Source organism: Pogona vitticeps, chromosome 2 (genome assembly GCF_051106095.1).
Source record: "Pogona vitticeps strain Pit_001003342236 chromosome 2, PviZW2.1, whole genome shotgun sequence".
NCBI classification, from domain to species: domain Eukaryota; kingdom Metazoa; phylum Chordata; class Lepidosauria; order Squamata; family Agamidae; genus Pogona; species Pogona vitticeps.
In genome coordinates, this window is record NC_135784.1 from 47206821 (window position 1) to 47278909 (window position 72089).

At 42.9% G+C, this 72089-nt stretch overlaps 1 long non-coding RNA gene across 1 annotated transcript; it reads left to right on the top strand.

The window, feature by feature from the left end:
• Positions 1-10661: 10661 nt before the first annotated feature.
• LOC110077698 (uncharacterized) lies at positions 10662-34056 on the top strand. The gene is made up of 3 exons (XR_012083231.2): positions 10662-10789; positions 22322-22403; positions 31975-34056. It is a non-coding gene; the product is annotated as an uncharacterized LOC110077698 (long non-coding RNA).
• The last annotated feature ends 38033 nt before the right edge of the window (positions 34057-72089 follow it).

The window sequence follows — 72089 nt, forward strand, 5'->3', positions numbered from 1 at the left end:
TCTCCCATTATGATGGTTAAAGAAGAAAAAAAGGAGAGACAACCCTATGGAGCAGAAAAAAGTGAGCATAACTAGAAGCAGTACTTCTTTGCTTACTCAGTGATGCCCACGTGCAAGAGAATACACCAGCATTTTGACTTGTTAGCAGCTTCTTTCCATGCCTATACGGGCAGGCAAGTAAGTCTTGTAGGCCATGAACCTCTCTCCCTGTCCAAATATTCACATTTCTTTGTTAGTAAGGAATGAAGGAGAAAGCTATATTGAGGAGGAAATGCAGAGGACAGAAAGAAACTGGGAGAACATGAGAGTAGACGGGAGAGCAGAGCTGGTAGGAATAAGTAGAAAGGGAAAAGAAACTGGGATGGTTCTATAAATGAATTAAAAGTGGGAGTAAATAGCTGCATGGAAGAAAGGGAACAGAGCTCCTTGGAAAGTTACGTGGAACTGGGAATTTCAGCCTGTGCAGCTTGTCGCAACTATTAAAGGTACAGGAGTCCTGTTGTCTTTTTCATGCAGTCTCCCTAAGTGGGAGAGACAAGGACTTTGCAGGAAATTAATTACCATGCTTAGGAAGTTTCAAAGCCTTGAAACTGTAGACTTTTTTTCCTCTTCCCCACACACTTTTTTTTAACAACCATTCTTTTCAGCAACTTCTAAAGGTGTAAATAAAACTGACTCACAAAAAAAAACCACATCTCTGTCCTCTGGAGAACATGGACCCTGATAACATCTGCTGGTTTGCTTTCTACCCAATGAGCAAAAACCAAACCCCTAAAGAGGAAACACTAATGAAAATCTGCATCCAGTAATTGATTTGACCAGAACCACTCTAACAATAAAATGACAAGTTCTTTGTTATTTGTTGGGGGTGGTAGTTAACTAAAAATGCAGTTTGCTGTTTCCTTTACACTAAATGACTGTCTGCAAATACAGAAAACCTCTGAAAAGCACTAGGATTGCTGGGCAGACATAATAATTTAGCCTTTTCAAAAGCAGAAAACACACTTTTCTCTTTCCTTCCCAAATGTGGGGTTTAAATTGTCTCATTTCCTTAGACTTCTTTATTTCTTACATCTTGAGTATAATGTCAACCACTGAAAGTTTTCCAATGGGGTGTGATTTCATGTGATGTAATAACACATGTGCCACAAGGCAATAATACCATTGACGAAATGTTCTCTTTATATATTACTTAGAAGGTTCAAGTCTGGGTGCTGCTGCTGCTGCCCATTATTAAGAAGGCGTGTAGTCACGCAATCCTCAATTCACCTGAGTTTTGGCTTTTGACTCCAATGTTCAGAGAACCTCTTAAAACTGGTACAAGGTAGAAATAGTTGTGTGGTTTCTTGTGGCTGTTATCAGAGGTCACACTTTTGCAACAGTGATTTTCAGTTATCACAGGATACTGTAAAGTGCTGCCATTCTTGTTGATTTATTCTGACCTTTTAAACCCTTCTCCCTATTTTCCCAAAGTTCATGCATGTGTATTCCTTACCCACTGAGGGTAATCTGAGTGACTATAAGGAGAAAGAACAAATGCTGGCATACAGAAGAATGGGCAAGATCTTGCTTTGGTACCTGAACCCACTTGATCATGCTTATGTAGCAAACAGAATAGTCACAGATGGACATACTAGCATCCTAGTACTGTATATACCATAAACTGTAATCTTAAGGGCATGGATAGTGACACATTAGCAAATTCTTAGCAATGTCACAAATGTTTTCTGATTGATAGACATCATATCCACCACATTGCCATAGCTGTCTCATCCCAAGCTATGGAAGAGCATTGTGCATCTGGACATGGTGACCATTGCTTACGCCAACACTGGTCATGCAACTGTCCTCCTGAGTCATCTCACATTGCCATTCAAGTGCCATTAGGACATTTACTATTTGGTTGAATCGAGGATTTGTCATCAGCAGAACAACAGGACAGAGCTAGGAAACTCCAAATCCGATACCTGTTTGGACTGCAGCTTTCAAAGCCCTGCATACATCGTGGCATCTGGATATGCTTTTTGTGGGGAATCTGAGGGTTATAGTCCAGAAAAGTCACTTTCCCTAAGCTCGGAAATGGGCTTCACTTGTCAGAAGATGCTTCTGCCCAGTTTTTAAGGATCTCTACACACAAAACAACTCACCTTATTTAGCGCTATCTCCTCTGCATAGTAGGCAGGAAGGGGAGACAAGAGAGTCGCCATCCTTCTGGTTGCACACACCTAAAACCGGATCCAACTCATGCGGTCTAGTCCTCATCAGCACTTGTTTAAGTTGACAAGCAAGTAAATCCACCTTGTCCATTCTTTCATAATGTCAAAAAATGCCTGTGGGTCTCTGTGTACTACACATTTTTTTTTCCAATTTCATAGGCAAGGATCCCAACCTATACTCAATGTGTTGCTCAGTTCAGGGCACTGATAATGACTTGCAGAGTTTCTGATGGCCGGGAGAAGCATATCAATAGATCACTAAGAAAAAGAGATCAACCTGAAAACACGCTGTTATATTTATCATTTTGTCTCAAGCCCGGAGAAGAAGCGCATTCAGAGTGTCATTCTCATTTGCTGCCTCTCAGCCTTTATTTTGGAAGCATAAAGTTTATTTATTTAATTGGCTTTTGGTGGCCAGGGATGTGATGGAAAGCTGGGATGTAACCAATGTAACTGGAGGTTTGATCGTTAACATATTGTTAATGACAACAAGTAACCTCTTGGGGTGAGGGAGGCTATCAATAACATTACATAAATGAATTCAGAAATGTAGCCACTAGTTAGGAGATTTCTACCATGTCTGGTGAAAAGAAAATACAAGGACGTTAGAGTGATGAACAGCATAATTGACATGCCTTAAATATGCTATGTTTTATTGGTCATATTTCTACCAGCACGAACATGTTTGCTAATCTTTTATTCTTCTGGATTTAAACATATAACAGGCTGCAATGAATTTAATCTTTCTTTAAATCAATGAATTCTTATGCATATGTATACACATATGTACACCCACATATATTCTCTTTTAATAATAATAACTGTATGCCATCAAATCAACTCTGACTTACGGCAACCCTTTCCAGAGTTTTCTAAGTACTGTAGAGAATACTCAGAAGTGGTTTACCATCCCCTTCTGAGGTGCCTTGGGACTGTGCAGCTTGCTGATATTCTCCCCATCAAATCCTACACATGGACCTGGGTTTTACCTCCCTTCACTGCATCTAACCACTGCAGCTTCTTTGCTTCAGCAAGGTAGATGGCCTACAGCTCAAATCACATGTTTCTGGCCGGGAAAAATAAAGTTGATGGGGCCTTCTCTTAGCCTTTAAAACATGCTTTCCTTAATGCAAACACCAAGCTAATTGCTTCTGTGTTGGGTTCTGGACTCTCACTAGCATAGAGCTGCAAAGATCCCAGGATTATTTACTGACACCTAGACTGCTGCATAGACTCTTTTAAACACCTGTGAAATATACGGAATCAATGCCAGCATTTGTGCACAGAGTTTGATGCCAGCTATAAATCTTAACCTGAACCTCTTTACCTCATTGGCCAATGTTCATTTTATTTATTTATTTATTTATTTATTTATTTATTTATTTATTTATTTATTTATTTATTTATTTATTTATTTATTTATTTATTTATTTATTTATTTATTTATTTATTTATTTATTTATATCCCACCCATCTGGTATATTCTACCACTCAATGTGGTTAATCTGCCCTCCCAATCCAAAATTTGTCTTCGACTGGTAAGCGTTCTTTGAAATGCTGGTTTTCTGACTACTAATGAGGGGGTTGGTAGATACTCCGAGTGTTTATCTAAGTGGAATCTCAGGACATGTCCAGGAACTTGGTTTCCTTTATTATGGGACAGCCAGTGTGGTAGAGGTTAATGGGCTGGGCAAGAGCCAGACAGACCCCAGTTCAAATCCTAATTCAGCTACGAAGTTTTCTGGTGGCCTTGTGGTAGTTACTGCATCTTTGTTTAACATCTATCACATCAGGTTGTTTATTAATTCCTTACACTTGCTTCTCACAAGGACAAAATTAGGAGGATTGTGTACACTGTGATGCAAATAATGAAACTGAGGCTGCCCCACTTTGGGCTCATCATGAGAAGGCAGGAGTCTCTGGAAAAGACAATAAAGCTGAGAAAGGTGGAAGGCAGCAGAAAAAGAGGAAGACCAAATATAAGATGGATTTATCCCCTAAAGGAAGACACAGGCCTGAGTCTATAAGAGCTGAGCAAGGCTGTCATCATAAGTAAGAGACGTGACTTATGGTGACAACAACAAACTACAAACTTGGTTTTCTGAATATTCATTTTTAGATCACGTCCATTAATTACTTCACTGATTAACCTTTGCAAGCATCTCAAATGTCAATTAGTGGTACTGTATTGTCTGTGTAGACGGGGGACAGACTGCATTTGTCTTCAGTGTGGAAGGGATTGTCACTCTCAAACTGGCTTCTCAGCCACACTAGACACTGTTCCAAGTCCTCCATACAGAGCACGTTACCATAGTCTCGAGAGACTGAAGGATGCCTAACTATTGTCTGTGTATCAGATGTTGTTGACAACCTCTTCATTGGCAATGGTACTGCCATTTCAGTCAATGAGTGCTTCCACAAAGATGTTATTGGAGTACAAATTGAGGAAGAATGGAGTCAGTGTACATCTTTATCATGCTCTTCTTCATATATCTGCGTCCCGTCATGTGATCTTCATTGCAGCTTTTTGTTGCCAATACAGGTTGCCAATTACATAAACATTTATTGGATAAAGATCTTTGTTTACCAACAACTTCAACAGCTTTTAATTTTGGACTATGCTGAAGACGTTTTCATTGTCAATAAAGCAAAGCAGAACAAAGCAGAGTGGGCTGCTTATATACCTCCTGATAGTGCTAAAAGCTCTCTCTGGGCAGTTTATAATTTAACTATGCAGGCTACACGTTGTCCTACTCCCCCAGTGAGCTGGGTACTCATTTAGCAAACTTAAAAGGATGAGTCAAATTTGAGCCTGATGGGACTGAACTCAGGTAATGAGTAGAGTCTTGATTGCAATACTGCAGTTTAACCACTGTGCCACGAACCGCTCCCAATAAAGAAGGCATACATATCCACATTCAAATCACTGCATCTCTTGAAGCAAGACCTGTGTTTTGAATCAGCGTGTAAGCGCCCTTAATAAATATAGATTAGCTTATCTTAAATATAGATTAACTTAACAAAATAAATTATCTTAAAATAAAGTTGTGCTTAGCCAGGTGACAAATGAATCACCTGGAGGGTGATAGAATTACTTCTGATATTTGTGAAATATTGTTTCAGACTTAGACAGAGAAGACTTGGCTTCAAATCTGCTGTCAGATGCAAATTTCCCTTAAAATTTTGGATCAGTAATCAGCTGTATTAGTCTGCTGCAGCCAAAAGAATCAATCAAACAGTACAGAAATATTGTAGCAGCCTTATCTGTCGCAGATTGCAATCCATTTCTTCAGGTACAGAATCAGTAACTGTCTCTCAGTCTGCTCTATCTCATGGGCTTCTTATGACGATCAAACGGAGTGCAGGGAGCCTAACCAGGCCTGCTACCTTCCTCCGTAGAGCAAAGATAGGATACATATACTGTACAATATATAAAGGAATAGCCCTGGTGCTGGTACTCATTGTGTGGTCAAAACTCTGCACATGCGATTGACCATAAGGTTTATAGCACTCATCATCATCATCATCATCATCATCATCATCATCATCATCATCATCATCATCATCATCATCACGTGCGGTACCTGTGAGGAATCTCTTGTCAGCAGACTGGCTAGAGATGGCCAGGAGTTCCCATCTTACTCCCATCTGATTATCACGTATTTTCTGCAGGTCCCACCAATGTATTCTGCCCCAGCCCAAACGGAGAGAAAGTGTTTACCTCCAAGTCTGCTTAAAGATTAGCCCTTTTCTCCTTTTTCAACACCAAGGCTTATAGATGGTTTGCCAATGATGGGAAATAAGCCCTTCTCCCTGTGCCCATGCTGAGAAAAGACGGCAGCAGCAAAGTCAGAACTGTCTGAGACTGCCAGAGGCTCTGTATTTTGCGGGTGGGGGTTCCTTTTTAACACTTGGTCATGGGAGTTAAGGGTTGCTTTAGGGCCCACGTCCAAGCACCACAAAGCAGTAAACTCACCACCTCTTCCTCAGGCGCCTGAGGAGAGGTGAGGGGGGGGCAACAAGTCAGGCAGGGCTGGTTATTAAGGCTGGCAGATTCTCCCGTTTGCAAAAAAGCAGCAGCAAAAAATAAGGCATGGAGCAAGGACTGCAACTGCAGCCTGTGCTTTTTATTCTTTCCTCTTCAGGGCAAGTCCCAGTTACCCTCCTGGTGTTTCTCCAAAGACCAGAACTGCTTTTGCTTTCAGAAACCATAGCTTGTTTCTGCGTATACATGGTTTCGCACAAAGGGTCCAAGGCTGCCCCTTAGGAACCCTTGTGAATGAAACGCATCTCGTCAGTTGCTTGTTTCCTGCCAGCCCTGCTGCACATGGCACCTTTTCCTAAAATTTTCTACCTTCCTTCAGCAAGTCTTGGTGGGGTACTGGGTGGTGGTGGAGGGGAAGTCTTCTCTAAAAATTTGAGTGGAAGAAGAAGAATGGGGGGGGGGACCAAATCACATTGTTTATCTACATGGGTTCATTTGGAGTGGGCTAAAATGGATCACTTAAGGTTGGGAAGAGGACTGGTATGTTATTTGGTCCAGCGCCTTTAAAATAAAAGTGAAAAAATTCCATTCTTGCTCCTGTTTCTTCCTGGTTCTGGGAGGAAGATTTCAATTTTTAAAAAAATGTTCTGAAAGCAATGGAGTGCATCAATGTTGCTCTAATTGGTAAGTTGTTTTTGCTTCCTACCCCGGTCCATGGAATAGCAGAGGAAATAAGTTTTTTATTTTCCTATTTAATTTCCCAAGTTCCCCATATCATTAAGTGGTACAGATGTCTGTTTAATCTACTAATGATATGGAGATATTGCAACTTTCTTTGCAAAAAGGGGAGGGGAAAAGCAGGGATCAAAGTACTTTGACCCATCTCCCCCTCCTTACTTCCATGTATAAAATGACCCTCAATTTTTCCTCTAATTATTTTAGGGGAAAGTGTCATTTTATACACAAAAAAGGCACCTTTCGTCTGTATGGAGCAGAGCTCAGGAATATTATATTTTTGGATTACAGTTCATATTGACTGAGGAATTCTGGAATTTGGATTCCAAAATGTAGCTTTTCCGTACTGTTCCCCACTGTACGGCCGGGAGGGGGGGAGTATGAAAGCTGTGTAAGTCAAAGGAGATAAAGGGCACATCTACATTGGTTCTTTTGGAGTGGGCTGGTGTGGGAGATGCGATATGTCATTTGGTGCGATCCTCACACCCTGAGAGCATGTTGGAGCAACCCTATTTGGTCTAGCTCTTTCCAATATTCTGAAGCGGCTTAATAAGCAAAGTACTTCAGAATATCGTCAAATTAAACACTTCCTCTGATCCTCAGGGGAGGAGCAGATGAAGTGAATTTTTAAAAGACTCTGGTAGACTATTGTGAAAGTGCTGCATAGCTTTAAAATAAAAGAAGAAGAAAAATGATATTTTCTTTGATTTGTCTGAAGAGCCAGTCAAGAAACTGCCTGCAGCTGAATCTGTGGATTGGCTGTAGGGGATTTCTTGATTTGTCTTTCGAGATAAACCAAAGAAGATGTTATTTTTTCTTTGTTTTAAAGTGATGCAATGCATCAGCAATAGTCTATTACAGCCTTTAAAAAACCAAAAACAAACTTCCCCTGCACCTGTATCAAGGAGAAGAGAGTGTTCAATTTGGAGCCTTGACAGCTAGGAAGGCTTGCTTTTGGTTGATTCCCAATGATTACACATGCTGGAAATGCACCAAAACAGAGCACACCTACCCACACCAAAAAAGCAGAAGACTCTGACAGGGGCTCTGAAAGATGTAGGTAGGGCCACTCTGTGGAAGGTTTGGTTCACTCCAGCAATTATATTGTGTGATCACTGGAAGAAAGAGCAAACCAACCTGTCCCTGCATCAGATCAAAGAGCAAACCCGAAGTATCAAGGCTTGCCAAATGCAGAGGCAAAACCCTTTGCTCACTTTGCTGTGTGAGCTATTCTGTCCTAGGAAGAGCAGCGGAATGGGGTGTTCTTATGCCCAAGGTGTTTAGATACCTCTTATTGTTCTATACAAAATGCTAGGAATGTACTCAGCTGCCTGTGGGTATGTTCCGGTGACAGGCCAGTGTTTTGTGCAAACTGCTCCATTCATGTGCAAAGAGCCACTTTCTTCCTGGTGAGTTCTAAGTGTGCATAACTGCTATATACCTCAGTGGTTTAGGTCTCTGGCTGTGCAGCCAATGCTTGGGAGTTGGATTCCCGATTGTGCCTCCCAAACAGGGTCTGGACACGATGGGGTCCCTTTCCCATAGGGTCCCTTTCAGCTCTGCAGTTTTAAGATTGTTTTAACATTAGGCCAGAGATACAGAACTCTCTCTTATCTGTTCTGTCATCTGAGTTATCTTCTCCTTGGGTAGGATACATGCAGGACAACTGGTGGTGGTGGTGGTGATACACAGTGATTAGGAGGTGAGCTTCACATTATTCTGCGTTCCATTCTGGGAGATTTGATTGTTAACATGTGGATGGCTGGTTTTACACATCTCTCAACCCATTGACGCCTTGCACCAGATCCAGGCCTGGTGTAGTTATTGACAAGATCATGGCTATAGTCTCAAATAATGTGGGACATTGTGCAAGCGTGTTCCTTTCCTGTGCCATCCATATCCCACCCATGGCTCTGCTTCATTTTTGCCATTGCATCAGCACGATTTTGAGAATTCTGCCAGCACATATTTCATGTTGACGTTGTATCTTGTGTTCTGCTGCCAGATTCTGTGGCCCTTCAGGCAATACCACTCAGGTATTACTTAGAGGTAAGCCATTCCCATTTCTTAAACAATGGCATGGCAGAGTGTTCCTTGATACAAATCATTATGACCCACACAAGAGGTGTATATGTTGAAAGTTTTCTAGGAGATACAGTAGATCTGTTTGAGCAAAAAACTGGTTGTGCATATTAAGCCTCCAAATGGAAAGAGAGCATGGGGTGACAAACGGAGTTTCACAAAATATAAAACAAAATATCAGCCCTTATTGCTGGAGTAGTGAAAAATGTTATTATTAAGTACCAACAGGGAATATCAATAGCTGATAGCTTCATCATATTTAGAACGTGACAGACAAGGAGAAACCATAGTACTATGCATATATCCAATTGCAGTCTAGTTATCTATCTAAATATATGACTAGGACTTTCGAGAACAGGGTTTGAATCTCCACTCAATTACGGAAACTCACTGCGGCTCTGAAACTGGTAAAACCAGTTCTTAAATATCTCACTTACATTAAAAGTCCTATTAGGGTTGCTATAAGACATATCTGACTTGGCAGCATAGAGCACACACACAAATACATATACACAAAACAAGTATGAATATTATGAATATTAGTGGCTTTTTGAAAAGTTGGAAAATGCTTTGGAAGTATGTTAGCTTGAGTGTTTTCCTAGTGGCCATTTTTCTAAACATGATTTGTCATCTTTAATATTGGCAACCATCTTGAAAGATAAATGATGAAACATTAAAAAATATATGTCAGTTATCTAGGAGACTGGTTTAAATTTCTAATGATAACCCTCAACCTTAATATTTGTAAAAAAAACTTTAACTAGGTTTTGCAACACTCTCAGAATATCCCACAAAGAACCCAAAATGGGCTAGACGAGAGCTTCTGCATGCTGCATATATACTCCGTTGATATACGTATATTCTACCTGCTCAAAGAATGGGCTAATTGAAGTTACACACTAGTGTAATAGTTTTAGAATTGTAATGTAACATTTGCTGCAGTTTACTTACATGAACAGTGAACAAAAGCCTGCATTAAGAGGTGGTTGCTAGAATCCTGCTGGTGTCCTACATGTGTGTAAGTTAAATTGCATAATGCACCGTGACAAATTGCTGATAGCTAATGTGGTGCCAGTCACATTATTAGGAGCATACATGTTATGCAATGGAGGCACACCTTGTAATGCGGCTGATATGCTTTTTACTGGCAATTACATATTATGCAAATGTAAATCATCAACAGGACTCTGGCAAACATAGCACTGGGCCGGTCATCATGCTATCTGCTTGTCAGCTTCCAGGGGCATTGTCTGTCAGTGACTAATATAAGATTAGGTTGTTGTTTGTCAGATTCAGGAAGACAATTCCTGCATTTTCACAAGTTGTTTCAGCTTAAATTATTCTCCCGTCATACCTTCCCAAGTCTTATGGCTACAAATCTTCCAGAGTCCAAAGCTACAAGTTAGATATCCTTTTTTTCCCCCTCTAATGCCATAGTCTGCAGTTGCTAAAGGCACCATAATGCAAATTTGTGATCTCTTTCTTATTGGTTTGCAATGGCGGCAGCTAGATGTCGCCCATGTATGAATAGGCACCTTGGGGCTGCTCCAGGGATCATAGGTCACAGTTTAGTGATGTATGTAGTTGTCTCACTAATGGGTCTTATCGATTATTACCCATAGAGACGGCAAAGAGCTCTGGACTCCTCCCTTTCCTGCCAGATGCTGGCAACCAAGCTACCTTGCCCTTTGAGCTCTGAACAATCTGCAGGAGAGAGTCAAGCTTTCTGGGTAGATCGACACCAAGACAGCACATAGATTGCTGCAGCACGGTAAGTGGTAAATGATAAATGGGCCTGAGAAACATCTCCATAGCAATGGTACCTGGGAGGGGAAATGCTAAAACAGAATAAATAAATAGCATATAAAGTACTGTGGACAAAATAGTCTTGAAGGACTCCACGGTACAGTTCAACTAGACGAACAAAAATTCGCACAACAGAAACTAACTGGTACTGAGAAGGCCACAATCACAATTTCAAGAAAACCTTGACTTTTATCTACAGTCTAAACTGCTCCTTGCTAATGTGTTCTTTTAAAATGAGTTTTGAAATGTTAGTCTGAAGGTCCAAAGTTGCAGGTATCATGAACAAATAATTTCACAAGAGTTTATCAGATCCCTATATAGTATGTGTCTGTAGAGGACGCCTGAAAATAGACCTCCATCTACAACATTCTATGACCTCCATCCGTTATGACCTTTGCAACAATCCTAAGCTTTCAGCTTCAGGTATTCAGTTTCTCCGTATTAGTACTGATCATAACTCAGGCAACCACTCTTACACCAGCAAGACTAAGAAAATATGATTTCCCCAGATACTATTGAACTCCAGCACCAATAGCCTTAGCTAGCCTTGACAATGAGGATGGATGATGGGAACTAGAATTCCAAAACATCTCAATGTAACACCATTTTCAAGCAAAGATGGGCAATGGGATTATGGGATTGAGAATCTCTTCCTTTAGAAGAGGCACTCCTTTAAGTGGTAAAAGACATTTCTTTGTCATAGCATAAGCTCCACATTTTGCACATTAAATTGTTTTTTGCTTTGTGATTGTTCATTTGGAGATAGATGTAGGATCCATTTGAGAGCCTGATTGCTTGTGCATGGGGCTCTGAGGAATCTCATTGCTGGAAAATGAACTATGCTATCATCTTCTACTTTTGAGCTCAGTGTCTCATGCAACTTGACCCACGTTCTTCTTGCTTTATGATTTTTTGCTCAAACACAATGTTCAATTTTCACATGACAGCCCATTGGTGGCCCATGTATATACTTTGTTCATGTCTGAATAAAGGTCTTTCACTCTAAACTGAATGCCTAGAAGGTACATAGTAGAGATGTCTGCATTCTTATCTCCTCACACTTTTCATCTAGGTCAGCTAGAGACACTAGAATTGATCAAGGCCATGGAAAAAAGTTCCTGAAAAGAAGGGGTACAGCAGGGATGGGGAACATATGGTGTTCCAGATGTTACTGGAATGCAACTCCCATCATTCATGCCATTGCCTATGCCAGCTAGGGCTGGTGAGAGTTTCAAATCAACAACATCTGCTGGACCACATGGTGCCCAGTCACTTCGGCATATAACAATAAATAGTGGGCAGTTGAATTCTCTCCATATTGCCTACCTTTTGATAGTTAAATTAGAACCCTACAGTCAAGTAGACATAGAAATCAACATGCCAACTGTATCACATATGCCATATGTGGATAGCACATAGAAGCCAGCAAGAATTGCTAGATAGAAAAGGTGATTTTTCTCCGAGTTAGCCTCCTGAGGGGGCTTAACACACCACAAAGACTTGTTGTATCTATATTTGATCCCTTCTCTGATACTCCAGTTAGCACTGATTCAGATATAACAAGAAAATGTTCTGTTTGTACATAAAGATACAAATACCATTGGAGTGCAAGATATCTACGTTCCTTGTGTGGATGAGGGCAAAGGCACTCTGGGCTGGCTTGCCAGGCTGAAGAGAAAGGATAATGGGTATTGGAGAGGACTGGGAGTACTGTATCTGGGACAGGAAAACTCTTGGGACCGGGGAGTGGGTCACATTAAGAGTTCCCAAGGTAGAGGATGAAAGGTTTGCACTGGTCAAGATCACCCTCCTTTTTAGATGAAAAAGAGAGGTGAGGTAGGAACTGTGAGAGTGGGGAGCGAGAAGAGGTGCGACTTGAAACCCTTAAGCCTGACCTAGTCATTGGGGGATAGCCTGTTAAAGTCCCCTGCCTTTACGAGAAGGAGAAGGAGGGAGGGATAGCTCCCCCTTTCAAACAGTCAAGCATAAGTATAAGCTATCCCTGTTGCGACAGCCCTTGCTTAGCGTGACTCAAGTGGGCCTTCCAGGAAATAAAGAAACAGGGGATAGTTTGATAAGTATAGAGAGTGGGAAAGTAAATAAGGAGAGCAGTAAAGAAAATGTGATTGGTTCCTGTTTAGAAGAAAGGTTTTATTTCCCCATTCATAAGTTTTATACCTAAAGTTCCAGTTTTATACTTAAAGTCAAGTTTAATAAATACCATTGTTGATAAGCATGCTCCATCGCCGGTGATGGATTCAGTGACATGGGAGGTCTAGGAGCGACTGGGGCCATGCACCTTCCCGTTTATCTTTTTCGGTGGCAGTTTATAGACCACATTGAAGAAAAGTGGGACAAAGATTAGAAATGGGTCTACAAGACACATACAGCCCCCCAGGTAAGTCAATATGCCCCCCCCAAAACCTCATCAGCCCTTCTGAAACCCAGACACAGATACAGTATTTAAAAAATTGCCCCCAGAATACAAGTCACAGCCTCAAAGGTCTCTGGGTTGCATGACAAGCAAAGCAAAAGAAAGTGCTCTGTTTATATACCACCCCACAGTGCTTAAGGCACTTTTGGAATAGTGTACAATTTGGAATAGTGTACAGTGGAAGACAGGAGGGCCTGGCGTGCTCTGGTCCATGGGGGTCACAAAGAGTCGGACACGACTTAACGACTGAACAACAACAACTTTTAAAACTAATACAGGCTGCACATTGCCCACCCCTCAGCGAGCTGGGTACTTAGCTTATCAGCTTAAGACGGATGGAAGGCTGAGCCAATCTTGAGCTGGCTACTGAGGCCATTGGGAGCAAACTCAGATCATGAGCAGAATCTCAACTGCAGTGCTGCAGTTTAACCCCTGTGCCAAAAGACTCTTAAAGGCATTATATATTCCATTTCAACTGCCCATGGGGTGGTTGAGGACTCAGCAGACCCTTTTTGAAAATTGAAGTGACCATTGGATTATTCCATTTCTTAAAAAGGTCCAGAACAGTGCTAGAGTGGGTGAAATGGTGAGTGTAGTGCTACAGGGAGGGACAAAAAAATTGGGGTACTTTTGAGGAAGTGGGGTGGTTGGAGGAGATGTGTAGCCCTCTAAGGTCCAACCCCTTGGATGTTGCCAAATACTGTTCTGAGGTGTTAAATGGTTAGCTGTTACTTGTGTGAATAATGAAGTTCTTAGTGATTTCATATCGAATTGGATTAAGCCTATGGTGACTGAAAGACCATCACTTCCCACATGAATTTGCCAAACTACTGGCAAATTCATGCTTTGTTACATATCCCACCAACAAACGAAGTATCATGATAGAAAAATGACAGAGCCTTTTCTGTGGCTGCCCCCAGTTTTCACATAAATGACTTGAGAGTCCTCATGTAAAAAAAGAGTATACCATATTTTTCCATTTATAACACACCTCCATTTATAAGACACACACATCCCAATTTTCTAACCCACAAATTAAGAAAACTTAGCTTTGAGGATTCAGCCTCTGGGCTCAGAACATCGGATATTTTGAGTCTGTTGAATATGAACCTACAGGCTCCACCTCCAAGGAGGTGTGTTCCAACTGGATTGTTCAGCATTAGCTGACATCAGTTCCATAAGGCTTGTGATTGGAGGAAGCTATGTCTCCTGATTGTAGGAAATTAAGCTTCGTGACTGAAGGAAGCCTGTTTACAGAGTCAAGGTATGTGCTGTTTTGTTTTCTCCTCAGCTATCTCAGCTTACTTCCATGTCAAAGATGCCCCTCAATTTTTAGTGTAATAATTTTATTAAAAAGCCATGTCTTATAGACGGAAAAATACGGTAAAAAGCAAAAAGAAATAAAATCACTCTCCCCCAATCTCTCTCTCTCACACACACACACACACCTTGTTATTCCTCATTAGTAACTTTTCTGAGTCTCTTGTTGACTATTGTTGATTGAGGAAGCTATACAGTAAAAGTTGATAATCTGTTTCTAGACTCTATTCCAATTTTTCTCACTGAATTTTAATCCCATCAAATGTGAAGTCAAGACTGTAGCCACCTAATGTTCAGTCAGATAGGAATATTTACTGCAGGTTAATAAAGACATTAATATGAAGGTGAAGATGAAAATATTGACAAATGCCCAAATATAATAATTCAAAGGTGTGTGCATGTATTTTTAATAGGGAAAGTGTTACCAGGCAAGCCAGGGCAGAGAGTATGCTTTTAAAGAGAAATTTATACTGCCCAGTGGTCCAGTATTTTTACTGGGCCTCTGTGAACTTTAACACTCATGACCTAAAGAGATGACTATAGACAATTTATCTAGTATCGCCTGAACTTTTAAAGCATATTTGATCACCTCTGCACCATGTCTTATTTCTTTAGGTCAATGTGTAGTATCCCTGCAGCTATGAATCCTTGCAGCAGATAAGCCCAGCCACCCTTCCTTTCTGAAAAAAATGGCAAAGTAATCAGGACAGAGGTGAGAGAAGTTTGCATGTACTGTAAGCAAAGTTACAAACCTAAAACTCACAAAGCGTGCTGTGTGAATGGCAAGGAGCAGCATGGAAGCATAAGCAAACAGAAAAGTTTGGCATGTTACAGAGAAAGAGCTGCTGTGAAACAGAGGATTCCCTAATAAAGATGCATATGGTGCAGATCCTTCATCCAGAACCAACATTCATAGCAGCATGTACCTTTCCCAAACTCTTATCAGATACATGTTACAAAATATAAAATGGCATGTTCTCGTGGATATTGGCAGTCGCTAAATTTTAGACCACATTCAAATGCCCTTCCTCAGATTTTGACACAATAAAACACTATAGAAACTGTCACTGAAAGTATAGGTTGAAGTAAAAAATTCCCCTGTCCCCCTGATATTACTTTTCCACACAACTTTCAAGGTTACCATAAGCCATTTCCTATTATTCCTCCACTGAACATTCACACAACTGAAGGCTACTGGCTCTTAATCTCCCATGGATGATGTTACTCGGTTTCTATTCAAGGGACTTGAATATCTGGAACAGAGGACTCGCAAGGGGACCCATGCTGGGCAGAAAGGGCAAGAGCAGCAAAATATGTATCTCTTTTCCATGGCATACGTGCAGGCCTGGTTCTCCCTCAGGGGAGGAATGTCAGCTGCCTGGAAAACAGGACACAAGGTCCCATTACCAAGCTTGTTTGGCGCTGGGACAATGGACATATTTGGAAAAATTGATATGTATATGTTTTGTATTCCGAGAAGGTTGTTACTCAATTAGTCTGGGATGTTAATGTATACAAAGGATAGAGCCCGTGGTTATATCCACCCTTGAAAACAATAGGGTACTGTCTCTACAAGTGTCCCCCCCCCCCCCCATCATATACCAGCCTTCTGGAAGGTAACTGGAGAAATGGCAAAAGGGAACAATGAGAAAGCAGTACTGTGAAAGAAGAGTCCGTCCTCTTCATTTTGACTGGTTCCTACCAGCCTCCCAGAGTGGTAGAATATACCAGATGGGCGGGATATAAATCAAATAAATAAATAAATAAATAAATAAATAAATAAATAAATAAATAAATAAATAAATAAATTCCTTATTTTCTTTTAAATCTCACTCATATCTCATCTTGTCTTAAAGGGGTATGGTTTTTTTTTTCCCTCTTCTTCTTTCCCTCTCCTTAATATCCTTTCCCCTAGCTTTAAGACAGCTTTCATTCACTTTCAGGGCTAAATGCTCTGAACTTCTCTTGCCCTACTCTTTTCATAATGGATCTCCTATTTTAAAAACTTTTTTTTTCAACTTTATCTAGAGTGGTTGTTCTTTTGGACCTTTCTAGGATCCTTTGTCTGGGACCTAGGGAGAGGTCTATTCTTATTTCCACCTTCAGTTTTCTGCCTTACGTTAGTTGGTTAAGAGACTGCGTTCTCCTCTCCCACTCTTTTTGTTCACATTTTCTTGAAGAGAAGGCTTTAAAGCTACATAGCTGGGAAATTATAGGGTTGCATTTAAATTAGTTTGGACTGATGAAAGTCCGGCTGAGCTTAAATAACAATTCACATAACTGCTTACTGCGCCTATTGTGATTTGACTGTCATGTTTCATTTAAAATTCTAACATAGACTGTCTGATACTACATTCCTTTCATTTAATTTAGGGGATGACTACTGTGACAAACCCAGACCTACTGGGATATGTCACACAGTTACACTAAGCTGCCACCAACCATTCCCTATAATAAGTCACACAGACCAGGGATGGATTTTTAAACAATAAAAGAATAAGGTTTATTTTAAATACAAACAGGGTAAATAAAACAATCAGGTGAATAAAATAAAGTAACGTGGCTTATTCTCACACACACAAGCATACAGTTTGGTTCACCTAGAACCTTTAACTTAAAGCACAGACCCTGAACCCATCAGTTCTGGCTAACCAACAGACTCCTGAACCTTTCAGGCTGGTACTCTGACACACAGTAGTACCCTGTCAGACACCCAGACTCCCACAACAGCTTCTTCTTCCCCAGCTGCTGCTTCGTCCCAACCCAGTGTCTCACAGTCTGTCTCAGCATCTCCTCTTCACCACACAGGCATCACATATTTATACAGTACAGCCCCTCCTCCTGATGTCCCGCCTTCCACTCCCCATAGGATGGAACTTTCCCTCCAAACCCATGACAGACAGGTAACATCAGTGCTGTTATGTAACACCTCCCCTCTTTAAAAGTTGTTTTGTAGGGGGAAAGCTAAAAGTGCTTTTCACCAAAAAAACAACCTGCATAAAATACACAACAACATTTATACATACCATATTATACTTACTTACATTCTAAGTTAAACATTTCAAATAGGCATTTAAACATTTACCATATACATTACATCAATTTACCTTTATTAATACAAACCAATTTAAAACCAGGTACATTTTAACTTTTTGTTTTCATTATATACACATAGTCCATGTTCTTTCGCCGTCTTCATTCTTCAGGTCTTCTTGATAAGGCGTCAGCAACACAGTTCACTGACCCTCTGACCACCTTCACTTCAAAGTCATAGTCCTGTAAGTTCAAAGCCCACCTCATAAGTTTGCTATTGTGGGTTTTCATTGTCTTTAACCATTGCAATGGTGAATGGTCAGTACACAGAATAAAATGTCTTCCCCAGATGTAAGGCTTGGCCTTCTGGATCGCGTAGACTATGGCCAAACACTCCTTCTCCACGGTTGCCAAATGTCTCTCACCTTTTTGAAGTTTCCTACTCAGGTAGGACACTGGATGCTGGTCACCATTCTCATCCTCTTGGCACAGAACTGCTCCTACCCCGCTGTTAGACGCATCGGTGTAGATGATGAACTCCCGGTCGAAGTCTGGAGCACGCAGGACAGGATAGTTGATTAACGCCTTCTTCAACCTCTGGAACGCCGCCTCACAGTCGCTGGTCCACGGGATGCTGTCATCAGTCTTCTTCCTCGTCAGATCGGTCAGCGGAGCCGCAATCTCGCCAAACCTCGGGATGAACTTTCTGTAGTAGCCCACCAACCCAAGAAATGATTTGACTTTTTTCTTGGTGTTGGGTCTGGGCCAATCACGAACAGCTTCTATTTTGGCCTCCAGGGGTTTTATCATTCCTCCCCCTACCTTGTGACCCAAGTATTTTCTTTCTGGGATACCCAGCTGCAGTTTGCTCTCTCTGCAGAGCCTAGGCCAAAGCACTTCCTCCCCTGGGTTAAAGCGCCTCTCCCTGCCTTCCTGGTCATCCCAAGCTTTCTTTCTGACCTTTTGAGCTGGCAGGGTCTCTGCTGCTAGCTCTAGGTTTCTCCTTAGGTCATTCATCAAGGTGTCTATGTAAGTCACAACGTCTTGTGGGTCACCCTGGGCGATCTGCCCCCAACCCTGCTCGATCAAATCAAGGGGCCCCTTCACCCCTTTCCCAAATAAAAGTTCAAATGGACTGAACCCGGTACTGGCTTGTGGCACTGATCGATAAGCAACCAAAAGGGATTGCAGCTTCTGGTCCCAATTGTTTGGATTCTCTGCCAAGTAAGCCCTAATCATGCGCATTAGAGTCCCATTGAACTTCTCAGTTACCCCATCACTTTCAGGATGATAGGCAGTGGCTTCCCTGAGCTTAATTCCACAGATTTGCCATAAGCGTTTCATGAGCTTTGACGTGAACGATGTGCCCAAATCTGTGATTATCTCTGAGGCAAATCCCATCCTGGACATGTACCCCACCAAAGCATCTGCCACTGTGTTAGTTTCAATATTAGTCAAGGGTATGGCTTCAGGATACCTTGTGGCATGGTCCACAATTGTTAGGATGAACCTGTTCCCCCTCTTTGTGGCCTTGGGCAAAGGTCCCACAATATCCACCCCTATGCATTTGAACGGAGTGTCAATCACAGGCAAAGGGCACAACTTTGCTTTGGTCCTATCGCGGTTATTCCCCTGCCTTTGACACACATCGCATTGTTTACAGAACTCCCTGATCTGCTTCCCTATGTCAGGCCAGTAGAAATTCTGTGTGATTCTCTGCTGTGTTTTGTTGACTCCTAAGTGTGCAGCAAACATGTCAGAGTGCCCCCTTTGTAAGATCATGGGGCGATACTTTTCAGGTACCACCAGCTGACTTCTGATCCCATCTCCCCCTTTTGAGATATTCCTCAGGGTTTCTCTATATAAAATCCCCTTTTTCTCCAGAAATCTCACTGGGGTCTCAGGTGTTAGCTGGGCGTCAGTCACCTGTTCAAAACACTTTTGGAGAGTGGCGTCTGCCTTTTGCTCCTGTCCAAATCTGCTGTCTGTGGTTAAGGTTTCCACCACAGCTTCTGAACTTCCCCCACCTGCTTCCGTCTCTGGCTCATCATTACCCCCCTGAACTGTCCCTGTGGTGGCTTGTGAGCGTGTAATCACTAGCACCCGTTTCACATGTTCAGCCAGGTCATTTCCCACGAGCACGGCTGCTGGCAGAGTCGATGAAATCGCTATCCGCCAATCTCCCCTCCAGCCTTGAAAGTTGACAGGTACCTCTGCTACTGGCAGAGAGATTATCTGCCCCTCAATCCCTGCCACCTTCATGCTCTCATTTGGGATTATAAACTCCCTAGGAATAATATCTGGATGGCACAGGGTTACCTGGGAACAAGTGTCCCGCAGCCCCCTATACTGACGGTCAAGTATTCCTACGTCCACCCCTGCTGTCTCAAACAACTGAGAATCTGTTTTTATCAGCAAGCAGCGCTTTACCTCCAGAAGAGGACCATTTTCCTCAGCCTGATCAGCATAGGTAGCTGTTCCAGACTGAGTAGTCATGGCAACAGGCTCCCTCTGTGACAATGAGCTTTGCTCTTTCTGGACACAGAACACAGCTTTTGGCTTGGTCCCACTAGAATTCTGAGGCACCATTCCTTTTAGCTGCTTCAATTTCTCACACTCTGAGATCAGATGACCCTTTCCCTGACAGAAATAGCATTTTCTGGTATATTTTGATTCTCTCTCATCTTGTTTTGGTTTTCCCTCCAAAATCTGAGGTCTTGGTTTCATGTCTGAGGGCTTCCCTTCACCATGGGCCCCTCCCCCTTGCTGGCTTTTCCCTGGTCCCTGAGAGTACTTGCTGTAGGTTTCTTTGGGTTTACCTACAGATTTCCCCTCACCCAAGGGCTTTCTTATTTGGGAGATAAAATCTGCGATCTCTGCGGCTGCTGCCACAGATTTCGGTTTCCTTTCCCTCACCTGGAATTTCAATTCCCCCTGCAGGACTGAATAGAACTGTTCCAGGGCTATCAAGTCTTTAAGCTGCTCATAGGTCTCTATTCCCTCCTGCGATAGCCATTTCTCAAGCAGCCTCACCAATTGGGCCCCCACTTGGGTAAAAGTCTGTTCTGGTTTTTTAGTGAGGGACCTGAACCTTTGTCTCAGCTGCTCTGCATTTATCCCATGTCTTGCAAACACCAGTTTTTTAAACTCTGCAAAATCTTTCATCAATTCCTCAGGCATCTCGGCATAAACCTCAGCCAGGCTACCACTGATTAAAGATCGCATGATGGTCATCTTCTCAGTTTCCCTCACTGAGAAGTCCACAAACGCTCTTTCCACTAAGGAAAAGAACACCTCAGGACAATCTCCCTTGTGGTACACAGGGAATTTCTTCAGGTCAGCCTTAGACAGTTGGCCTCCCTCAGAATCCCTATTATTATTATTGTTCTGGTTCATCAGTTCCAGTTTTCTTAATTCAAACGCCATTCTCTCTCTCTCCATTCTTTCTTCCCTCTCCATTCTCGCTCTCTCTAACCTTTCCTCCATTTCCCTCACCCTCAGTTCATGCTGTTGGGCTAGGAGTATTTTCCTGAGTTCTGGGTCCTGCTCTCCTGTGCTGTCACCCTGCACTGAGCCAAATTCATCCTCAGAACCTTGGTCAATCTGGGGGTCTTTCACTTCACTCATGTCTGCTACTTGGCTTCGAGTCAAGGGCATAACCCCCCTCAGAACAGGCTGCTTTAAAAAGTCAAGCCTCAAAATAAAACGACCACTTTTTTCCTTCTTGCCTCAGAACCAGCTCTCCTAGAGATTGCTGCTGTTCTTCAGCACTAAATTTGCAACAGTATCGAGTCAGAGCCTACCCCCCTCTGCTGGGCCTCTCAGCTGGCAAGCTAGCTCACTGTTGCTACGCAGTTTTGCCTCAGCGTTTTCCCGCCAAAACTAGGCTGCCTCAGAGCACCTTAATCTAAGTCTCCCCAGTTGGCACGTTCTTCCACTAGTGCACCTCCCCGTGAGGTACACCTAGAAGATTACCTACGCGCCTCAGACTGTCCCTGACTAGACCCCCCTTGCTCTGGGCACACTTGCCAAGGCTTTGCTGGACCGCTGGACAACTGGACCAGTCGTATCCCACACGCTGGACACCAATCAATGTGACAAACCCAGACCTACTGGGATATGTCACACAGTTACACTAAGCTGCCACCAACCATTCCCTATAATAAGTCACACAGACCAGGGATGGATTTTTAAACAATAAAAGAATAAGGTTTATTTTAAATACAAACAGGGTAAATAAAACAATCAGGTGAATAAAATAAAGTAACGTGGCTTATTCTCACACACACAAGCATACAGTTTGGTTCACCTAGAACCTTTAACTTAAAGCACAGACCCTGAACCCATCAGTTCTGGCTAACCAACAGACTCCTGAACCTTTCAGGCTGGTACTCTGACACACAGTAGTACCCTGTCAGACACCCAGACTCCCACAACAGCTTCTTCTTCCCCAGCTGCTGCTTCGTCCCAACCCAGTGTCTCACAGTCTGTCTCAGCATCTCCTCTTCACCACACAGGCATCACATATTTATACAGTACAGCCCCTCCTCCTGATGTCCCGCCTTCCACTCCCCATAGGATGGAACTTTCCCTCCAAACCCATGACAGACAGGTAACATCAGTGCTGTTATGTAACACATTTGACTGTCATGTTTCATTTAAAATTCTAACATAGACTGTCTGATACTACATTCCTTTCATTTAATTTAGGGGATGACTACACTGACAAATAATATGGGAAATGCTCCAAGATCAAGATGATCAGATTCGTATTGTTTTTCTGGTGTACAAGGTAATGAGAATAAACTTGGAGTCCCCCCCTTCCATAATCCACACTTTTTTCTTTTACTGCCAGAAAAAGCTTTCACGTTGGTTCAGGCAATGTGATCTCTTGTGCCAGTACAGGAAAGCATGTGTAGGAATGCTAGTGGTTGGTAGGGTGGGAAGAGAGGAAGAAAAGATGCATATGTTTGTCCCCAAACCATTTCTTTCTTTCCCTGGACAGCTGCCTTACAAGCTGCAACCAAGGACTGATTGCCAACCTCCTCTTCTCTGTCAGGGGAAACCCAACTTCCCAGGTGTAAATTCACAATGGGCCAATGTGCATTTTTCCTTCTGTGTAGTCACAACCACAGTGAAGAATAAAATCATGACTTTCTGGGCAAGATATCATTTTTGCATATAAAAACCAGTGCGATTTGAGTACAACTGTATCTTTTTGTGCATACTTTTCTTCATATTTGCTCTTTTACATTTGCTTCACATTAATCTTCAACTTAGTATATTTTGTCTTTGGAGAAAAGTATTCAATATTCACCTTGTTCCTGTCTCAGACTTAAATAAATCTGTTGATTTTTGTTTACTTATAACTAGGCTGTTTTCTGGCTCCTGTGCACTGAGGCAAATATCAAACCTTGTTCTAATATTTAGTTTGAGTTACACTTTTTGCATTTAGTTACTCTTTTTGCATTTTTGCAAACTTTGCACAAGTTTGCATTTAGAGCAAATCCAGCCTCTAACTTCAAGTGGAGGGATATGTCTGAATGATCCATATGATTTCTCTCCTAAACATAGCTATTGCTGCAGTAATTTACAAAGAACAACTGTTATATTGCATTAACTTTGAATTATTTTTTAAATTCATGTTATGAACTATCTTGTGACCTGAAGTAAGATGTAGATAAATGCGTTATTAAACATATTTAGAAGTAGCTGCTTTTAATTTCCTGAACGTTCCTAATGCACAGTTTTATTCATATTATATTGTAAAGATATTAAAAATCTCTCTGCTTGCTTAATACACAACAGAACAATGTCCATTAATTAGTTGCTTAAAGAATAGTGCTTTTTTATCAAAATTTACATCCCACCTTTTCAATAAGAATATTTCCCCAAAGCTAATATTAGAATACAGGGTGGAAACCCCACAAAATTATGATTAAATAAAATACAAAAACAAATCAATTGAAACCATCTCAGTTAGCATATACACAGAATCCACAGCTAAAACCATTTTTAGCCAAGAAAAAACATCCAAAGTCTGCTCTGAATCCAAATTTCTTTACCTTTATATCTATTTTAAAAAAATTAATAATAATTTTAAAATACCATATAAATCTGGGTTCATAGTTTCAGAGTTTGGAGGCAGACCGATGGGGAGACACACAGGAAAAGGAGAATACTAATTCTCAGGCTCATATGCAAAAGAACTTTCGAGGCTGTTCATGTCATATTTCAGGCAAGCATTATGAACCTTAGAGGCTTGTGTCTCTCTTTGAAAATTTGATCACATCACGAAGCAAGACACAATGCTGTGAAGGGCTTGTGTGAGTATTGTGTAAAGGCTTTAATGCATTAAGGGTACACTTTGCTTAATTGTAGCTGAAATCCCCAAGGATGGCTGTCTTGCATTCAGTGCTCATGTTCCTCAGATGCTAACCGACCTCTGGGTTTACAGCTAATCATCTAAAGGAAAAATGTCTCTCTCTTTTTTCCCCTCTTTCTTTTGGCCACTTGCTTTTTATTCAAACATGCTGTGGTGCACATGCATTTCCAGGTGTTTTCAGTTACAGATCCAAAACATAAGGAAGAGGAATGGGGTTATATTGCTGTCTGGTTTCTCTTCTGAAGGCCCAGAAGGGAAGGAACCATCTATGCTCAGATGAAGTGCTGAGCCTAATTACTAATAGCAATTCTGCCTAATTAGATAATTAGACTAACTACCCAATTAACAGAGATTGTTATTAGACAAAGGCAGGTGGAAGCTGGAAGCTGGTGTTCCTCCTCTGTTTTTCTTTTTATTTCATTTTATTTTATCACCTCAAAGTCAAACTAATCACCTGTTTTCTTTGTTAAGGATGGGGGGGGGGGGAGAGAGAGACAATCAAATAGTTAAAAAAAAGTGGGATGTCTTCATCACTAATATTTGATGGGAGGAAGAAGGGTATTTGTACAGAAAAATACAAATGTTGCCACCTTTTTTTGGACAAGGGACTCTTAGTAGCTGGCAAACCTTTTCCTGACAAGGAGACAAAATGATGAGAAGCTACACCTGCTGGATTTTTATATGAAACCCAGCTGTTACAAAAGCAGGAGAGTATTTGCATTATGTACAGATTTATTTATTTATTTATTTATTTATTTATTTATTTATTTATTTATTTATTTATTTATTTATTTATTTATTTATTTATTTATTTATAGGCTGCCTTTCTGCCCATAGGGGACCCAAAGCAATTAAATTAAAATTGTACAATAACAATAAAAAATTATACAGAACAGTCTTAAACATGAATAAAGAGTAAATCTGAGATTAAAACCAATTGAAATCTTTAAAAAAAAAAGTCTAAAAATTTCTAAGTTTCCTAAATGGAACACTCCCTAGGCCCCCACATCTTGCCCAAAAATGCAGGTCTTTGCCTGATGATGAAAGGACAAAAGGAACAGGAACAAACTGGCTTCTTGAGAAGACCCCACCAAATGAGCTTCAGAAGGTGGCGGAACGGAGAGAAGGGCCTCCACAGAAAATCCTAAAAGCTATGAAGGCTAATATGGGGTAATATGATCCACAGCCTGGACCCAAGCCATGTAGGACTTTATAGATAATAAATAACCCACACTTGGAATTGAACCCAGGAACAGACTGTCAGACAGTGAAATGGTCGTATGAAGGGAGTTACATGGTCCTTTCTAACCAGCTCCAGTCACCAGTCTGGCAGCAGCATTTTGAACCAGCTGAAATTTCCAAACATTCTTCAAAGGCAGCTCCACATAGAGCATGTTACACTAGTCCCGATGAGATGTACCTAAGGCATGTGTCACCATGACCAGATTTTACACCTCAAGGAATGGGGACAGCTCCACACCAGCTTTAATTGTCCATACACATTCCTGGCCACAACTGGGATCTGTGCATCCAAACTCAGAATTGGGAGCACACCCAAGATACAAACCTGTACAGTATTTTAAGGGGGGATTGTAACCCCATCTAGCACAGCAAGAATCACTGCTCCCTCATCTGCTTTTTGATTGACCAGGGATACCTCTGTCTTGTCTGAATTAAATTTCAGTTTGTTAGCCCTCCTTTGGCCTATTACTAACAAAAGGTACTAGTCTAGGGCAGAATGACTTCCTTGGAATCAGAGGAGAGGAGACATAGGGTTGGGTGCTCTCAGCATACTGATGGCACTGAACCACAACACATAGATGTTGAATAACATGGGGAACAGAACTGAACCCTGAGGGACACCACAGGCTAATGGCCAGGGTGTTGAACAGGTTTCCCTCAACACCAACTTCTGAGTTCAGCCATCAGAATCCACTGTAAGACAGAAAGATGCTCCAGAAGGATACCGTGGTCGATGGTATAGAAGGTTGCTGAGAGGCCCAGCAGAATCAACAGGGAAGGGAGCGACTAAATGATGCTGGGGCACCTCCCTTATGAGGAAAGGCTACAGTGTTGGGGGCTCTTTAGTCTAGAGCAGTGGTCCCCAAACTTGGGCCTCCAGATGTTCTTAGACTACAACTCCCAGAAGCCTTCACCTCCACCTCAGCTAGCCAGGATTTCTGGGAGCTGAAGTCCAAGAACATCTGGAGGCCCAAGGTTGGAGACCACTGGTCTAGAGGAAAGGTGTCTGAGGGGGGACATGACGGAAACATATAAAATGATGCAGGGGGTGGATAAAATGGGTAGAGGGAAGCTCTTTTCTCTCCCACACAATAGTTGAACCAGGGGACATTCACTCAAATTGAGTGTTGGGAGAGTGAGAAGAGACAAAATAAAACATTTCTTTACCCAGCATGTTGTTACTCTGTGGAACTCCTTAACACAGGGTGTGGTAATGGTATCTGGCTTAGATGCCTTTAATTGGACAGATTCCTGGAGGAAACGTCCATCACTGGTTACAAGCCATGCATGGGGATGTATACTCTCGAGGCTTGAAAGGAAGGTAACTCAAAATGCCAGATGCAGGGGAGGGGTATCAAGAGACAGGTACCTAGTTGTCTCGTGTGCTCCCAGAGGCATGTGGTGGGGCCACTGTGAGATACAGGAAGTTGAACTAGATGGGTCCTTGGCCTGATCCAGCAAGGCTTTTCTTATGATCCTATGTTCTTATGACATATTCTTCCTGTCCAGTTCCCCGCATGGATCATTCAGAAAGGCAACCCAAGCTGTCTCTGTTCTGTAATCAGGTCTGAAGCCAGATTGAAATGGATCTCAATAATCAGCTTCATCCAAGAACTTCTGGAGCTGGGATGCCATCACACTCTATAAAACCTTGCCCAAAAATGTGGGATTCAAGGAGGGCTTTTGAAGCAAAGATATTACTACTGCCTCCTTTAGACATGCTGGTACCCTAACTTGGGGGTACAAGGAGGTATTTAGCACTTCACTAAACCATTCTGCTGGACTGCTTTTATAAGCTTAGAATGGCAAGAGTCCAACACTTATGTGGTGGTTGTCCCCTCTCCAAAGATCATGCCCACATCCTCAGGCTGCACCCACAGAAACGTATCTATTATAACAGGACAAGCGGGGGCCAAAGTTACATCAACTACAGCATCAAACTCAGAGCAGATCCAAGCGACTGTGAAGTGCCAAGCAAACTCTTCACAGCAGGCTGTTGAATGGTCGATCGCCCCTCTCTCATGAACATCTGTGCAATAGGATCTTGACCACCCGAAAGAGCTCTGCTGGACAGCTCTGTGCAGAGGCAGTGGTGTTTCTTAACTGCTACCATTGCCACAGAGTAGGCTTTCCAGTGAGCTCTGTGTTTGATCAGATCTGCTCTGGCTTCTCCTCTAGTCTCCATCCCATTCACTTCACCACCCCCAACTCCCTAGTAACCAAGGACCTAGCTTGACTGTGTTCTGTGGGACAGAGTGCTTAGGAGCGATTGTACCAATAGCCCTGGCCACTTCTGCATTCCAGAGATCTGGAAAGGCTTTGACAGGATCGGCTGCTAAGACAGCCAGAAGCTCCCCAAGACCCATTAGGAAACCATTTGGATCCATCAGTCAACAAATGTATAGATAGTGACAACTGCCACAGCAATTTTGTGCCTTCTCCATAGGTTAAACCACTACAGATAAGGATGAGGCTGTGTTCTGGCCTCCATAAGGAATACTGTAGCTCGGCAAGCACTGAAAGAACTGCATGTTTCATTCATGTCAGTATGAGCAGAAGATTTCTACCCACCTGAAGGCCGTTTACCAAGGAAGTCATAAATCTTCAGAGCTGAGCATCATAACCTGGAACCTATCAAACAGCAGAACATGGATTAAACACTGCCAGATGTGGAAGAAGGTCCTCCCTCCAAAGAGTGGGCTCCAATTCCTCATCTCCTCTTCACTGCAAGCATTGCCTGCTTTGTGTGTGTTTAGTCGTTTAGTCGTGTCCGACTCTTCGTGACCCCATGGACCAGAGCACGCCAGGCCCTCCTGTCTTCTACTGCCTCCTGGAGTTGTGTCAGGTTCATGTTGGTTGCTTCGCAGACACTGTCCAGCCATCTCATCCTCGGTCGTCCCCTTCTCCTCTTGCCATCACACCTTCCTAACATCAAGGTTTTTTCCAAGGACTCTTTTCTTCTCATGAGATGGCCAAAGTACTGGAGCCTCAGCTTCAGGATCTGTCCTTCAAGTGAGCATTCAGGGTTGATTTCCTTTAGAACTGATAGGTTTGTTCTCCTTGCAGTCCAGGGGATTCTCCAGAGCCTCCTCCAGCACCACAATTCAAAGGCATCAATTCTTCGGCGGTCTGCTTTCTTTATGGTCCAGCTCTCACTTCCATACATCACGACAGGAAAAACCATGGCTTTGACTATTCGGACTTTTGTTGGCAAGGTGATGTCTCTGCTTTTCAAGATGCTGTCCAGATTTGTCATCGCTTTCCTCCCAAGAAGAAGGCGCCTTTTAATTTCAGGGCTGCTGTCTCCATCTGCAGTGATCATGGAGCCCAGGAAGATAAAATTTGACACTGCCTCCATATCTTCCCCTTCTATTTCCCAGGAGGTGATGGGACCAGTGGCCATGATCTTAGTTTTTTTGATGTTGAGTTTCAGACCGTTTTTTGCACTCTCCTCTTTCACTCTCATTACAAGGTTCTTTAATTCCTCCTCACTTTCTGCCATCAGAGTGGTATCATCTGCATATCGGAGGTTGTTGATATTTCTTCCGGCAATCTTAATTCCGGCTTGGGTTTCTTCCAGTCCGGCCTTCCGCATGATGTATTCTGCATATAAGTTAAATAAGCTGGGGGACAATATACAGCCTTGCCGTACTCCTTTCCCAATTTTGAACCACTCAGTTGTTCCATGACCAGTTCTAACTGTTGCTTCCTGTCCCACATATAGGTTTCTCAGGAGACAGATAAAGTGGTCAGGCACTCCCATTTCTTTAAGAACTTGCCATAGTTTGCTGTGGTCCACACAGTCAAAGGCTTTCACATAGTCAATGAAGCAGAAGTAGATATTTTTCTGGAACTCTCTGGCTTTCTCCATAATCCAGCGCAAGTTAGCAATTTGGTCTCGAGTTCCTCTGCCTCTTCGGAATCCAGCTTGTACTTCTGGGAGTTCTCGGTCCACATACTGCTGAAGCCTACCTTGCAGGATTTTGAGCATAACCTTGCTAGCGTGCGAAATGAGTGCAATTGTACGGTAGTTGGAGCATTCTTTGGCACTGCCTTTCTTTGGGATTGGGATGTAGACTGATCTTTTCCAATCCTCTGGCCACTGTTGAGTTTTCCAAACTTGCTGGCATATTGAATGTAGCACCTTAACAGCATCATCTTTCAAGATTTTAAATAGTTCAACTGGAATGCCATCACCTCCACTGGCCTTGTTGTTAGCCAGGCTTTCTAAGGCCCACTTGACTTCGCTCTCCAGGATGTCTGGCTCAAGGTCAGCAACTACATTGTCTGGGTTGTCCGGGATATCCAAATCTTTCTGATATAATTCCTCTGTGTATTCTTGCCACCTCTTCTTGACGTCTTCTGCTTCTGTTAGGTCCCTCCCATTTTTGTCTTTTATCATGTTCATCTTTGCGCAAAATGTTCCTCTAATATGTCCAATTTTCCTGAACAGATCTCTGGTCTTTCCTTTTCTGTTATCTTCCTCTATTTCTTTGCATTGTTCATTTAAGAAGGCCCTCTTGTCTCTCCTTGCTATTCTTTGGAAGTCTGAATTCAAGTTTCTGTAACTTTCCCTATCTCCCTTGCATTTTGCTTCCCTTCTCCTCTCTGCTATTTCTAAGGCTTCGTTGGACAGCCACTTTGCTTTCTTGCATTTCCTTTTCTTTGGGATGGTTTTCGTTGCTGCCTCCTGGACAATGTTACGAGCCTCTTTAGCCTGCTTTAGGTGCTCTTAACTGCTACTGCCAGCGAGAGGTTGGAAATAGTGCTTGTTTTGGAGCTGAAGTCCTAGAATCAGAGTAGAGGCAAGTTCTGGGAGCTGACGTTAAAAAAAGAAAAGGTCGCCTACTTTTTCACCAGACAGAGGAAGGGAGGAAGCTGGTGGCAACTGCTTGTTTGTTACATTCATGCCCCACTTTTCTCCAAGGAACTCGAGGAAGCGTTTGTGGATCTGCTCTCCATGTTTTTTTGCCACACAATAGTCCTGTGAGGCAAATTAGGCTAGGAGACCATGACTGCACGAAGCCTACCTGACAGACTTCATGACTTAAGTAGGCGTTTGAAACTGTACCTCCACTGTCTTAGTCCAACATTGACCACTACACCAACATTCTTGCTGCAATTCCTTCTCTTTACTGACCTTGTTCTTTGGCTTTTTTCAACTTTTGAGGGTCAAAAGGAAAGAGGAAGGTGAGGTAAAAAGTGGTGAAGAGAATGTGCAAATCCAGGGTTTGACACCAGGGAATCTGTTGAGGCACAGGTTTCAAACATACATCCCGCCATGTCAATCTTGCTGCCTGGCCTGCTGTTTGTATCACCCGTTCAATGTACCCTCAGCATCTTTCTGTGTTCTGGCCTTACATTGTCTTAGTGGGTCCTGCTAGGACTGTGAACTGGCTTCAGGTGAATGCACAGTCCCAACTCATATGGTGTCTGTGTCCGTGTACTAGGTGGTGCTGGTAGATCGGTACCCCACATAATGTGGCAAGAGGAGTTCTGGTGCCCATTACACATAGGCAATCCAGTTCCTGAAAAGACACTAATCAATTAAGTTTCTTCTTTAGTTGTTTTGGTAGTGGTGGTAGAGCCCTACTAGACAGCCTCTGATTATGTCACACCTCATACAACTGACAAGAAAGGATGGTCATTCCTTCATTGAGCTTAAAATATAGGAAATGGGGAGAAAAGGGACATGAAGAAACCTAGTTTGCTAGCTGCCAAAAATAAAGAACTGCATGTCTGCAGTCTGGAACTCTGAATGTCTACCATGTTGCTAAGTTTCATGGGTGTTGTGTAAAACCACCCCAAAGTTGTAGCCATTTTTGTGTCCCCATTCAAGCACATGGGATGTTCCAGATAATAGGGAACCCTAATATCACAGCAAATCCATGTTGGGGGAACTGAACTGCCTTCTGGACCAAATCAAGAGACCAAAGTGTAGCCTTATTACTTACCACAACAGCTTGATTCATGAACAGCAGGAGTGCAAAAAAAGGCAGCTTATATACTACCACCACCCCTCCCCCACAAGCTGAGTACTCAGTTTACTGACCTCAGAAGGCTGGAAGGCTGAGTGAACCTCAAGCCAGCTACCTGGGATTGAACCTGGGTTGTGAGCAGAGTTTTGGCTGCGGTACAGCAGTTTAATCACCATGCCACAAGGTTTCTTCTGCAGCCTTCAAAATGTTTCTGGGTGATAATTCCCATAATTCCATTGATTATCTTTGGCTGCCAGGAATAGTTGCCCAAAGATATCTGGAGGGGGGCAGCTTTGGCCCTAATTCTGTAAGCTTCAATGTGCATAAAGCCACAAGGAAGTTGTAGTGGATGAACCATGCACATTCATTGTACACACTGAATGCATTACCATTTGAACCTTACCATCAAAATTTTGGCATTCAATTACCATGTACGTTTATGTGTACATTTGTGCATGCATATAAATATATCAGACTGGTAATATGAGAGTTCAGCATGCTGAAGCCTTAGCATTCTTCACACACCCACTGAGCCAAACTACACTGCTGGTGAGCTTTTTCACTGAGAATGCTGAAAAGATCTGATTGTGGCAGCAGGAGTTTTTCATGCCTCCTGTAGTTTGCGAATTAGCTTGCTTTGTTTTCTGACTGGCCATCAAGAGATAAGCATCAGCTTTGTTTGCAACTCTGATTGGTCTGTCAGGCAGGTTTTTCACCATCAGCCCTAATCTGCTTTTCTGCTCCCTCCCCACCAGCAGAAACACTAACCAAATGCAACGGAAGCTGTTGGACACCGTCAGGCTTCATCCTGCCTAATTCTGTGCTGGCCAGGGCAAACGAATGACACACAGCCCAGCATCCAAGTCTGCATGTTGATAAAGGAGATAAAGCACAGCTGATAAGTGCAGTACAGAGAGAGGAGAGGAGAGAGAACTGTTCTAGCTGGTTGAGGACAGTGGCTCCATTCATACATTGTCTGTCTTCTACTCAAGGCTCCGGTTTCACCCTTGGACTTCTACAAAAGTCGTTCTGAATCTGCTCCAGCTGGAAGAAGAAGAAGAACCAGTGTCTATAAAACTGATCTGAGAGCACATTGCTCCCATTTGGGACAGGGTGAGGCACGTAGGAGTCAGGTTGTCTGCCTCTCTTTCTTCGCCTGGAGAATGAGCTGAAAGCATTCTCATGGGATGGGAAGCGATGCCCCCTTCACCAAACACTTCCTTACAAGAAAGGGCTCAGGGGTGGGGTGGGGGGGATGAATGTGTCACATGGAACATCCTTCACAGTTCATTTTAAAAGAATCTTTAAGGAAATGGCTTTTTATCATTTTCATTTCAATAGCTCTCTTACAAGAGCTAGGCGGAGATTGATTGGGACATGCCTGCCTGTTACAGAGCAATAAATTCCATACCCACAGATGGAGCAGACTTATTAGCATTTATTTTTACTAGAATGTAGAGCATAGACTCTCTCTCTCTCTCTCTCTCTCTCTCTGTGAACTGTGTGGTTGGATATGGTTGTGCTTCACACAGGTGTTGGATGCAAAGCATCAGATTTTTTTTCTTTTTCTTTTTAAAGGCAAACTTCTCACCTGAAGTCTCTTTTGCAATGAATGAGGGTTTGAGGGATCGGGTATCAGATGCCAATCTCTGCATAGAAGAGCCCTCTTCCAATCATGTTTTCTCTCTTATTCTCTTTGTATGTGTGTGTGTGCATGCATGCGCACACAGTGTTAAAACAACACTGGAGAACTTTTGGATCTCCAGATGGTTTGTATTTCATGTCTCAGGAGCCATGACTACTAAGAAAAAGGCTCATGGGCAAAATGTGGTCCAAAATTTCTGGGGAGACTAAAGAACTTCCCCCACTGTTTTAAATGGAGGTGCGGAAGGCTGAACTTGAGACCTTATGTACCGTTTGTAAACAGATACTTTGCCAGTGAGCTATAGGCTTGAGGCAGCTGGTTTCCATGATGGTTGATGGGGCAGAAGGCACAGAATGGAAAATAAACAATGTGCAGGTTTTCCTGTACCTTCATGAACCAAACTGCCATTTCCTACAGCACAAGGGCCCTGAAGCTTTTGGTACAGGTATCTTGCCGAAGTCAAGAAAGCAGCATTCAGTCACCTCATCTTGTAAATCTTCCACCGCCACCTCATCTTTGATAAGTTTCAAAGCAGTGTTAATATAGCAAGTACTGTACTTTATCATGAACAATCCCAACAAGATACCACCTTTTAAATCCAGAGTGGTTTGGGGCCCTTTAACACAGGGTTAGGCAATGGTGGCCTTTCAACTCCCCTTATCCCTGGCTGACATAACTAATGTTGGGGGATTCTGGGACTTGAAGTCCAACCACAGTGGAAAGGCACCATTACCAACTCTGGTTTGAAAAGATGGGCAGTCCGTAAAATGTTAGGGACCTGTTTTCCAGATTTTTATTTTTTTTTCAACAGGGGAGAAACCCATCCTGGCTGTGCCCATTTCAACCACTGATTCTGCTTAGCTGGCCCGGTGCATTAGTTACAGAGAGACCCTGCAGATGGTTGTTGTGGGTTTTTCAGGCTCTTTGGCCGTGTTCTGAAGGTTGTTCTTCCTGACTCTGCAGAGTTTACTTCAGTGCAGTGCTGCCATAGGAGTAAAACAGACACAGAGAAGTTTACTCCACAATAACCGAAGGATTAGCTGCTGCTTTTAAAAAACAACCACAACAAACCCCACCATGTATTAATATCATGGCCACATTTTAAAGGGTCAGATTCATTCTGCTGTTTTCTAAGCAAGTATGCCTGGAATGAATTTGCCCCATTACTCAGCCCTATATAAATCCTATTACCTGCCACTAATATCCCCCACCCTCCCACCAACCCCCCTGACAAAATACAGGGTGGAGAATTTCTCCAGCTCCCTGCTGGCCTTGAAACCTAATTTTCTAGCACACCAGAGGTTCTTTTTCTTTATTAATCATATTTGCTTAATAACCTTGTTGCATCTCTCCAGAGCCGGAAACTGAAAGGGTCGCATAAGGTAATTTGTGAGGTGGCTCAGCTGGTGGGAAGGCGCCCTGGATGTCCTGTCATTCGCATCAACTGCATATGGAACGGATCCTTACTAATTTGCTTTCCCAAGCTCGCCCAAGATGATACAGCAGGCAGGCAGGCAGGCAGGTGCCTATTCAAACAGGGCTTTGCTTTGCACCCGGATAATAGAGCTGGCAACTGTGAGCGCGGGTAACACTCTGAGTGTGGGCTGATTGACAGGTCATGGCTGAGCCACGGTGTCTCGCCACTAGGATAATCGTAGCTGACACCTAAGAAAAGATTGCACATCAAACCCACACATTCATTAGTCCATTGTGCTCGGAGTCGCTCTCATTAAATGAAATCACAGCTGCTCTCCATAAACTACATTTGATACCTCCCTACAGGGCAGATGATGAGCCAAATCCTGTCATCTCTGCCCTCAACGGGAGTTTTGCAAGCTCAGTCTCTCTCCATCCTTATGCAGGTGACAGAAATGAGGAGGAATTCCGCATTCTCTCCCCACCCCTCCTTGCATACTGTTTCTTTGCTCAGACCTCCTCCTCCATTCATTATTCCATCTCTCGTGCTTCATAGATTATCATTATTACAGCACCGGCAACATCATGCTTATAAATCTTTTGTAATTCATCCCGCCGCAGTGTTGATGTGCTGCAAAGGAGGGCTGCAAAGTATCTGGCACAGTAAAAGTGTCACAGGAAGAGCTGATAAATAAGACCACCTTGCGGTTTCTTTTCATTAACAAAAAGGGAATAATTAAGTGCAGCCACCTATGTGAAGGCGATGCCATAAATAAATAAAATGGCTGCCTGTTGTAACACTTACAGGCAGAAGGATGTTGAAAAGGTTCAACAATGTATTTGAAGCTCTCCCAGACGCTTCCCGGCCCCTATTCGGATGTGTGGTTCTTTCAAGAGTAGGTAGGCAGTGCAGTTGCCCTCTGGGTGCTTTTGAATACAAGTCCTTGTGACCCCTGACAATGCTGGAGACTCCTGGGGTGGGTAATTGCTGACCAGCTCCCACCTATCCGGGATGACCTTAGTGATGTGGATCCATTTCAATAAAGGTATAGAGGGTTGGTTCTGGGACAAAGACAGCCTTGGTTACTCTGTGTCTGTGTCACAAGGGGGAAAGGGGCGGGAAGGCGATCCTATTGACTCCCTTTGCTCATTCAGTGGGATTGGATAGAATCAGCCACCGTGTCTTTCTGAGGTGACTGAGTTGGGAAGGATGGGGTATTGCAATGAGTTGGTTCCACTCTTATTTGGATGCTTGGGTCCAGATGAGGATGCTTGGTAAATGTTGCTCCAGGCATGATCAGCTTGGACTGGCCTAGATCATACTAAACAGGGTCATTTTGAGGTGTGGTATGTTGTTTGGGGTGACCCCCCTCATTTCTACATGCAAAGATCAGGTGGTTAGAGGAATGAAGCCACAGTGCATCTCATGTGATTTTATTTGGCGCTTCTTCCTTTTAATGGACTTTTTTAAAAAAAAAGACACACCCCAGCTCCTTGTTCCTTCCTCTGTGGGGGACTAGAGTTTAATTTAATTTCAAGCTTCCTATTTCTCCCCCCCGACCCCTTCAGGTTCTGAAGCTACCTGGGGATTCCTTTTGCCCTTGGGAAGACTTTGGGAGCCTAGGGATGAGGGACTGGGACCTTTCATACTGGAAAATTGCCAGTGGAGTCCCATTGCCAGATTGAGGTCACCACCAGCAATCCGGCAATGATTTCCCGATATAATTGTCTCCAGTCCCCTATCCTGAGGCTCCCCAGGGCTTCCCCAGGGCAAAAGGGATCCCTAAGGAGCCTCAGAACCTGAGAGGTGGGGAAAGGAAGTTCAATTGCTGGATGATGAACATATCCAGGTTGTGCAATGTAAACTTACACCAACAGGATTTTAACCACTGAAAAAAAAATCTTTTATTTATTTATTTATTTATTTATTTATTTATTTATTTATTTATTTATTTATTTATTTATTTATTTATTTATTTTTAAAAAACCCTTAAATTGGTGTGTCAGAGGCAACCTGTACTACTGTTTTGAGCCACTATTTCACACCTGACTCCACTTAAAGCAGAGATCCCCAACCCCCAGTCCGCAGTCTGGTGCCGGTCCGTCACCTGAGCCAGACCGGGCTGCCAAGACAGACCTCTCACCCCACCCCATGCACACACTCACCCCTGGACAGTCCATTTGCACCTGTGTGCGCACTCCAGCATGCCCATGCAAGCACCGCACCACCATTTGCGCATGCGTACGAGCATGTGACTAGCCTAACAAGAGAGCGCTTGTTCATGCATGCATACGAGTGCAGGGGTTGCCTAGCCTTCCCCAGCCGGTCCACAGACTGAAAATGGTTGGGGACCACTGACTTAAAGGACCTTGAATTGCCAGGAGATAGAAACCTGCCTTTCCTGTCTTAAAAGATCAGCATCATGGTTTTTAATGGAAGAAATCAGTCTTGGTCCTTATCAATGGTGGTACTATAATTTTTCACAGACTATCAGACTATTTTGATCAGCAGGGCTGCATAACCCCCTTATGTGTCTCCCCTCCACACAGGAGATACAGTTCTGCCTGGGCTGTGCTTCCTGTTTTCAGTGCAATTCTTCCTGGGTGTGCCCTTCACAACTGAAGCAGAAAACAGGAAACAATGTATTTATTTATTTATTTGGTCTCATTTGTAGGATGTCTTGTTCACATTGAGGGGAACAAAGGTAAGATCACAACTTTAAAACAAGTACAATTAAAAATAAAAAAATTACCCATTGAAAAACAGTTAAACCGTAATAATAATTAAAATGCATTACATTAAGCAATTCAAAACATTTAAACCCTACTTAGGGTCTGATCAGATAGGCATTTAACTCAGTGTTTGGGGGATTTGGGAATGGGCTGACTAGCTCCTTTTTCCATCACTCAGAACATATAATCATATAATCAAAAGTGAGCCAAACTATCCCCAGAGCGTCCCTACCTGAACCCTTCTAGGTCCCTGTCAGAGGCTTCTACTTTTTTGGTGCGGGTAGGATCACTCCAGTTTGGTTTGTTTCCAGTGCATGAAATTACTAGAAACAAACCAAATCAAGTTTGCAGCTGTCAGAGCTTCTTCTACTCCTTCCACATGATGAAGTAGTTTAAGTAAAGACAGCCACTTCAGGATATTGGTAAATTCAATACTTTTTCTGCTCCTCTGTGGAGAGGTAGAGGAAGTGGGGAAAATTTTTTAGCCTCTATTAGTGCATTGCAAATACACTGCATCACTTATTGAAAAATTGAAAGCAAGAGGGAGTAAGAAGATGTTTTTTCCCCATGAACCCAATCTTTTTTTCTATGAACCCAATCTTCTCAACCCAATCTTTAAGACAAGTCATGAAAAAAAGGAAAAAATTCCCACTTCTTACCTCCTCCTGCCTCCTTCCACTTCTGAGATGAAGTTTTCAATCATAAAAAAATTATAATTGATGCAGGCCATCTGCCTTGCTCTAATACAATGTAATTTTTAATTTTTCCTCTGTTCCCTCCACAGAGCATAGGAAAAGTTTAATCTGACAATACCCTGAAGTGACTGTCTTCACTTAAACCACTCCACTATAGGGGTAATTGACAATGGAAGGAGCTGCATGAAAAACGGTTGCTTTAGATGTGTATGTCATTTGGTTAAGATGATCACAGGAAATGGCATACTGGGCCTTGACTGGGGGGGAGGGTTCCTATGCAGCTTCTTCCAATCAGATGGATCATCAGTTGATTAGTGCTGCACCTGGAAGCCATCAGAAGGTGTGAAGCCAAATGTGCATGTGGGTCTGGTCTCTGGGTGTCTGTGTGAATTTCGTTGTATATACTACGTATAGACTTATAATGACAATAAATAAATTATTATTTGAACAATTGCCTCAATTGGGGAATTCAGCTCCACTACTTCTATGGTTTCCTGGGCAGTGCCAGTAAGCTGATGGTTGGCCCTGCCTGTAAGAACATGAACAGCGATGCAAAACCATGTGATGGTCACATGGTTTTTCAATTGCTGTTATTTGCATCACTGCATACAGCAATGCAAATGAACAATGTACAGTGGTGCCTCACATTGTGACGTTAATTCATTCCAGCGAAATCGCTGCTAAACGAAAACATCGCAATGCGAAAATAAAAAGCCCATAGAAATGCATTAAAACGTGATTAATGCGTTCCTATGGGCTTCAAACTCACCGTTCAGCGAAGATCCTCTATAGCGCGGCCATTTTCGCTGCCTGTTAAGCGAGGAATCCGTCCCAGAAAACAGCAGGTGGCCATTTTGAAACTGCCGATCAGCTGTTAAAAAAGCATTGCTTTGCGATGATTGGTTCCCCAAGCAGGGAACTGATCATGGCAAAGCACAGCCAGCCAGCCAGCCAGCCAGCCCCGGATGACACCTGGTGTCATGAGTGCAGCTGAAGACCCAGAAAGAGAAGGGTTAACTGAGGCTCAAGAGAATGCTAAGAGATCAGAAACACCTGAACCATCTCCAGCAGACAAGCTTCGGGCCAGGCTTCGGGAAAGACTTAGGACAAAAAGGTCAGAGGATTGCTCAAAGGCTGTCCACAGAAATATCCGTTCAACTAGCCCTGAGTATTAACAGGATGGAAAGGTTTCCAGCAGCTCAAGGAGCTGTTTTACTATAAAACAGCTCCTAGTCAGCCAGAATTTCTGTGGAAGCAACGAGTCAAAACTCGTGGCTTGCATCTACGGTCCTTGAACCGTGTTCCTGACTCTGGATTCTGACCCTGGACTACGCTGAGTATCTGACTCTGGACTCTGACCTTGGACTGCATTTTGTGAGTTGGTTTATGGACATTGGTTTGCATTTTTGGTATTCCTGACCCTGGATTGGTTTATCGGACTTTGGCTGTTGTAAACCCCGGGAACGTGACACCTGGCCTCCTTGGCAGGGCTGTCCCAGGGCGCAGACAGGCAGGCCAGAGGGTCTTTCTCTGGCGAGTGAGGGCTCGGAGGCAGCCGCCCAGGGCGGCAAGGGGCGCGCCACCCACCCACCAACCGCCAGCCAGCCAGCCAGCCAGCCCGGGACGATGCTCAGCCTCCTTGGACGGCAGGAGGAGGGCTCGGAGGCAGGCAGCCACCCGGGGCGGCAAGGGGTGCACCACCCACCCACTGACCGCCAGCCATCCAGTCAGCCCGGGACGACGCCCAGCCTCCTTGGACGGCGGGAGGAGGGCTCGGAGGCAGGCAGCCGCCCGGGGTGGCAAGGGGCGCACCACCCACCCACCGACCGCCAGCCACCCAGCCAGCCCGGGACAATGCCCAGCCTCCTTGGACGGCGGGAGGAGGGCTCGGAGGCAGGCAGCCGCCTGGGGCAGCAAGGGGTGTGCCACCCGCCACCAGCCAGCCAACCCCAGACACACGGTCTCCTTGGTGGGGTGCAGACAGGGTGAGGAGGGGGGCTCTGGCACGCCGCCCCCCGGTCCAGCCGCTGCCGCCCTGATCCTGTTCCTGGGCGGGCGCCTCCTCCTTTGCAGTGCCTCCCGCCGTGACAGCTCTCTGACTCGGCAACCCAGGGGTGCACGTGGGGATCAGGGCCAGGCCCTTAGCCCCTCCTTCCCTCCCTCCTCCCGAGGCACCAGTCCGGAGTGCCCCCCCTCCCCCCTCCCACCATCCCCTATTTATGCAGGCGCTCTGGCGGGGTTAGTGTGCGGCGCCGATCAGCTGTTTAAAAAACATTGCTTTGCCATGATCAGTTCCCCAAGCAGGGAACCGATTATCGCAAAGCGAAATTCCCTCATAGGGAACATTGCAAAGCAATCGCAAAATCTTCATCGCAAAGTGATTTCATCGTTATACGAAGCAATCGCTATGCGAGGCACCACTGTAGATTCTTTCTAAGTTATGCTTATTAAAACCTGCCTGAATATCAGGAAAAAAATCTTAAGTGTTAGAGCAGTATGACAATGGAACTGATTACATCAGTAGGTGCTGACCTCCAACACTGAGGTCATACGAGAGAAAATTGGAAAACCATCTGTCAGAACTGCTTTGATTTGGATTCCCGCAAGAAAGTTGGACTTGATGGCCTTATAGGACGTTTCCAGCTGCATTATTCTATTCTGTGATTCTATGTACTTGTCATTGTGAGGATAAAAGGGAGGGGGCTGACCTAACCTCTCAAAGGAGAGCGTTCCACAACTTGGGAGGAGCCAGAAGTTGAGATCTATTCAATTCTGTAAATTTAAACCAGATTCAAACTGATTTGCTTTTCCCGTTTCCTTGCCATATACCTTGGAACTATGGTTTACTAAAGAATCCCTTTAGCTTACATATAAATTACTCTTCCCACATTAGTGTGTCTTCATCTACCTTTTTGTATTCGTCCTGTTTGAGCGCTCTCTCTCTCTCTCTCTCTTTTAACCAACTCAGTAGCAAGAAATTTTTGCCACGACTTTCAGAGGAGGAAAAGTCACTCATTCATTTCTCTGAAACAGCATATTATTATGGATCCAACTGCCAGGTTGCAGCTAATGGATAATGCAATATAAAACATAATTACTTGAGTGTAACAAATTTTTCTAAAAAGCTCTGTGTCCGTAGAAACCCCCCCCCCAAAGGCAGTCGATTTATTGCAAACATTCTCACAGAGAAAGAGCACTATGTCTTGTTGAAGAATAGACGTATAAAGATCTGTGCCATGTATTTCATGCTAAAAATCATTAATGGCTACATCCTACTCTCCTGGTAGGATGTAACCTCAGACCTGCTCAATATAAAAGTCAGTGGGAATTTCAGGCCAGTCCTCAGGACCAAATTGCACACTCAGTGCAAACACATATGCTTGCCACCACTCGTGAAAGACTGTACTTTGCTAAAGACACCATAAGGTAATATAATTTGATTTAAACAGGTCGCTTTTGCTCAGTATATCACCTAAAATTATTTCCTGACTTTTCTGTGAGGGAAGCTGCCCTGTTCCTGCATACTTCTGTTTGTAGTCCATGTAAGGCCCTGTGTGTTTCTACAGAAGTCAGAGAAGAACACCCTGAGGAGCTATTGGCCTTTTGTCTCTAGATAGATGGATGGAGAAAGGCTACTGGTTTCATATCCCTGAAGAGAAGACAAACCTCAAATCAAGGCGTTTCTTTAGGTTTTCTGTCTCCATTGTGGCAACTTTAATGTAACCACGGATCCAGCAGCTTCAACATCTAGCCAGAATAAATTTTGGACATTTTGTTGTGCTTTTCCCCAATCTTGCCATCTGCGATTCCCAGTGTGATGAAGAACCCTAAGAATCTGAAAAACCTCTCGTTTTATGGCTGTTTCAGGGGTCCAATAAAGGTGTTGACAAGCCCTGACAATGCATAACTGTGAAGCCTCACTGCCTTTCCCTCAGATACAACCAGGAGCAGAAAAACAGCCCAAGAAGGGAGGGTACACATCATTCTAGATGGGGGAAGGGGTTAGAGTTGATTGTTTTTGTCTTTTGGCATTTTTTTGCATTTGACCTTGTGCAGCACCAAATGAATCTAACAAAACCTAAGGTTGGAAACATTTTCGGGAGTTGCAGCTTCCAGAATCCCTGAGACAACATGATCAGGCTGTTTTTTTAATTCTGGAACTCATAGTATACAAAATGTCCACAGACCAAGACATCTTGGGTAGGTAACACTGAATCTGCAGGAAAGGTGGTTATTGCATTTCTTTATTATATGCCCCCAGCTCACAAATGATTGCAAAAGCTCCCAAAATGAGATTAACATTAGAGTAGGGAATTTTCGTACAGACATATGGCAGAGCAATCAGATAACTCTTTAACCATGGATTTGTTCCTGCATTCATTCATCACCACCCAACCATTAACCCACATCTTGCTGTGCCAAAAGCAACAGCTCTTGGTTAATGGACAGGCATTGAAACTGTTGCTATGCATGCATCACCTATACCCACTAGAGGTGTGGAAATTTGTGGTTTTGAACTACAACTACAAATTGTAATATAAAAATAGAATCTGCACATCTCTAATACATATCAGATACACACAAATACATAATTATGCTTGTTGCTGGTATGTCACTACTAGTCATGTAGGCATCCTTGAGTCTCGAGAGACTATGGTATCGTGCTCTGTATGGAGGTCTTGGAACAGTGTCTTGTGTGGCTTTGAAGGCCAATTCGAGAGTGGCCATCCCTTCCACACTGAAGACAAATCCAATCTGTCCCCTGTCCAGCTCCCTGGTTTTGCTTGTTTCGGGACTGCCTCTTTGCCTCGGTCTGCTGTACAAGTGTCTCTTCAAATTGGGAGAGGCCGTGATACACCGCCTGCCTCCAGGCTGAACGCTCAGACGTCAAGGTTTCCCATCTGTTGAGGTCCATTCCTAAGGCCTAGTAATCACCCCCTTTTTGTGTGATTGACCCAGCAAGTCTGGGTCAACCACACAGCCATGCTGACAGTGGCAAAGTTTAGAGCACATATTGTTGTGGATCTGCAACTTCCAGATTTCCCTTAGTCTGGAGACTCTGGGAGTTGCGGTTTCAAAAAGTCACTGGGTGGTCCCAATTGCTGGGCTAGGAATGATGTATTGAGTCCAACACATCATTTCTGGAGCGAAACAGGTTAAGAGAGGCTAGTGAATCAAATGTAGATCCTTGTCCTCCTGAAAGCCATAAAAGGCAGGGAATCTTATATCTCCTGTGGTTGCCATAACAAATCCTCGTTCTCCTGTGCCCTTTCCTGTCTGAACTCCTACCAATGTTTATCCATCCAATAGATTTGGGAGAATTAACAGTAGCCTTCAGGGAAAGGAAACCCTTTCACAGAGAAGTGGATAGCTGAGAACTAAACAAGTATGGTAAAGTTAGAAGATGCTGGACAAAGGAGACATTGGTTGAGGTCCTTATTTCAGCCATAAAGCCCACAGGGCAATCTTGGACCTGTCACTGTCTCTCAGCCAAGGCTAACTTGCAAGGTTCATCCCAGGAGAAAACTGAAATGGGGTAGAGGGGATGTGAACGCTGCCTTATCTCCTTAGAGGCAGGTTATGATACAAACAGAATTGATAGTAATGAAGCTTTTCTCGTCTCCCTTCCTTTCTCTCATTCCTTCACCATATTGCTTGTGCCAGGCTAGCAGGGAGTCACCCAGGACCCTTCAGACTAAACCATAAGCTTGACCAAGAATTTGTGCAGGAGGTTTAACCTGGAAAGAAATGAGAGATTGTGACCTCTGGTCTAGTTTCGGTCTCTTATTCCAGATATGCAAGAGACACATTGAGTGACTCAACAATGTTTTCAGTTAACAGCGGAAACAGAAGCATGCTGCTGCATATTTACGTAAAGCAGGGCTCTGTCAGATGGGGAAAACATCCCATCCCAGTAAGCCATGACTAGTCACTGCTCATCACAAATGAGGGCAGTGTTTACTTGGAGAAGAGTCGAGACTGAACTTTTAAAAGCCATATAGTACTTTTAAAAACACACAACAATTCTTCTCAAGAAAGCACTACAAATTTTGCCAAAACAAAGCAAACAGAAAAAAAAAACAACATCCAAACCCTGGAATTTCAATTCTGTCCTGTTGTGTCTGTTCTGGAATTGTTGTTTGGGTGTGGGTGTGTGCTGGTTTAACAGTTTCCAACCTACTAGGAACATGTCCAATTCCCTACCCCACCCCTAGCTGCCTCAGTATTGGTTGTTTACAAGCAGAAGCAGGACACTCTTGGCCCATGTATTTTGGATTACACAACACCTTTACAAACAGGCAAACCTGGTAGAGCTTCTCCAACCACAGGAGTGAAACTGAAATCACCATACGGCTAAACTCTGCCTTCCAGAACAAAGTGAGTCAAAATAAACCATGGTTTGTAAAAGGGACAAAACCCACAAACACTAAGAATCTCAGAAAATAATGGAATAGGTCACAGTACCCTGTTTCCCCAAAAATAAGACCTAACCTGAAAATAAGCCCTAGTATGATTTTTCAGGATGCTCGTAATATACCGTATTTTCTGTGTATAAGACGCCCCCATGTATAAGACGACCCCTCCACTTTTCTAACCCCAAATTAAGAAATCTAAGTGGGGCTTAGCAAGTGTAGAGGGGAAGGGATCAAAGCGCTGCAGGATCACTTTGATACCTGCTTTCCCCTCCACTTGTGTTTGTTCTCTCCTCAGCTTCCGTATATAAGACGACCCTCAATTTTTAAACAAAAGTATAGTCTTATACATGGAAAAATATGGTAATCCCTACTCCAAAAGTAAACCCGTTAAATGAAACCCCACCCTCCACCACTGTGCAGCAACCAGAAGAAGATGACATGTCCGTATTTGGATAAATATATATTGTTGAACGTGAAGTAAAGAAAACATCCCCTGAAAATAAGCCCTAATACATTTTTGGAGCAAAAGTCAATATAATACCCTGGGACCCAAGCAATGGCATGAGGATGGTGGGAAAAATATTAATAACATCACTTCAGAATCACACAGATATAGGGAAAGAAATGTTCCATCATGATGAGTCTACAGCTGAATAATTGAGCAATTTCAGTGTTTAAGGCTGACTAGAAGCCATAGTCTGATTTGGAATCATTTCTCTCCGTTCCATATAGGTATTGGTTGGAATTATTTCAGAATGCCAGGAAAGAACATTACATACACATGATCAGAGGCCATTTCATTTTTACTACTTTTCCACGTGCTGGGTCTGAGTCCTGACAGGCATCTGGGGCTAAGTAACCAAAAGCTGCTGATCTAGGCTTGAGCTTTTCTTAAGAGATGGGCCATGAGCTTATGCTTCTTGTAAGTTGACCAGCTGTTTTTATCTGTCACTCCAGTGATAGAAATGAACTTATTTATTATATATACTTGTGTGCCTCTTTTCTCCAGTGAAGCCAAGACAGTGTTCATGGCTCTCCTCCCCACTTTATCCTCTGTGAGGTTGTTCAGGTTGAAAATAGTGACTTGGCTCAAGGTCATCCAGCAGAGTTTATGGGTTAGCAAGGATACCTGGGTACCTGGATTTTCCACCCCCCAGTCTGGAACTCTAACCACTACACCACAGGGACGGACACTGATTGGGAGCCATTCCAAACAAACTAAGTTCCTTCTTCATCATGATTAAAAAAAATTGGACTGCTTGCCACGAGAGTTGATGATGACCATTAGCTTAGATGATTTTCAGGTGGGATCAGACAAATGAAAATGTGTCCATAAAGAGCCCTATTCAGGTTGCATACAATGCAACATTATGAACATGTGGACCTGCCCTCCTTTGGTGTCATACTTTCAGAATGAAGAGGTGATGTTCCTATTGAAATTTGGGCTCTCTGCAGAAGAAGGAGCCCATATTTTCCAGCATTTTTGCTTGTGTGAAGAATGAGCAAAAATGAGCAAGGACCCCTCATCTTCTGATTTGATGCAGAAAAGTGTGAAGAAAGTGATGACAGAAGGTACAGGATTAGGTGTCCCCTTCTGAGAATGTTCACGATACCAGACTGTATAATGCCTGAAAAGGTTTGAGAATTTCTAGGCTAGAGAATTTCTAGATCATAGGCAGGATGTCTGTGAGCCTATACAAAGATGGGAGGGAGATGCTGCCTCCAAACTCTGCTTGTGGACAACTGATTGGTCACTATGGGAAGAAAGAATACTTCACCGGATAAGACCTTTGGTGAGATCCAGCAGACCCTTCCCAGTTTATGATGACTGTTAAAGATACCACAAACACATCTTTGATGTTTGAAGCAAAGGACAAGATGGTGACTTCTGTTCATAAAAACCGAGAGTACTGGCATTTAAACTTCACTTCTACGCCAGTGATGGGTCAGGATCCTCCTCTATCTCTGAGAAAAGAAGGTTAGCTTAAGGGAAGGGGCAGGGCACGCTTTCAGGACTGTACATCTGTGCAGTCTGAAATATAGGAATTGACACGTGACAGCTGCAGTCTCCTCCATATCATGCAATATCTGTTATCTGAAGTGACCACCTCACAATGCCTCATGGTAGGGCCAGCTCTGCTTTTTCTAGTCCTTATACAGGTGTAATGATTTAAGTAGACCACACTGCAATCTCTATGCTTCCTGATTTGTGAAACAAATCCACACAACAGCCCAAATCCGACGGGTAGTCCCAAACACGGTAGATCTATTGAATTGTTGAGATTTAGTGAAGTATTGACCTACCGTTCAATGTATTCGCGAAGTCTTTCACGGACGGGATCTAATGGTTGTTGTGGGTTTTTTCGGGCTCTTTGGCCATGTTCTGAAGGTTGTTCTTCCTAACATTTCGCCAGTCTCTGTGGCCATGGGCATCTTCAGAGGACAGCACTCTGTGCTCTGGTCAGAGTGCTGTCCTCTGAAGATGCCGGCCAAAGTGCCCAAAAAACCCACAACAACTATTGACCTACCATTTGACAATTGATTTATCTACTGCAGTTGGCACTACCATTTGGATTTAGGCTGAAGTCTGACTGGACATTACAACAGTTTTCCACGGCTGACTGAAATGTATTGAAATACACACTCAAATAACTGTATAGAAGTCAATATAGGGACTGTTCAATATGTCCCTGTTTTGACAGCAGCCAAAAGGTAACCGAAATGACTCTTATAAGGTGACTCTAAGCATTCCCTTGCATTCAAAGTGAAAAGGCTTTAACGAATCACAGATATACTGTAGGTTGGCCAGTGCAGTGTGAACTCCAATGCACACTGTGAATGGCATTCTAATTTTAACGGGGCAAATATTTTAATGAGACAAATACTTCATGTAGAACCAAGGAGGCTTAATTGAATGCTTTGACGAAATGGGAATGTAATTGCTGCTAATGACGCCGTACTTCCATACCTGTTGCAAACAGAGCCCTTGTTCAGGGCACATTTAAATATCTTTGAGTCTGGTAAAAGAAGAGACAGATTTGCAAGCAGAAAATCCTGACAAAGAAAAAGCCTTAGTAAACTTAGGCTTTACCTGCTACTCTGCTGTTACTTCAGAATTATTTTGGATATGATCTAGGAATGCAGCAGCATGCATGTGACTTCTTCAAAGAGCTGCTTGGCCGTTATGTGTATGGCAAGACTTTCCAGGGTTTTTGCGGCACACAGTGCTCAGAAGTGATGTACCATTCTTTTCTTCTGGGATTGCCCTGAGACTGTGCAGTTTGGCCAAGGCTATGTAGGCTGCTTCTGTTCTCAGGAGACACCATAGGGAATTCAACTCTCTGGCTCCATAGCTAGGTGTCCAACTTACTGGGTAGTCCAGCTAGCTAGAAGTAGCCACAGTTGTAGGTATATATAACAGGCAAACCAGTAAGGCTGGAGAGGGAAATGCAAGGGAAGAATCACTGGGCTAGGGTAAAAAATGGACACATTTTTCATTGGAACTTTCCCTACCCCCAATCCATTGAACACTTTAATATATATATATTTTAAGTGTTGAACTCTTTGCTATTTTAATTCACTTGGAACAGCCAGCTCAGGGGAAAAAATAGACTGAAGGACAAGAAACAAATGCAACTTTGATTTCATTTCATTTCATTATGTATACCCCATCTTTCTCCTAAAGAAGACCCCAGGCTTAGAATATTAGAACAAACAATATTAAAAGCTAAAAATACAATAAATCATTGCCATATTAAAGTGCAATTAAACTGGTGTCATATTAAGAACAGCTTAAGCAGTTTTAAAAAGATAAAATGGCCTAGAATTCATTAAGAAAACAATTAATAGGCAGCCAGGTACAGGAGAAAGCCTTCTACAACCACATAACGGAACAGCAAACTGGCCCTAGGTATCTGGAATCTGTAGCCATCTATACATGTTGCAGGGACGCACCTTCTATCATCTCCAGCCAGCAGCAACCAGGGTGATAGAAGCTTGGAGCTGTTCAACCAGCGGAAAAGAGCCCTGCCTGCTATATAGGGGGATTCAGGTGGAAAATAAAGATGTATTTTAAACATGGAACTTGAAATGTTGTGGAGTAATGAGGATTACCAATTTTTCATAACTAGCCAGGTTATCTAGGCAGGAAATACAGTGGAAGGAGTCATAGCCTGGGTATTGCCAATGATCAGCAACAACATCTCAACGCACAGACTGAGCTTTAGGATGGCCCGTGCCTCGTCTTGTATAGCTCCATCTTCCACCCAAATAGTCAGGTTCTAAAACTTTCAGATAAGGGGGCTGAAATCTCAAGAGGATCTCTTACGTCACATGGGGCAGTGGGGACCCTGAGCTGCTGCCTCTTGTCAGCCGATTCTCAACTTTACTGAGAATTGTCTCTGCTTGCTGTCCATCTGTAATGAAGGATGGTTTGGGTTCCTGGCACACTCCCGTTCCTTTCTCACAGACCCCCTTCTGCAAAAATGCAGCTGTTGCTTCCACCTGTCCTTCTGGTTTTGGGTCTTCTAGCTTGCATCTTAAAGAGACAGAAACACAACCAAACGTTGGCATGCTTGGCAGCAAATGAATACAACACTGCAACAGCATTCCCCTCTTTCTGCTTTAATAGCCCATATAATATCTACTGCAACATATTTTAAAGTTGCTGCAGGGATAGTGGGATACGACTTCACATTCTCTGCCTATTATATCAAGAAGGATTTGTTTTGTGGGGCACCATCTTTGTGTTGTGAGTTTAAATGCAGCTGCCAAATGCACCACATATAACATTGGCATTCAATATCTGACAGTAGTTTCTGTTTGATGTCACTATTTGTTATTTTACTTCAGTATTTGGTATCTGCCATCACTGGACAAACCGATAAAACACTCACAAAGGAAATGCAGTACAGTCCCTGATGTCAACTTAACAAGCAACAGTGCTTGACGTTTGGCACTATTCAACGGGCGCTCACCTCCTCATGTCAAGAAATTCTAAATCCCATTGATTTTGGAGGGGGAAAAGTCAAGCATCTATAGTAATTGTCCTGTGTCAGTGAAATGGAGTACCTGGCTGCAGAACCAGGACTCAGGAGTTGGATGAGCTCCCGGGAGAACAGCCATCCTGTGTAGCCTTGGGCTGCACAGTCCCATAGTACCGCCAGAAGAAGGGATTAGTAAGCCATTTCTAAGTATGCGGCACCCAAAATGCCTTGGAAAAGGTTGCCATAAATCAGAATCAACCTGGTAGCATATAATTAAAAAAACCAAACAAACAGAAATGAAGGACTTAAATGATCTTATTAGTGCCCAAATCATGCCCAGTACTTTAAAATTCAAAGTATCAATTCAAAATTCTAAGTATATAATTTGGAATTACCATAATAACAATAATGTTTATTTATGTTGCACTCAATACGAGGGTGCATTACAGTAAAATCAATGAATAGATAGAAACATGCAAACAAAAGATTTAACAACATGAATAGAGACACCCACACCCATAGCCAGCCCAAGATAAAACTCCTTGGAATGGACAGTGATCCATGAAGAATTAAACTAACCACCAACAAACCAGTGAAAAAGTTCAAGTAAAAATACAACGGTCACTTACGGCTCTAAGTTGAACTGGTAAGTTTTCAAACCTCGTCTAAATTTGTCCAACTGTGGTTCCAAACAAAGATGCTGGAGGAGAAAATTCCAGAGCTTTGGATCCAAATGGGAAAACACCCAAAACCTGGAATTTGCACCTTAGTCCACAGGACTCACAAAAGTCCAGAATCTGCAGACCGAGTCCTCTTATGCGGAATATGCCATGATACCAGTTCTGCTTAATAATTATAACAGAAAAAAAAACACAGGACTTTAAATGGCAAGACAAGGATTTTAAAATTTGCCCTTTACTTGATACTAGTACCATTATTATTACTATTAGAACTTTGTTATGTTGTGCTCTTAGAGTAAGATTATCAATCAAAAGAAAAAAAAACAGAAAGGATAAAATATGAGTAAAAGAACAGGGCAATAAACAGTATGACAACAGGATCAGAACACACATCAATTTGTCTGAGTCTAGTGGGCAGCCTGGTCAGCCACTGTTTTCAAGCATGGGAATCACAGGCTTGCATTTTTCTCCCGTGCCTAGAAACTCAACTAGCTTGGATCACTCCGAGTTCAATTCCCCAGTGTGCACCCCAAGAGAATGGCCAACTTGTGTAGCCTAAGATGAGCTGCACACTTGCAGAATGCCACCAGAAAAAGTGAATAGCAAACTGCTTCTGAGAACACTCTATCTAGGAAAGCTTGGAAAGGCTTACCACATAATAATGTATTATTATTACTAGACGCTGAAGCAGCATGTCAGTTCCTCTGTTGACATTAATTACATTTGTGTCCACCCACAAATGAGTAACTCAGAGCAGCACTCAAGCACACAAGGCAGGGCTGAGCTAGGCTCTACAGATAGCCTGTCATTAGAGAAGATAATTTTTTAAAGTGCCCTAAATCTGTTCCTCACTACGGGAGCTTTCCACACCTCCATTAGCTCGCAAATAAAGCTTGCTTTATTTTGGGGCTGGTCATGAGGAAGTAAGCAGAGGTTTCATTAGAAAACAGGAGTAATCACAGATTTCTACCCTAAAATCATGTATCTGAAACATTAATGGATTTCAGCTTCAAATCATAGGTTACCTGTAACATATAGTTTGCCCTGTAGTCAGACAGATCAGACGGATATATGTCAGGTGAGCTTCGCAGTCAGGGACGGATCTCTGGATTTCTAGCATCTACACTGAACACATGGCTATCCCCAGCCTGGCCTTAGCTGTCTCTGGCCTGACATACTATATTACTTCACTGAGACAGGTCCACGGGGAAAAAAAACAGAGCGACAAAGACAGCTAGGAGGCTTAGGGAGCCTGGACCCCATCTCAGAGTTTGCCTTGAATGCTAGGGCTTGGTACCAGTTCATGAAAAGTGGAGCACTAAAGTAATCTTGAGGGTTATTCCTGTTAAGAGATAACTTCTCTGCCTCCAGGCACTTTCCCAGAGCTTCCTTATAGCCTTCCATGGCTCTCCTCCCCCTCCCCTTCTTTGATATTCACCGAACCAGGTAAGAAGCCATTCCTCAGACCAGACACAGTTGGGAGAGGGGTATGGAAATAGCCCTCCGCCACTGCTGGGCCCCCCCCCCCCACTGGAAGGAAAAACACTTTTCAAATGCAAATTAGAATCAAATCATAAGAGGGATAAGCTGCAACCCAGGGGATGTTTATTGGAAAGTTACCTTGATCCAAAGCAAGGGGATTTACTCCAGAGAAAACCTGTTTGAGGAAAGAGAATGTCGAAATTGTATGCACCATGATTTCCCTTCCTGAGAAGTGATACTTCCTTAGAAACACATTTCCCCACTTTTGTGCTGCCTGTTCCACCATAGAACATATATATGTGGGTGTGTTTTTCTCTCTCTCCTGGTGCTATTCCTTAATTACAATGTCCTTCCTCATGCTTTTGGTTTTTGTACAAAACATTGGCCAATAAAGGATTCTTTTGCCCAGAACAGTTTCGTTTATATGTCACCCACCTAAATCGCAAAGATTGCAGGGTCTCTCTCTCTCTCTCTCTCTCTCTCTCTCTCTCACTCTCTCTCTCTCTCTCTCTCTCTCTCTCTCTGTGTGTGTGTGTGTGTGTGTGTGTGTGTGTGTGTGTGTGTGTGTGTGTGTGTGAGAGAGAGAGAGAGAGAGAGAGAGAGACTGTTACTTGAGCCAACCCGTGCAGTATTCTTTCCTTGGCATTCCCTTTATTGCACTGCTTGTCTGGTTATTTGTCTTGAGAGGGGGCGGGGTGGGGAATGTGCTTGCAGAAGTTGCTAAGCAGCTGCGTTTGGGTTGTTGTTGTTTTAAATATTTTTATGGCTCAAAGTCCATTGTCTCCTCTGTTTCCAGCAGTGCCAGGGTGACCCAGGTGGCAATGCACCTGCCACTCACACTGGTGCCAAAGTGGCCTGAAATAATTCCAGATGCAACAAGATTCAAAGTGACAAGTGTGTGTGTGTGTGTGTGTGTGTGTGTGTGTGTGTGTGTGTGTGTGTGTGTGTGTGTGTGTGTGTGTGAAATGCCTTCCTTTTGCAAACATAAGCAAAACCACAAGACACTGGAATTTGTTTGTTTGTTTGTTTATATCCTGCCTTTCTCCTTAAAAGGATTTAATTATGTAAGGTGGCTTACATAATTAAAAAACAGTATTTAAAAGCTCAAAACCCCTCTCAGACCACCAGTCATTAAGGACAAGCCTGCCTGAAGAGAAAGGTCTTTGCCTGCTTGCGGAAGGACAGCAAAGATGAGGCCTGCCGGGTCTCCTGTGGGAGGGAGTTCCAGAGTCTGGGAGGAGCAACAGAGAAGGCCCCTTTCCTCTACTGTGTCCCCACCAAGCACACCAGTGAGGGTGGTGGAACCAAGACAGAGGCCTCCCCTGGTGATCTTAATGCCTAGGCAGGCTCACAGAGGGAGATGTGATCTTTTAAATAGTTTGGACCCAAGTTGTTTAGGGCTTTATAGTTTAAAACTAGCACTATGAATTTTGCCTGGAAAGGGATCACGGAGCTGCTGTAACAAGGGAGTTATATGTTCCCTGTAACTAGCCCAGTTAGCAATCTGGCTGTGGCATTTTGGACCCTTTGAAATTTCTGAACACTTTTCAAAGGCAGCCCCACATAGAGTGTGTTACAGTAACTCAGAGGTAACTAGGGCATGTGTCACTGTGGCGAGACCAGACCTCTCAAGAAAGAGGCACATCTAGCTAGCTAGCTAGCTGTAGTTATATAGACACATCCATATATTTGAATTCATGTTATATCTCTATCTTATTTATTACGGTAATTAAAGAGCATGCATTAGTGTTGAACATATGAGGAAGGTCATTTAGTGACAAAGCAGGAAATTATGCAGCTGGTAGCAAAATTTCCAGCTAAATCAAAAATGAAGAAAAAAGTTAATGGAATGTTGTCGATAATCAGAATGAAAATGCTCAGTGCCTCTCTAGGGTAGCCACACTCAAATCTGAAATATCCTTTTGTGCAGCACTATTTAAAGTATGGCTGTCAAGTCATCTTCTTCATACTGTATGGCTGCACTATGGCTCTCCCATATTTGTATAGCGGTTTTGTTTACATTGCACTTAGTCTCAGTAGCCACAGATAAAATGGAAATTATACCAATATCATAAAACTTGGGCAAAATCAACTATTATGAAAACATTTTCTAGAAATGTAAAGAAACAACATGCAGAAATTGTTGTGTTTGTGCAAGACACCTGAGAGAGAGTGAGATTGAGAGTGAGAGTGAGAGCGAGTGAGTGAGTGTGTGTGTGTGTGTGAGAGAGAGAGAGACTAAAAATGCAGTTCCATATATGCTTACCTGGGAACTAAACAAGGCTTACCTTCGAGTAGCCATTATTGGCTTATCTTTTACTGTATTTTCTCTCTTTGCAGAACATCTTCATAGTATTTTTCACAATATTTGGACTCTACCATATACATATTATCTATTGTCTTTTTTTCACAAGCACTTTATATTTTTGCACCATGCACATGCTTGCAAGTAATGTAAGCCAAAAAAGAAATAGCAAGTCCTTGCTCTATGATATATGCAAAAACAATGTGAAAATGGCAGGAAGGAGAAAAGGAAGGAGAGAGTGAGGAAAATAAGAGTCAAATGTTAGTCAAAAGTTAGAAGTGGAGATGGGAAGGCCTGTGGAAAAAACTAAAAAATTGTGGGCGAAAACAGTTTTTTTTCCTTTTTTCCCCCCAGAACCATTTATTGTTTTTCCCTGGAAAAATTGGGAAAAAATGGAGTGTAGAATATGTTTTTTACAATGATAAATAATATGTATATGACTTGGTATTCAGACTATATAACATGAAGACCTTTAACGAAAGGCTTCTGAGATTCTATGTATTTAAGTTATCTGATTTGACCCAACTCCGGGAGGCAATGGAAGACAGGAGGGCCTGGTCTGGTCCATGGGGTCAAGAAGAGTCAGACACAACTTAATGACTAAACAACAACAAGTTATCTGAGAGGGGATTGAAGCTCTAACCTGAAAAATTGCTTCTTTAATAGCTATGTCCACTTTATTTTCTGCTACTATCTTTTTTGCAATCATGTTTTTAATGGTTTAATGACTGCCTCAATTAGCAAAATTGTTGAAATCATGTCATAGCCCACATTTTATTTTATAAGCCAGGTTAGCAATGCATTAGAAGCACCACAGAATATACAGAAGCCAGAAAACCGCAATGGAAAATGTTACTTAAAATGGAGCAATTTCAGACTATCATGTTTTATGCTGCAATCCTATACACATTTAGCTGATAATAAGTCGCACTGAATTCAATATGTTATTGACACATTTCAGTAGACATACATAGGACTGCACTGTCAATATTTAAATGTTAATTGGTGCATTTGATTTATTTACATCTTTTTGAGGCTTTAATTATTATGACTATCAATACAGTTCTCCAGTTGTCTAACCTAAGGCATGTCCATGCAAAAGTAAAAAAACGATCTTTGGTGGGACTTACGGGCAGATAAAAAAAAATGAATAAGGTTGGTGGTGTTGTGAATATGTTTTATAATAACATGAAGCTCATAATACAGTGGTGCCTCGCTTAGCGATTGCTCCGTTTTATGGCGAAATCATTTAGTGATGGACATTTTGCCGTTGCCAGAGCGATCGCTTAGCAATGGCCCCTATGGGTAAAAATCGCTTTGCGATGATCGCGGGGACGCGATCATGGCAAAGCGCCCATTTTTAACAGCTGATTGGCGGTTCCAAAATGGCCACCGGAAAAACAAAATGGCGACCGCTGTTTTGCCTCGCTTTAGAGGCACCCAAAATGGCCACTGCTATGGAGGATTTTTGCTTACAGGTAAGTTTTTAGCCCATAGGAACGCATTAAACGCGTTTTAATGTGTTCCTATGGGCTTTTAAAAATCACTTAACGATTAAATCGTTTAGCGATGTTTTTTCCTGCACGGATTAATGTCACTAAACGAGGCACCACTGTACATCATGGCAGGATTCACTGTGCCATCTCAATGTGCCATATAGCCTCTATTTTGGAAATTTTCTACGTTTATAAGTTATATGGTTTTATAATAATTACAGTCAACTATAATAAAATACTTGAGTTTCTATTTTTTTTTTTTTAAATGGCTTTAGACTTCATTTCTTGGAGACCAATAGGGAAAAAATCTACTAGGGCTGAGAAAATATCCACAGCCTATTGACTTTTTGATGTCCACATCACACAGAGTAATATGTTTCAAGAGAAATATGAAATTATGCACTGTGCTTTATAGCACAGATTCGCAGGTGCAGTCACAGGAGATTTTTGACTTTCCTGGACCTCCTTTATTAAAAAAGCAATATTCCAGTGCAACTGTTCTTATATATGGCATGCCTATACAAGTGACTTTTTCAAGCATAGGAATGTGACCAGGATATAGCAGAGACCAATATTGGGTGGGAAATACTGATCAGCTCTTTATAATATATATGCATTCTATAAATTGAACTGGGCACCAACCAGGCATTTTTCCAACCCCTGGAGTCCGCTTCCTACAATTATTGGTGTGAAGAAAAGAGTGAAGATTATCATACCTTTGAAACATGATGGGTATGATTCTGCAGTGGAAACCAGTGTCGGGAAATTAAGGTCCCATCTGGCCCCCAGGGACCATCCCAGAGTTCTCCTTGAGTTACCACCCATTTTACCTCCTTTTTAAACTTCACCGATGGAGCTTCGCTCTTGCCTGTGTGACCCACACACAAACACTGCTGAGATTGCAAAATGTGCTACCCAATTTCCACACATAGTTTCTGCCTCCATATCCCTCGCCTTACAATGCCTGTGACTTCCCAGTCCTTTCCTTCCTCTGTCTTATCCCTGCCTTGTACTTCTTCATCTGATGCCATTCAAAAGATCCACCTGAACACACTCATATTTTCCTAACCTTTTATTTAAGGAAAATTGTCCTGTTAAGTGGCCATATAGTAGTAAACTAGTTTATGTCACCTGAGATCAGTAATTCCTACATGCATTACTTGAATGTAAGGGACAGGCATAGTGGGTGGGTGGTGAGAAAGGTGCTCCCAAACACAATCAGCCGGAGTTGTGAATCATGATGCATTTTGCAAAAAATACTATTCAGACCTTTGCTGTTCCGTGTTCTGAGACTGTGAAGTACCTTTTTGTGTTATTTTTCTATAGAAATGGTTTTCAGAAATGTAGTAGTCTGAAAAGCTTTAAATGATAAAGCAGCTTCACAGCAGACCATACTCATGGTGCGTTGCTTTTGCATGTTCCCCCAACCCCAGTCCCGAACATTATGCCCAAACTGCCTATGTCACCACAACACCACCTACAGACATGCCCTCTGTCTTTACAAGAACTTGTCACAACTAACTGTACGGGGGAAAGCCTATTCAAACCCTTCCAGTCTGAAAAATAAATGTTTTGAAGGCAAACATCTTCTGCTCAGTTTAAAAACAAAAACAAAAAAAATTCAAATTCACCTGTTTTCTAAGTGGAGCAAATCCTGCGGTTTTTGACCATGTAGTCACCCTCTCTTTTTTCTTTTCAAACCACTACCCCCACCACATTTCCCTTTGTGTCCCTAGAAGTCAGGGAGCGGGAGAAATCCAGCCAAAGCTAAAAAAGACAACATTTGCCAATTTATAATTTTAAAAACCAACCAATGCATAGACATATATTTATATTCAACAGTAAGAGAGAGAGAAAGGCAGGCAGACATACAGACAGGCAGAGTGATGTAGGCACTGTCCTTGTTATGTATAGATTTATTTCCCTCAGCTTCACTTACTGAGAAAGTTGGAGTGAGTTTGGGGATGGGGAAGAAAGGGGCAATGTTTTCTAAATGTTCTTGCAGAAGTGATTGTTTTGTGACTGCAGCACACAGAGGGGTCTTATAAGATTCTTGTTCACCATTTGGTGTTCACTCAACAAGCAAATTTTACCATGGTAACGAGTGGAGCGTAAAATCCGTTCACAGCAACGCTCTGCTCTACTTGCAGGCATCGTCTTTGACTTTGCTGGACCACCTCTTTGGCTGGAGGAGTAACGGAAACCTTCCTTCCTTAGGCTTGCCCTTTCCTTTGCTTCCTTTACCTTTTGTAAGGCTGAAATCTCCAACCCTTTTTAGGAGAAGGTGCCCCCTCAAATTCAATGGGACCTCCTTCTATGCAGCACTGCACAATAAGTTTTCGAGAAGAGAAACCTGCCTACAGCTTTAATTGAGGGCTCACCCATTTCATTCACTAAAAACGGTAATTCTACTTGCTGGGCTGCAGAGTCATGGAAAAGAGTAAAGCCCCTTGGTTTTCAGGAGCAGCACTGATGTGAAGCACATGTGGACTCAAACAATGTCCAAAAGTGGAACAGCCATGTCTCCCCACCCCAAGATGATCCCCTCTGAACTTTATAAATAAAGAGCAGTGCATAAGTATAATTATACCTATCATCTAAATCTTAGGCAATTAATTGATTCAATCTGCATAATTTCACAAGTGAGAAAAGATGTTCTTTGCTCCGTTGGGGGTGCCTGAGTGCAAGAGAACAGAGACTCCTGCGTTGCAGATCTCCCTGGCCTGAGACCCAGATCAACATTGGTGGCTGGAAAACCTAACTCCAGTCCTTGGGATACCAAGTCCTCCCCAAAGAGGTCCATAGGTGGCTAATGGCAAAATCATGCCCAGCCAGAGTCTCTTGGAAAGCCAAAGGTGTGCCAGGCTTCAATCTAATGCCTGTCCTTTAAGGTGTCTCAGTCTGTGGGAACTTTGGGAAAGGATAATGTTGGCCCACAGGTATAAAAGACATCACTTGTGCACCAGACTTTGTTGGAGTAAGGTGCTCATTTGAAGCTTTCCCAGGTGTTGCAACATCTGGCCTGGCTGGTTACTTGGTGTCTCCATCACTGGCCTGAACATGACACCTTGGTTTTAATGGAAGAGAAAAGAATTAATCCTACTTTAGACTAGACTTGGATGAGACAAGTGGACCCGGGAGAATGAAGAAGCTTTGGCTCTCGCACACTGAAGATTGTGGTCAGGATGCCCTGAACATAGCATGTTGTGGGTCATTCTGCCAGTGAAGACACCATGACCAGCAGATCTACACCCATGGATTGAATCCTGTGTGCTGGAGCAGTAGCACAGGACCTCCTGCTTGCACAGGCATTGCCTGCATGCCAGTAAAGGTTCTCATTACAGATATCCAAATTTGATTTGCACATACATGGAGGTGCTGGATATCTTTTTGTAAAAGCTGTGTGAAAGTCAAACTGTCATTGACTGAGCAGGATTCTTTCTGGCCATAGGGCTTTCCATAGGGTTGCAGCGGAGACATGGCCCCCTCGATGGCAAAACTCCTGTTTCATGACAGAAGAACATGTCTGCCCCATCCTGAGCACAAGTTAGGTCTTCCTCTTTTTTCTATTCCTTCCACAAATGCATTGCTATCATTTCCAGCGAGTTTTGTGTTCTTGGCGTATGCCCAAAATACAACAGCCTCAGTTTAGTCATTTCAGCTTCCAGAGAGAGTTCAGTTATTTGTCTTTCTGGTGGTATAGCTCTCCTCAGTAAAACTTTCAGTAAAACTCTCTTCCAGCAATGCCTTTTGCCTCCCCCACACACCCCGGCTGGGTTTCTCCATTGTCCAGCTTTCCTATTTGTACACAATAACTAGGAATGTCATAGCATGGATAATTCTGACCTCGGCCTCCACTGAGACACCCTTGAGCTTTAAAAATCTTTTCTAAGTTTTTGCTTTTTAGTTCTCTGTCTTCTTTTAATTTCTTGGCTGCTGTCTCCAGTTTAATCAATAACTGAACCAAGGTATAAAAGATTTTGAAGGATTTCAATATTTCCATTGCTATTACTGTTTTGTAGTTACTATGTTTGTCTTCTTAATGTTCAACTGTCATCTGGCTTTTGCACTTTCCTCTTCATCAGAATTTATTTCAAGTCCTTGCTGATTTTTTTACCAGCAATACATTGCCTTCTGTGTATCTTAATTTACTGATGTTTCTTCCAGTGTTCACTCCTTCTCCTTCACCGGAAGTCAATCCCATTTTCTACATGATTTGTTCCGTGAACAGATTGAGCAGATAGGAGATAAGAATATGCACCTTTGTATGATATATTGCCTGCCTCTGCAGTTCCCAGATGGAGAGACTGCAGGATCAGTGACAAATGGAGGAGCTAATGGTCTACAATCTTTCAGTGGGCTTAATAAAAGTATTACAGTATTACTCAACTCTGGTATTTCTTTTTTACTTTTGGACCACACAGCTGTTTCCCCCCTGCCCAAGGAGATTAGATTTGCCTTCGCGAATACACAGATTAGATTTGCTCTTTGGCTCTAACCTTTAGATATCTGGGGAAGAAGACCTATGCTGTTCCACTAAGTTTTTACTACTTAATGCTGGTTTTTGTTTTTTGTTTCTTAAATAGAAATTCCCATTTGATTGCAATGTATGTCACATAATATTATTATTAATTTATTTTACTTCAAGCTTTTGTTTGTTATTACTTTTGTAGTTTATTACTTTTAATTATTATCAGAATTTTTTAAAAAACAATATTTACAAAGAAAAAAATACATTTTGATTGCTTTGATTGTAAATTACCTTGGGCACTCATGACATGGGAAGCGACTAAGAAATGTAACAAATAAAGAAATACAAATAAGTCTTGGGATCTTTTAAATGTTGAAATGAAGTGACAAAGAGAGACCTGTTCCAAATCCAATTTCAGACAGGATCTCATTTTTAGCAGGTAATCTGATAAAGCACAGCTCCTTTTTCATGTTCAGCAAAATCTATGTAAGTGAAAAACAGGGTTTTACTAATCTACAATCCCATGGAAGCAGAGGTGGGATTCAGCAGGTTCTCACCTATTCTATAGAACCGATTCCTAAATGTACTATTGGTTCTTAGAACCGTTTGCTGGCTTGAGATGAATGAAGGAGGAGGGGCCAGGTGACCAGCGATGAGTGGGGGGAGGGGGCACAATTAGCTGCCTCCCCTCCCGCACCACACTGAGCCGTCTGAGGTGGGGTGTGGGTGAGAGAGATAAAGCCCTGGAAAGAGCAGAGGCGTCACTGGGGGAAAGGGGAGGGAGGATGAGTCCTTGATGCCACTGGAGGAAAGCCCATGGCCTCTAGGCGGGGGGTGGGTGGGTTGATTAACAAAGCATGAGGGCAGGACACAGAGGGAAAAAGTTTTGAGGTGAGACCGCTTCAGTCAAACACCCAACTGTCCTCGTTTTACTATGATTTTTTCAAGTTAAAGGTACCACATAAGACTGTTGCTCTGCCTAGAAACAGTTTTTTTAAATCTCAGAGAATATCCAATACATGAACCAGTGACGGTCTCACTGATCCACTCAAGCAAGGTATGCAATAGAAAAGTCAGTCTCACCACAAAGAGATCAAACCTCCAAGCCTCGTTTAGAATAACAAAGAACTCTTCCTCCTGCCCCAAAACTGACAATTTCGGGAGACAAATGGCATCCAGATGGCCCACTCTGTTGGAAGGAGGAAGACAGCGATCAGTATTTTAACACTTGTAAGACATTTACTATTCTTGAAGGCCATATATCCAGGGCCAAGAAAGGAAAACACATAAACATAGCAATAGATAAGGGGAATTGAAACTCTTCTCTCCAGACATTCAGGCGCATCTTGACCACAGGTCAACGGGGGGGGGGGGGCGGAGGGGGAGGGACCATCATGAGAAGGCAGCATTCTCCAGAAAAGACAAACATGAGAGCATACTAATCAAGCATTTGTTGATATTGGTTGTTGTGGGTTTTTCGGGCTCTTTGGCTGTGTTCTGAAGGTTGTTCTTCCTGACGTTTCGCCAGTCTCTGTGGCCAGCATGTTCAGAGGACTGGAGTGTTAAGATCGGCTTTCAAGCTTTCATTTCTGAGATTACTTTCAAGTAGGTATGCTTCTTTTTGTTCATAAGATTTTTTTAAAAAAATATAAGAGACATGTAATTTTGCATATGATGAAATACAGATATGTAGAATGGTACACAACCTTTCCAAGGTGCTATATTGACCAAAATGAGTACAGGCCATACCATTTCTGGTAGGGGGAAAAATCCCGGGTGTAAAAGGAGAAAGGAAGGCCATCCCCAGAACATCATCAGGATTGATTCCATTCTTTGCAGGAGGGGAAAAGGGACAATCCATGCATGGCGGTTTGTGTGTATGCGTGTGTGAATTGAAACAGGTGTATTCTCCACGCTTAAACCATCTTGATCTCAAGGGGACTTCTCCTGCGTAAATACGGAGATATCTGGGTTGTGCATAGATTAAATATCATTTACAGACCGGAAGATTATTGGGGGGGGGGGAAGAGTTTTTGGAGTGAGCCAAAGCGAGTTTAACTTCCATATGATGAATCTGGAGTTCTTTCTGTGGGAACACCCCAAGTTCTATTGAAGTTCTGTAAACTGCCTGGCCCGCTAGGGCAGGAGAAACAGTGATCTTCTTGACTTCCCCAAGAAAGCAGCTCCGATGGATCTTCTCCAACCCAAAGCAACTGAATTTAGCTGCAGTCCTCACAGTAGCTGGCAGTGGGGAAATCCATATTTCTAACAACAACATACAGTATTGCACAGTATTGCTGCGAGTGATCCCTCCTGTAATGTGAAGCATTTGGAGATGGGCTGGTCTGGAATTGACAGTTAAGACCCATAAACTTTACAAAATACCTGTCCCTGGTGGAAACGAAAATTGCTAGCACCTGTTTGTTGGCATGGTTCAATACAGCTGTGGGCATTGTGGGACTCTCTTTGGGACCAAGCTTAGGAAGATTGTCATGTTGAGTATCTGCACGTTCAGATTTACCCCTGCATCCTGAGTGTATGCCGGAGGCTGAAATAAACCAGAGCTGCCCTCGCCAATGAATAGGAAACAGTTATTTGGATCCGTACTATCTGTGCGTTTGGTGGTGGGAAGGGAGACGAGCTTTTGTGCTCTTTATTACCTTTGTTGCTCTCAGAGGATAGTTTAATCGTGTGTGCCAGTTTCCATGAACTCGCCCCACCACCAGCGTCCCATCCCTTGGCCATCTTTTCTTTCTGAGACACTGTCACCAGACTGGTATCTCCATGTCCGTCTGTCTCACTTATGGGAAAAGTATTTTCCCACTCCCTCTTTCTCTCCCTCTGGGCACGGTGCCACCTAATTCGACCAGTTCCTCTGGCTGGGCACCTAAGGCTGCTCTCCTCCCCTCTTTGGCCATCCCTGAGGTGTTTTGGGAGGGGGGGAGCTTCATCCTTGAATTACCCCTTTTATGGCATGCCGGGCGGGGGGAGAGAGAAAGAGATCGGCATGGAAGCAGGGAATAGTGGGGTGCGGGGGACAGGCATCCGAAACAGGGAGGGCAGCAGGGGGAGGAGCAGGGCGGGTGTGTGAGAGAAGGATTGGCAGCCCCTTCCATGTCCCGGTGCAAAGCCTGCATTCTGGGCATTATGTGTGTTTATGTGGGGGGGGAGGGAGAGGGAGTTCTGACCTGCCCTCTCTGGACAGGTCAGAACAGTGACACCGAAGTTCGCTGTAGGTCCCACAGTCAAAGGCACCTACACGCCACTGTGGGTACTGTATGGGAACGAGGTTGGATGGGATGTACTATGAGTCTGGTGTGCTGTGAGGACAACTCACCAGCCATGCCACCTGTGCCAAGGTGGCATGAAGGGAAAGAGGGAACTGAGAGGAGGAAGCGGCCGCTGAGGGTGAGTGGGGGAGGTGGAGCCTGACAGGGTTCTGAGGGAAGCCATCATCACCACCAGAGCTGCCACCAACACCCCTCAAAGCGACTGGCGAGGAGAAGCGGTGGGTGCGGGGTGGAGGGGAAAGATGGAGGAGGAGACCTCAGAGGAGTCAGTAACTGAAGGACCGATTGAGGTGGTGGGGTTGAGGTGGATTGGCGACAGACTGAAAAGAGACCATACCTTCCAAGCCAAAAGGAAGCGGAGGGGGAGAAGAACTCCACAGCAGGTGTGCAAAGGTGGCCAGGTAACAACAAACAGGGCTATCAGTCATTTCAGGAGCAGGAAAGCGGAGGGAAGCAATTTTTGCTGGTGAGCTATAGGGCGAAATAGGAGGCAAAGGGAAGGAGAGATGTGTCAGTTCTCTGTCAAACTTGGTCATAAGCACCCACTGTGAGGTGTTTGTGTGTGTGTGTGTGTTTGGCACATGCCCACGGTGAGGGTAACAGCAGCGGTATGCCCAGACAGATACACTTATCCAGATGTCTTAATCATGTGAGAAGTAGTTGTGATGACAGGCAGTAGGGAGACCACTGTGGAAGAAACCCTCATCAGATCCCACTGTCCTGGGCATTTATTTTATTTATTTATTTATTTATTTATTTATTTATTTATTTATTTATTTATTCATTCATTCATTCATTCATTCATTCATTCATTCATTCATTTACTTACTTGTCATTAGGACATAGAACCTGTTAATTTATTTGAATCCCACCACTGCATGAAAGTGTCAAAGATCCTGTGAGAGATACCAAAGAGTTGTGGTTTCTTCGGAGTATAGTTCTCAAACTCCCACCACAAACCACAAACATGACCACTGGGATTAGAATGAGAGGGAGCCACCTGAGCCTCCAAATTTTGGCTTTAGTGAAAGAACGGCAACTTGCTAATTATTTCATGTATTGTTCAAATTGCTCATTATTTAATTTGCTACTTTTGCATAATTCATGCTAGGGATGGGGTGGGATATTTGAGGGATCTTTTGCTCTCTCTGCCAAACTAACTTGGGTATGACCGTATTTTTCCGTGTATAAGACACCCCCATGTATAAGACCCCCCCCCCCACTTTTATAATCCAAAATTAAGAAATCTAAGTGGGACCTAGCAAGTGCAGGGGAAAGGGGATCAAAGTGCTGCAGGATCATTTTGATCCCTGCTTTCTCCTCCACTTCTTTTTGTTCTCTCCTCAGCTTACTTCCATGTATAAGATGACCCTCAATTTTTAGTCTAAAGATTTTAGACAAAAGTATAGTCTTATACATGGAAAAATATGGTATGCATCCTAAGGAAAGGTTGCCATTTGTTCCCTTGGGCAGCAAAAAGTCTTGTGCCAGCCCTGCAGAAGCATTTAGTTAGCTCAAGGGATTTAACCCTAAAATTCTAGCCCTCCTCCTGACAAGCCTAATTCCAAAACAAGTACTGGCGATAGCACTATTTAATTTGCTGAAAAGCATTCTTTACTTTGGAATTATTGTGCATACAGCTGAGTACAAGCTATATCAATATAAAGTTTTATGCAGATGCAATATGGGCTATTATTTCTTCACATATCCTACATGTTATTGACAGTACTTGGCATTTACCCATGTATGATAGTTATGATGCCATTGAGTGTGTGTGTGTGTGTGTGTGTTTGCCTTGTTTGTTTCAAACTCAATCCCTTTCAGCCTTTGCTCACCTATGTCAGTCCCACAGCTGTACCTCTGCAATTCATTGTGAAAGACCAGTATACAAGATTTATTTTAATGCATTGATTCCCAACCTTGGGCACTGAGATGTTCTTGGATTAAAACTCCCAGAAGCCTTCACCATTAGCCAGGATTTTTGAGAGTTGTTTACAAAGAACATCTGGGGACCCAAGGTTGGGAGCCACTGCTCTAGTGTTTCAACCCAAACCTGGAAACATTAGAATAAGAAGAAACCAAATTCAAGCAGGGAAGCCAATGTTTCCATTGGCATTGCTTGATCAAATCTGAAGAACCTTTGACCCCCTCAGATATTTGGGACTACAACTTCCACATCAACAACCACTGGGGCTTCTGGAAGCTGAAGTCCAATTCAAGGCTCCATACTCCTGACCTGTACTTATGTGCAGCACATTTCTGAGCTGGTCACCTCTTTGCCCAACAGTATTACAAGGCTTTAAACATCTGCATAACCCTGTTGACAAATGTTTTCATTCACATGAGCGTGTAAACATGTATGCATGACAAACAGAATGTGATGGCAGTGTGATATGTAAAGCGTGTTGCACACATGATGCTGTACGTCAACAGAAAGTGAGGAAATTACTGACAGAACAACTGACAAAAGATGAAGAGGAAACTACACAGATTTATTTTAACACAAACACATTATTTTTAAAAAAAGAGTACTAAACCAACAGAAACTTGGAAAAGTAACTTCTTTTTTGATTGGCTGAGGGGTTCCAAGCATTGTGTTTTTAAAAAAGGAGCTTTTCCAACTTCTGTTCCCAGCCATCTGGTACTGATTTAGCTGACTATTCCTTAGAAACAAACCGGAAAGGACAGAAGTGGGCCTTATGGTTTTCAAATGAGGAACAGCGAGGAAAAAGCGGGAGGAGTGGTAAGATAGTTTGACTTTGAATGGCAGTGGGTGACCCAGGTAAGGGCAAGAGTGGACAGGTGCAGTCAAGACACTGCTCATGCCCTGCGTTCAGTCCCAACAGGCTCAGGTAGTTGGCTCAGGTAGTTGATTCAGCCTTCCATCCTTCCAAGGTCAGTAAACCGAAATCCAGCTCTCTAGAGAGGGCAAAGTGTATCTTGCATAATAAATTTGTAAACAGCTCAGAGAGCACTTTAAGCGTTATGTGGAGGTATATAAGCAGGAGACTTTCCTTTTGCTTTATTTAGGGAAGAAGTATAAACAGGGCCCTCTATATAGAATTTCTAAGACAGCCACAACTTTCCCCATTATCAGGGCCGTAACTAAGGGAAGTCTTTCCCCCAGCTTGCAAAAGTAGTTGATGTGAAAAGTTTTACTTGTTGCATTTATTCTCCTCATACAGGTGTTGAGACTGAAAACGGACAAATCTAAGTAAATGCATTTGCAAATCTGCCTCTGGTGAAGAATCTCTCTTCTCTTATGTGGAGACCATATTGCATTTCTAATGCTGAATTAGTTTGCCAAACTCATTGCAATGAATAGGAATTTTGCAAAAGCAGAACTCCCATCTTTCAATAGGAGGAGACTAAGGGGACGTTCTGGATGTTGTGAGCATTCAGAATGTGAGAGAGGAGAAAAAAGATGAACATTTCTGTCACAGAAGAGGTGCTGTAGTAGATAAGTGGGTGGCCAGTCCTCCAATGGACCGATAAGAAAGCAAGAGAAGCAGTTAAAATCAAATAACGAAACTTTTATTGAGAAAATTACATCTAAGGAAGAAAAGCCAAAATCCTAAACAATTCCAGCTTAATAGGCATGTCTTCCAAGGAACACTGAGGACAGGAAGGAAAATGCACCTGTTCCTTAGAAAAGGTGAGAACAAGAGAAAGTTCAGGATGAGACTGAAACAGACCCTGAGGATATCAGTTTAACAATAGGTGCAAAAAGGAAGTAGGAGTCAGAGAGTTAAAAAAGACAGACCAGCTTTCCGTAATATCTACTCCCAAATCCTCCGTTTGGTTATTTGGACTGGATAGGTGCCATGTGGTGGTGCTCAAAGGGCATCAGGCCAAAATTCAAGGGGTTGTGTTCCTTATGCTCCAGCCTATTTATGGCTGAGCTTAGCTGCAAACTGACCTTTACCTTCTCTCAAGAGAAGAGACTCAATAAACCATTTCTGACTATGTTGCCGGTGAATCTTCATCTCCTTACTTTCTAGAAGATAAAGGTCAAGCACAAGTGCAATCATCATATACTCTGTGCACATAACAGTTGTTCACACGCCTTTGTTAGCAAAAGAGCAACACTCTGACATGCTGATGTTGCAAGAAGCAACAAACTTCCTTTGGCTGTACAAGGACTTCTTGAAGCAGTATCAGTCTTCTCTGTGTTTGGAGCAAACTGATATTCCTTGTGGAAAACAATGAAAGGAAACCATTAAAAGAATGCTGTAGAAGAAAGAAGAAATGTAGGCTTCTTTTAGGACCAGTTTTACTAGATACATGGGCAAAGTACATTTCCCTCACTAAAGCACACTGTGGTTATAGGAGTTTGTCTGTTATCCTTAATACGAAGGGAAATGTGGTGCTTGCTTAAATTCTTCTTGTTATGGGCACATAACAGGAATGGCTGATGATCAGATTCCGAAAGATCTCCTGTATGGAGAATTAGTGCAGCGAAATCGCCCCAGAGGGAGACCATAGCTGCGATATAAGGATATCTGCAAGCGGGATCTGAAGGCCTTAGGAATGGACCTCAACAGGTGGGAAACCTTGACATCTGAGCGTTCAGCCTGGAGGCAGGCGGTGCATCATGGTCTCTTCCATTTTGAAGAGACCCTTGTCCACCAGGCCGAGGCAAAGAGGCAGTCCCAAAACAAGCAAAACCAGGGAGCTGGACAGGGGACAGATTGCATTTGTCTTCAGTGTGGAAGGGATTGTCACTCTCAAATTGGCCTCCTCAGCCACAGTAGATGCTGTTGCAAGTCCTCTATTCAGAGCACGTTATCATAGTCTCTCGAGACTGAAGGATGCCTAATCTAAATCTATAGGCACAATGGTTCTGTATCCCATACCAAACCCTCTGAAATACTTCAATGTGTTGCTGCCATGTCTCACAGTCCCTGTAAGCTTGTGAGCAGATGATGTGAAGAGAGAGAAGGGGTGTTCTGCATAGGATTTCTGCAGCAGCAGTGTGTGTGTGAGAGAGAGAGAGACCAGGGAGCTGTGCCACTGTGTTCAGAGGACTAAGAGACTTGGAAAATTATGGGCCAGCTGTTACATCTGTGCCAGTTTGTCTTTCTGCCTAAGGATATAACCTTCCCCTTCAGCAAGTGAATGCTGTTTGCTCTGCTGGAAGAGAAGGTACACCCAATGGAGGCCTGCTGTCCGGACAGCCCTGAAAGAGCAATCAAGGGGAGAGACCGAGCGAGGGCTCATCTTTTGACCCTTATTATTGGGTCCAGCAGTTTTGTTTCTCTTTTTTGTTTCTTTTCGCAATCCTTCAAGATGTATGTATGAAAATCTTAACTCTGCATGCTAGCTGAAGGATACCGCTGACCTTGGTGCCACTACAAGCAGTAATTGCAAGAAGCAAATCACAAGCAAGACTTAATTCTGGCTACTACCATTTCACTTTTGTAATGTTTTCAATATCTACCAGTTCAGTATTTGATAATACACCACTCTGATGCATAAATCCAATTGCTGGCCTCAGCTAGGATAGAACTGCTGAATCAATCCTCGAAAGGTAAATCAAGACATATGTCAAGACATATCCAGTAGGTTTACTCTAATTGGTGCTGCCAGTTGGATTTGTGGTATTCATTCTTATTGAAGAGCGGCAAAGAAATTATTAAGACCAACAAATTTAAAAAGTTAGGTGGACTGGGCCTAATTTTAATTGAAATAACATCAACTGTGGGTCCTGATGGCAATTTTAATTGTATTTTAATTGTATTTTAATCATTTTATCTCTTATTGTATTGAATTTTAATTGTTGTAAGCCACCCAGAGACCTGTGGGTAGAGTGGGCGGCATATAAATTAAATAAATAAATTAAATAAATAAATAAATTAAATAAATAAAATAAATAAATAAATAAATAAATAAATAAATAAATAAATAAATAATTCCACACTTGCCACCTTTTTGCTGGAGAAGAATGTGTGCAAAGCTATTGCTCTTTTGCACACTTTACTGATCTAAAAATAAGCCAACCTAACAATATCCTAAGTGGCAACGCCTATCCAAAAATATTGGCCAGGGGACTTCTGACTTCAGTGCCTAAAGGAACAAAGCACAGCAGCAGGAGACATTTCACTGCCGATGGCTGAGAGAGCTTTTTCTGTTTGTTAAATGAGTACACAATGTAGCTCTTAGTCTTCCTCTTGACCTTTGCACTGTGGCCTTTTTGTTTGACCTGTGCTCTCATAAATCCAAGTGAGGAACAAAGTGCCTGATTCTGGCTCCATGGCATCTTGGAAAAGGCTGCTCCTTGCGTTCAGTAGGGACTAGATCAGGCCTTGTACAGAAACCAGCTGGCACAAAGCGCATCTGGAGAAAGCTGTTGCCAGCAGTGCTTTGTCAGCCACCAAGGAAGAAGCACAAAGGGCGCAAACACATGGCAGAGCCTCTGTAAGCAACTTCAGATGCATGAAAAGGAGGGGGAATGTTTTAGCTGCCTGCACAACAAGCAGCAGGCTTTCAACTGAACAAGGGTTGACTTGGCCAAGGGACCTTGCTTTCCCTCGTCTCAATGCATCTGCAGACACCCAACCAGCTCACCTATCACATCTAGCATAATGATGCCGAACATATATTCAATGTTTCCAACCTACCTTGGAAAAACAACTAAACAACTGTGATCTTTGTTTCTTGCTGTTTCAGTTTGTCTTACCTCATTCTCTTTGTTTCCTTCAATCTGCCCTTCACAGTGAGAACAAACCTCTTGTATAAATTTTCCTGCAATGTTGTCCTAAGTGACCTAGCAGAGGCATCTAGTAGGGCCACTGTGAGATAAAGAAAGCTGGACGAGGTGGGCCCTTGGCCTGATCCAGCAGGGCTCTTCTTATGTTCTTATAAACTACATGAAAATAGTTTTATTGAAATATGAGGAAAATTTCCTGAATTTGTGTTATAAAAGGGAAAGATTCTTCAGAAGATTCAGTGCAGTTTTGAAAGGGGAACGTGGCCCGAAATTGATTATTTCTCCAGATGGTCCTGACTGTGTGTGTGTGTGTGAACTTTTGGTTTATTTTGTGCTATACTTGTTTTCTATGTTATTAAGATGTTCTATGTAGTTATGTTTTTGATCTTCCTTGTATCTTTTTTAGTTTTTAAATTTAAAAATTAACAGGAAAAAAGCATCCACCTTCAGGTAGTAGGTTAATAAAAGCTGTTGTTTTGCAACCTCCTGGTCCAAACATCATGAGAAGGAGACTCGGTGGGCATGGTGGTCAATGGAGAGAATCACACTCACTCTACTCACAAAAATACATATATTTCATGGCTATTCGGGGGGGGGGAGGGAATCTCAAGCTTGCAAATAAGTAGCAAAACCTCAAAAGATTTTAAGTGACTTCCAACTATACTGGGTGCACATGAAGATATTCCTTTCTTTGCTTTGGAAGCCTTCTTTAATATTGTACAGATCTCTCTCTTGATCTCTCTGTCTCCCTCTCTGTTTCTAGTGAAGGACCTCAGAACGTGTGGGAGTTACACCGTGGTTTCTAAAGCGATGCCTCCTGCCCTCAGATGGAGAAAAGGTAGACTGGCTAAGACAACCCCAGTTCCATTTCAGCTCAGGCACATGCTGTGGACAATCTTTGATCAGCATCTCTCTCTCTTCTGCTTTTTGTCAGCTGCTGCCCAGATGCACCTACTTTCTGTTTCCTTTTTCTGTGTTCGCAACCAGCCTTCCTGTTTCCTTGTTCTTGCTCATAAACAGCTCAAGCTTGTCAAGAAAGCAGACAGGTACTCTTGTCACCTAGGAGATAAGGTTGACTGCCAAGGTTGACTGGACCGACATTGGCAATGTTCTTTATTCTTTTTTCTTTTTTTGGTCTACAACTCCCAGCATCATCCTATTAGAATGGCTGCATGGGAATTAGAGCAGTTCTTCCAGGCTCTGGATTTATATGCCAGTAATAGAGAGCTCTTGCTCCCACCTTTCCTGGTAGGTTGGACGCTGCTTTCCAACACGGGGGGGGGGGGGGAGGGAAAGGACTACCTCATTTGCAAGTCTTGAAGATTTGGTTGCAATTGCGTGTTCAAAGAATGTTCTCAGAGATATGGAATAAAAGTTTAATGAATCGCAAAACACCAAACTTTATGGACTTACTGCTGCTACGGATTTATCTGCAGAAAATGCAACTTTTATGTCCTATGCACTCTTCTTAATCCCTCTTTCTTTTTCTTTCTTTTTTGAAAGAAAATGAGATCTAAATGTATCCTATAGCAAATGCAATCATGCAAAAGCTTTTTATTAGTAATTCTATTTTCCCTCGAGCTAAGAGAAGAATATGAATGAATTGTCAAAGATTACTTTAAGTGCCTCTGATTGAGGAGATGATCTCCAAAGTGCAAGCAGACAGAAAGGAATAAAACTAACAGCTGCTATATTTAACATTAACTTGCCTCCAGTTCACATGGGCTGGTGGGAATGTCTGTCTGGCATTCATCCATGGATTGTGAAGGGACATTTCATGTGTCACATTTTGAAATATATGTCCAATATGGGTGAACACAACGGATAATACCCAAACTTCTACAACTTTCTGAAGTGTAAGGATGTCAAATGAGCGGAAAAACAAAGTAAAATGCAGCTGTTCTTTTACCAAATATCTGAGATGCAGAAATCAACAGGCAAGTCTTGGTATACATTCCACTAAACAGGAACTCTATGTCAGCATTCCATGGGTCACAGTCATACATATCACAAGAAGGGAGAGCGGCCACTCTACTGCCCTCATCTCTACTGCCCAGGCCACAAACACTACATACCCACCAACTGGCATTGTCTCTGGACAAGGAAGCTGTTTGAACTTGATCTCACGCAGAGAAGTGTCCATGTGGTTGGATTCTCAGGATCCTGGTGATGTGAAGCCCTATATGTGAGTTGCCACTCACATTTAATTCATCCCTACAACAGGGGTGCACAACTCAAAGATCTGTGTCTGTATCAGCTGGAGGACATACATGCAAGCAATTGGCATGCACCCAAAAAACACACCAAGATTATGAGTTGGGGACTTAAGATGCGGGTAGATTTTAACCATGCATTCCTCCCAATGACAGTGCTCGGAAAAGATTTAACCTCCATCTCACAGATCTTTTTGTCTCAGTGGTGCGTCATGTCAGACCTAAATTGGAGCCTGGATTACTGCTTGTCAGATGAAGACTTCAGAAGACTCAGTGGGACCTTCCAAGTCCAGTGCTATCGCAGAATTTTTTAAAGTGTACTTTTATAGGCTAGACT